The sequence below is a fragment of the Condylura cristata genome, unplaced genomic scaffold (genome assembly GCF_000260355.1).
Source record: "Condylura cristata isolate star-nosed mole 26May11 unplaced genomic scaffold, ConCri1.0 scaffold00010, whole genome shotgun sequence".
NCBI lineage: Eukaryota > Metazoa > Chordata > Mammalia > Eulipotyphla > Talpidae > Condylura > Condylura cristata.
The window spans coordinates 47,555,699-47,627,787 of NW_004567111.1; the positions used below are offsets into that span (position 1 = coordinate 47,555,699).

General features: G+C 38.7%; 1 protein-coding gene and 1 pseudogene across 4 annotated transcripts; one reads left to right on the forward strand and one right to left on the reverse strand.

The window, feature by feature from the left end:
• Window positions 1-20,950: 20,950 nt before the first annotated feature.
• LOC101628380 lies at window positions 20,951-22,499 on the reverse strand (annotated as a pseudogene).
• A 7,490-nt stretch (window positions 22,500-29,989) lies between these two features.
• SERTM1 (serine-rich and transmembrane domain containing 1) lies at window positions 29,990-52,402 on the forward strand. Of its 4 annotated transcripts, none has more exons than XM_012723347.1 (4): window positions 29,990-30,351; window positions 46,585-46,703; window positions 49,460-49,583; window positions 49,708-49,892. In XM_012723347.1, the coding sequence occupies exons 1-3, from the start codon at window positions 30,111-30,113 to the stop codon at window positions 49,544-49,546; spliced, it is 447 nt and encodes a 148-aa protein (XP_012578801.1). In that variant the 5' UTR covers window positions 29,990-30,110; the 3' UTR covers window positions 49,547-49,583; window positions 49,708-49,892. The 4 variants fall into 4 exon arrangements, with proteins under 4 accessions (XP_012578801.1, XP_012578804.1, XP_012578802.1 ...); XM_012723350.1 differs by lacking the exon at window positions 46,585-46,703 and adding an exon at window positions 32,106-32,167 and having other exon boundaries at window positions 30,015-30,351; window positions 49,708-52,402; XM_012723348.1 differs by lacking the exon at window positions 46,585-46,703 and having other exon boundaries at window positions 30,015-30,351; window positions 49,708-52,402.
• Window positions 52,403-72,089: the final 19,687 nt, after the last annotated feature.

Below are 72,089 nucleotides of genomic sequence, written 5' to 3' on the forward strand. Positions count from 1 at the left end.
TGAATCTGAATGCATGAAGGGAGAGAAGAGACAATAATGGGAAAAGAAGATAAGCCAAAGTAAATTCTATTGCACTTGAAATAGTCAGACACCCACAAGTAGATTTCTGTATTCCCCCCACTCTGAAAACTTTAGCAAAGTGTTGGTTCCACTTATTTTAGTCCCAAGATCTAGCAGAAAAAAATTTGAGGAAGGTCTAGCTTTCTTCAAAGATATTATAAACATTCAAGAATTTCTGAGAAATAACCCATCAAAAAATGATGTTACTGCCAAAACACAGCATAATTTATCTGGTTTATTTAAAAAACACCTCTCCATGGGCACAGAAACTGGTGTGTCAGAATAAAGTATACAATGGACCATACCCTACTGTCTGTACTCCAACCTAAAACCTTCCACTCTAACCCTAATTTTCATAAGAAAGCTTATAATAATGGTGAGCAAAAGAATTCTCCTATCATGAAATCTGATGATTGAAAATTGAGAGCTTGAAGAAGGAATTCTTTTGGTGGATTAATACATATGGAAAATTAATGAAATGTAAATTGTCAAAATTATTGTACAAGGAAAATGCAATAAAATAATTCTGTTAAAGGGCCTCCCTAGTGTGCAAGGGGCTACAGGTGTAGCACTATGAAACTCTCCACAGCCAAGTAGAATAAGTTCAATCCCCAGCCAGGGGTGTCACCTACATGGTGTGGCAGACTTCTCCTGTCTCATTCAGGAGGTAGTCAGTCTACCTGTTCTGCTCCCTACTGTGTCTCCGGTGAATTCTCTCACTACCTCACCACTCCACCCACACCTTGCCAGTTGTATGACACAGCTACTTTCAAAACCACCAGATAAAGAAGGAGGCTGCCTCCCTCATCCCTAAAGTTCCCTCTCTAAATAACTGATCACTTCAATGACCCCATATCAATCTTCCTGCTTCCTAATTCTCGCTTTTAACTTTTTCAAATGTTCCAATAAAAAGTGAAACCACAAAGCACTAGTTACCTCACCCTCAAATCCTGATAGGAACAATGCTCCTGGTTTGATCCAGTCATTCATGAGCATGAATTTGTCAAGGAACTATCTCTGGGGCTTTCCACAAGTAATCTGAGCCCTGACAAATGCCTCAAATATTCCAAGCTCTGGATAGGCTGAGATCCACACAAGTGATTGCAGGGATGATGAAGCAGACACAGTTGATGCAAATGAACTTTTCAAGAAATGTGATTGCAAAGCAAAGGAGGGAAGGGGACAGTAAAGGGACAATATAGGCTCAAAGGAGAGAGTTTTGGGGCTTGCAAGCTTACATCCATTTTTTTGTGGGTTATAGGAGAAAAGCCAAGAATGAGAAAAAGTTGAATATACACTCTGGGAAAAGGTAGCTGATGGAATAATGGCAATTAAGATCAAGGAAGAGTTTGTCTTATACAGAAGTAAGAACACATCCTTTGAAACTAGAGAGTGAAGGCAAGAATGAGTATATTCATATAGTAACTTACACTGTGTACATTTGTAGATGGAACTGGAGGCAGGAAGTGAGGTAATTCCAAATAAAAGTTCTGGAGGCCAGGGACTATGGAAGAAGCTGGACACCAGTGAAAGTTTGTGACAGCTGCCAAAGGGAATCAGCGAGACAGCAAGACAGACTCTGGGGAAGACTTCAAATGTGTGATGGTGATGATCTGCAAATTTCAGTCCTTTTTTTTTTTCAAGCAGTGTTTGATTGTCCCAAGATAGAAGAGTAGGAGATAGTGGCAATGATCTGGGGCTGGTGGTACAGGTCAAAAGACTCAAGAACACTGGTGATGAACTGACTTGAGTCATCACTCACTCTGTCTGTTCTAAGAAGGGAGGTGAGGCCAGAAGGGGCAGACGAAGACAAATTTCCACAGACTCTATCAGGTGACCTTCTGTAGGGAAAGTAATCAGGAGTCAAGGGCATTATATCACTACTACTCAAACCCCTGAAAATCAGTTTTCACTCTCACTAAACTGTTAAAGTCCACTGGAAACCCCCCAGATCAATCTTAATCAACCCTGGCTTCACCAAAGCATTAAATTGGGTGAATTTGCTTATGGTCCAGTGGTTCAAAAACTAGAGAAGCACATTTTCATAACCTGGTCTGGGTAAGACCAGGTTAAAGTTATTTTTGAAAACAAGATGAAGACTCCAGTGTCCAAGGTATTGAGCCACTGGTTTGCATAGACAACCTTCAATTATCCATGTCAAGAGCAAGCTGCTAGAGAATTGCAGGGTGAGAGAAGAACACAGATAACTGAATTCCATAGACAACCCCGTATCTTATTTTCACTAATGACTTCAGCCTTTTTATTTATTTTTTTAAAGATTTATTTATTTATTCATACAGAACTGGGGTACAGGCCAGAGGCTCAGGGACGGTGAGAGGCTTCACCAGAGACAGAGTGGGGAGCAGAACAGGCAGATTGACGAAGTACACTGCTGAGGGGAGCAGCGGGCGGGTCAGGAGAGGTCTGGCTCGCCATGTGGTCTCCTCCGGGGCAGGCGGCAGGCGGGAATCGAACTCATGCGGAAGTGGCTTCAGATTCTCAGTGCTGTGCTTTAACCCGCTGCGCCACCAGGGAGGGCCAGCCTTTTTATTTTTTAACTAGCTGGTAATTAGTACCAAAATTGACGGTCTTGATTTCTGTCACTCATGATAAGATAGAGGTGCTAATTAACAGAGAAATGGTCTGAAGGCAGCCAAAAGACCAGAGGAAAAGAAATGTGTAGATCCATACATTGGATCTTCACCCCTGTAATAGTAGGGATAACATGCATATGATATGTACTATGTGCCAGGCTCCATTTCAAGAATTTCAAAAAGAACTCATTTATTCTCAGAGCAACTCTTTCAGGCAGGTTCTTTTATCATCCCCATTTTATAGCTGAAAAACTGTAGCACAAAGATGATAGCAAAGCACCAGATATGAAATTGCATTCAGATTATCTGTTTCCATAGTTATCCTTTAACAATAACACAACTGTATTCAGGATGCTAGTAAACACACTAAGAAAAATATGCAAATATATTAAAGTAGGAAGAGTGGATGAGTTCTACTTATTACTCAGAAAATGTAAGAAATATAGTTTCTAAATGGTATTTTTTTTCTAGACATTTTGCTGATTCACAACATGGTATCAATTTCTGAGCTAACGTGTTTTTAAATTACTTTTTATAGATTCAGTGCTAAGTTTTATATGTTATATTAGCACCTAGAAACTAATACAACTTACTTTAAAAATAACTCCTTGGGCAAAGCTGTTGGTAGATTGTTGCTACTGTCCTTAAAATATCCGCTAAAGTGGCCCTCCCTGGTGGCGCAGCGGGTTAAAACACAGCACTAAGAAGCTAAAGCCACTTCCGCATGAGTTCGATTCTCCCCTGCCCGGGAGTTGACCACATGGCGCGGCAGACCTCTCCTGACCCGCCCGCTGCTCCCCTCAGCAGTGTACTTCGCTTGATCTGCCTGTTCTGCTCCCCACTGTCTCTGGTGAAGCCTCTCGCCGCCCCTGAGCCTCTGGCCTATACCCCAGTTCTGTATGCACAAATAAATAAATCTTTAATATATATATATATATCTGCTAAAGTGAATTAATTATAAGTAATCTTTCCACACTCTCCACCTGGAAAATTTTTTCCATAATAAAATTTCTATCTTGCTGATCTCATTTGTATTCATTGCACCTATCAGGTAACAGAAACTTGATCCAGATAGGTTTTTATTAAATTCTCATGATGTAGTTAATTCCATCTCTTTCAAAATGTCAGGATCTACTGCCTTATTGTAAACTGTCTCTAGTCAGTATATTAGTGACCTGGGTGTTCATGGTGTGCTTTGCTTTCATCATGTTAATTAAATTACTTGTATAAATTATTTCAGAATGTCCCAGATGATGGAGATTGGGCAAATGTCAGGATGCTCATTAATATTTCCTAAACACTTGCAGGAAGGAAGCATTGTTATTTTGTCTCTGGTTCTCTCTCTCAAGTATTTCTCAACCTTGGTTACACAGAAGTAGTGCCTGGAGAGATTTTAAAAATACCAGAGCTTGGGTCCCACACCTTAGAGATTCTGATAAATGATTTTGGCAACTATCCTGAGAAAAATAATTTTTAAGAGCTTTCTAAGTGACTCTATTATGCAGTCTGGGCTAGGCATCTATTGCTCCAGGTGAAAGCAGTGATTGAGACTAGGTGTATAGACTAGGTGTATCTTTCAAAGGCATCCACATTTACTTTTACCTGATCATATTTTAAAATCTCTGGAACTGTCAACCCTCTATAATTTTTAGACTGTTTTGGAAATATGTATAATCTTGGTATTTCATTTATATTCAGATCCTTGTACTATGTGCTTATAAAATGTCTTAAATTTTCACTTGAGTCACTGAGATATGTGTAAACTAACAATTCTGTAGGACTAGGTTGTGAATGCTACAAGCACCAAAGCATTTTGATTGGAAGACTTTACTTATGGTTTGGTAGTTCAAAAATGATAGGCACACATTTCCAAACAGACAGGCTGCCGTGAGGACTCTTAGAGTAATGCAAGTTTATACAGCTCACACATATCAATTGTATTTATCATAAAATGGGCACACACCTATGCCTAACATTTCTCATCTACAGAATAGGATAACAGTAGTTTCTATTTCACTGGTTGCTGTAGGCTAAGTAAACTAGTATATATAATAAGGCACATAATAAGCAATATATAAATGATCACTAAAAATATTTTTCTTCAGTGTCCTACAATTGGAAGGCATCAGTTTCACCCAACAATTTAGCTGCTTTTGCTAGAGTAGAGTTTTAAACAGGACTGGCCCTGGTAGATGCAAGGGGCAGGAGACCTCTAGCAGTATGCCTCCACCTTCTTCTTACTAATTTTTTTAAGATTTATTTATTCATACAGAACTGGGGTACAGGACAGAGATGTGGAGGGTGAGAGGATTCACCAGAGACAGAGTGGGGAGCAGAACAGGCAGATCAACCAAGTACACTGCTGAGGGGAGCAGCGGGCGGGTCAGGAGAGGTTACATGTCATTCACGAAAGAAGCAATTGTAGGACTCAGGTCTCCTAACCTAGTACAGACAGTTGATACTTCCTATCAACCTCCTCTGATAAATCTTATTCTATAAATCACAGTGTTGTCTGTGGGGTGGCTCTTTTGACAGTTTTGCATTTGATCAATTATACAATTACTTCTGAGCAAATTATCAATCACATTGTAATATTTTCAAATGAAAACTATCTAACTATGACTTCATGATCAAAACAGTAATTAATATAGAGAGCACAGTTATTAAAATTAACTTTGGACTTCATGTTATCATTGAGAATCAGACACTAGGAGAATTGAGTACATCCTCCAGCGCACTGTAGATAAAATAAATGCATGAAAAGTTAGCAAGTCAAAAGTAGCACTGAAGCTATAGAGCAAATTTTGACACAACATTGATGACATTCAGTCAGCACTCTGAAGAGATGTATTCACACCCATTCCCACTACCAGAACATCCTTTGGCTGTTGTTTCTTAACTCTCCACCTCTGTTAGCCTACTCTAGGAAGTCTATGATGTACAAGAGTGGAATTGGAACCATGAGGAAATAAACATCTGGGGGAGCCAAACATTGTCATGAAAATCATGTAGGTGAAGGTATTATGGGGTCCTACAAAACAGGAAAACCATTCCTCAACTGCCAAACCCGCCTTCACCAAGCCTTCGTGTTATGCTGGGAAGTGCCGACTACGTCATTCAACAACTAAGTTAAAACAAACTGTAAAATGCACTCTGGACCCAATATCACTTTAGGGGCAGGGAGGAATAAAAAATTCATCCCCTAAACTTCTGCTATAGACTTAAATTGTTGACTTACTTAAGATAGAATAAATCTTATACATGTATTTCTAATATACTTTAAGGTGGCTCACAATTTTTACTGTTCCTTCAAAAGAACTTGAGTAATTTTTAGCCACTCAGACTGTACCCCAGACTAATTAAATCAGTGTCTCTGGAGGTTGACCCCAGCATTAGGATTTTGTAAACTCCCTCAGAAATTCCAATAGCAGCAAGGTCTAGAGTGACCATTCAAATGTAATAGTTACTTTCTTTCATCTTTCACATAACAATTATAAAAAAGAAACAATAAAGGGATTTGATCTAGAAAAATGTCACCTTATAAAGAATAAAAAGGAACTGAGTGGTATTCATGATTTTCAGCCCTCACCAGATAACACTAGTGCGGATTCCAAATTCTTTAACTAGTATTGCCCTCAGCATTTTATTTCTGAGCACCTGGCCATTATTTAATTCAAGAAGAATAAAAGGAAAGTTAGTGTAATCTTTCTATAAGATTCATCTTTTAAGGTCAGAGAGTGTATAGATCAAGTGTAATTTTTAAAATTTATTTATGCATACAGAAACTGGGGTATATACCAGAGGTGCGGGAGGTGAGAGGATTCACCAGAGGAAGAGCGAGGAGCAGAACAGGCAGGTTGACAGACATACACTGCTGAGGGGAGCAGCAGGCAGGTCAGGAGAGGTCTACCAATGCCATATGCGTCAACTCCCTAGACGGGGATCGAACTCATGCTGTAGTGGCTGCGTTACTGTCACAGTGCTGTGCTTTAACCCACTGTGCTACCAGGGAGGGCCCATACCAAATGTATTTTAAAAAGAAAAGTGACATGAGTTAATTATACCTGGAAGGGTTTCCAGAAGACACACTCTCAGCGAGGCTGAAAATATTTATTTTACCATAATTTTGATCATTCCTGAGAATACTGTTTTTATCTAGTTAGTTAATGAGGAAAAAATTCACTAAAGATCTAACTTTACCCTCTTATTCCTCTGCACCCTCCTAAAAAAAATTCTCAGCGCTGTTTTTAAATCTATAGGGGATTAACAGGATAATCTGGGAGTGAGAGAGGATGGAAGAAAGGTCTTAGAAAGAGAGTGGCTTGAAGGTGATTCTCTGAACTCGTGCCCCCTCCCTGGGGTACTAGAAAAGGAAATCAAAAGGGACAAGATTTGACAAGCTTCTCTACTCCCTTATAAAGATGCTGGCAGTGGCAGAGTTTTAACAGGGTGATTGGGGTTGCTATGGATGATACACCAGCTGCTGTGGCCATGGATGTGCAACTAAATACTCAGTGTGTGGGCTTGGTCTAGGGCAGAATAGCTGACCACCCCCGTGGACCACATGAGCGTGGAATAGTCCAGTGAGGTCTAAGAGTGGCTCTTTGCTAGATGCTGAAATCTTCCGGCCACCTGGACATAGAAGGGGTCTCCATTATAGAAGATGAAATTTTCTGGTAAGCTGGTAGATTTGGAACTCAAAGAAGGTGAATGTTGATTTAGGATTTTAAAAGAATGGGAAAGTCATAGAATAAAATTCACACCTATGACCCTAGTATTTTGCACACTGCCCTAGTCTCAAGAGCTGAGGGGTAGATACATCAGAGCATAGATAATTTCTTCTGTCAAGACTGTCACAGATGCAAAAAAAAAAAAAAAAGATAAAAAGGACTTTTATACTGTATAGTCAGGGTTGCCTATTTTTGGAGACATTGCCAGACTATTCAAAACAGACCTGAAACAGACTTTCATCACTTGAAGCCCAAGAATTCTATATATTTTTGATAAACATAGTTTCACTTTCAACTCTGGAAGGTTCTTTGGAGCTAGAATGCCCAGCTAAGCAAGGAATATGGACATAACCAGAGCTTCCTCTTCGTAAGCAGCTTTCACTCAACTCATCCAATGAACTTTTACTGAGTGTCTACTAATGGCAAGTGCTGGGAATAAACATCGAGGGCTATATTAGGTAAAGAATTGGATTTAACTCAGGTGTTTATATCACTCCTGCTTTAATCCCCATAATCAGCTAAAGATATAAACCACAGGGCAAAGATCAAAAGTAATGAAAACATGGGAGCCAAAATGCAAATGGAGAAGCAGCTGACATTCTAGAAGAGATAACTGAAATCTGTGCTAATAGAATAGAAAACCAAGAAGCAATGTATTCTGCCCCACTAACCCCCAGAACACGTTGGATCTGGCAGTACTAGCTGCCACTAAAGCAATGAGAATTGTGAAAGAAACGAGAACAGGAATGGTAATTATTCAGAGACAGGGCGGAGGGCTGAAAATGAGTGGGAGAAGGCCGTGCTGACTCCTTGGTGACTTGTGATGCAGGTGAACCAGAGGCGAGCAGTGTCACCAAGACAGAGAATATAGGAGAAACATATTTTGGGGGGGGGGGAGTACAATTCAAACACTTTAATTTTGATTTGCTTGTAGGGCATTTCATTGGAGATGCTTACTAAGTCTAGTAGGCACCTAGGTTTGTAGCTCAGCCCAAGGAAGTGTCGATCTTGGGAATCATGGACCTGGCACATGGACAGAACTGAGTGACAGAGACCTGAGTGAGGGGCTGAGCTCCAAGCTTCAGTGTCAATTTTTATTTTCCCAAGATCTTCATACCCATTTTCTCAACATTAGACAATACAGAGAGCATCTTAAACATGACATAAATTGAACATATCACCATAGACCTTATTTTGACCTTTTGCTAACCATCTGTAGAAGAAAATATGTGGCATTAAATCATGCGGGTAGTGCTTATGATTAAGATGAAATTATACATTATCACACTAAATCATACATTTAGAAATACAGATCAAAGTTATAAGGATCAGAGTTTTTTCGAGGAACATTAACCACTTCTGCCCACATTAGAAAGGACATTCCTTGCGTCCAGATAATGAATCTAGGGAGAACCAAAAGAGTTTGCTCAAGGGTTAGCCAAGGAGGTCTGGCCGATAGTCACATAACCTTGAGGCCTATTTTTGGATCCTATTTACACAAGTGCGATCAGCGCTCCGGTCATCATGACCTCACCATATTCCACAGGTGCACCTGGCTGTGACTCTATTTTTCTCCACAGGATGTACTAAATTCATCACCACATAGGTGGCAGCAAAAACGTATCCACCTCAGACAATTCTCAAGAGAGAGCTGATAAGAAAGACAGTGAGAAAGAAGACAGAGTAAGAAAAATGGAAGGCCCAAAGTGGATCCCTCAGGAACACTGTTGCTTTGTGTGTACGTGAAAGAACAGGAGTTGAAGAGAGATAATGCACGATTCATATACATCCAAATCTGTGACTCTTTCAATGTCATTTCATGGTTCCAAATAGCTGTCTTTTTTCAGAATCCAGTTTCCTGAGCTTATGCAATTTAGGAAAAGAAAATGAGAAGACTTTTCCCCAGTTGGCAACCAATATTGAAGCAATAATCTTAAAAACAAAAGAGAGGAACAATGTGTTCTAGGTAGAACTAGTTTAATTAGCATATGGTATAACCTGAGGCAGATCATTTTTCCTTGCTCAGAAACCAGAGATTTAAAATAAGGATTATAGTAAACTTGATCTTGTTCATAGGCAGATTGTTAGAATTAACTTAAAAGTAATGATAACATAATATTGTATTATACCGGAATACATCAGTCCAGGCAACATTCTTGCAGTTGAAATACAGTTTGGAATTTATTTGATGGTGTATTACTGCCATAAACAGAGGATCAAGTGCAAATAAATTAGCAAATGTTAATATCATCCCTAATGAGTTAATTTGTATTAAATGATGATATTGCTTATATGGCCACATAAATCAACCGACAGTTGACTGTTCCGTATCAAATGCCAAATTCAGACAAAATTTTTTAAAAGATAGTTTCATCGAATAAATTCACATCCATTTTAGAAATTCAGACATACTGACAGAAAACAGAATCTAACTTGGGAGGTTGAAGGAATTTTCATAAAAATGTGAACCAAGACAAGATGTGATCTGATGACAGATGTGGAAGCCCTAAGAAAGGAGTGACAAAATAATGCTTCCACAAATACACCTAGTGCAACCAGGGAACCAGGAAAAACCGAGGCTATGCTGAAGGAAAAAGAAAGATATTGAATGATTTCACTTACTGGAAGAATATAAGGGAAAAGATAATGGATCAGGAAAAAAATAGCAATAATAGTAACAATAAAACAAAACTAGCAGGCAACCATAAATGAGAGACATTCTCCTAGGAGTGGTGGGGGGGGGGTAGAAAACAGATCAAAACAGAGGAGCAAAGAAAACAAGGGACTGTTTTCACAGGTGAAACTGGTTCACAGGTGAACTGGTGGTGGGAATTTTATGGGGAATACACAATGATGCAAAAGATCTCAATTTAAAAAAAAATAATTATATATTAAAAACACAGGCCATGGTAGGATCTGGAGTCAGGAATGCAGTTCAGAATCCAGATTTTGCCAGATAATTCTGCTGAAAGCAGGGAAGGAGCAGTTCAGACAGTACAATCTCTCTCCCATCACTTATTCAAGCCTCAGTCAACATTTTTATTTTATTAGAAATTTCTGCTGATTCAGATCACTGAACCCTAGTGCTGCTGTCTTCCCATGGTAATCAGTCAATCACACTCTTACAGAGTTGATGTGAAGTTAGCTATTTTGGTGTACTAAACACAACTTCAAGTTACCACAATAGTGGGTTTTGATAAGCAAGTATATTAGTGATTGGATTCAGGAACAGAAACTGGTTATCCTAAAAGGAGCAATTTACTTCTTGAGTTGAGATGTGTCATATTATACCTCCAACATCCAGTCTCCTATATGTGCATCCTGTTGTTTGAACCTAAACAGAAGTGAAAAGTCTGGAAAGGCAGTTCAGAGTGGCAGTTTCCTAGGGTACAGATGACGTTTTAGGAAGGCACAGAATAGATCTAACAGATCAAAAATTAAGGTTAACCAACATCCATGTAACTTCTAAATGCATTCGACAAGCCCAACATTAAAAATAAGATTTGTGTCTTCTTTTTAACTTATTCATGAGTCATTGACACATTTACTCTACATGTTACTTACAGTGATGCCAGTTAGCTGTATGACCTAGGCTTTGATTAGCTGCACACTTGACCTTTGAGTTACAGAAAACCCTAACGGGTTAAATTGTCAGACACTCATGTAACATTTGGAGGCAATAGGTTGCTGGCAACGGCAGCCTAAAGGCATCAGAGGCACAGTCAGTTATTCTCTTAACTTTTATTTCATGAATTTCACTGTCCAGGGTCAGACAATGTCTTTATTGAGATCAACCACTTCTTCAAAGACAAGCTAACCTATCCTCAAATTCTTCCCAAAAATTAAGGAAGAGGGAACACTTCCAAACACATTCTATGAGACAAACATTAATAACAAAAGCAGACAAGGACATTGAACAAAACAGAAAACTATAAATCAGTATCTGTGATGAAATAGATGCAAAAGTCCTCAACAAAATCTTAGCAAACTGAATTAAATAAACAATGCATGAAGATGATCATATATTATCACATCTTTTGTCTCTGATCAAGTGAAAATGGTCATACATCATAGCCCTACATAACATTTTCTTATTTTCCTCTATCCCTTAAACCTTACTTTTCACTTAAAATTATGAAAAAAAAATTATGAAAACAGGGCCCTCCATGTGGCACAACAGGTTGGGACACAGCATTGCAAGCTGGCCACAGCCACTTCTGTGGGAGTTTGATCCCCAGCTCAGAGGTGACACACATGACACGGCAGGCCTCTCTTGACCAGCCCACTGCTCCCCTCAACAGTGTACCTCGTCGATCTGCCTGTTCTGTTCTGTTCCCCACCGCCCTATATCTTTGGCTTGAACTCCAGTTCTGTATGCATAAATAAGTACATCTTAAAAAAAATTATGAAAACAGTAAAGTGGGTCTACTAGGCCAAAAAATTAAAATAATGTAATTCTGTCCTTTTTGATTATTTTGTATTCTTGAATTCTCATTATTACTAAGGCTTATATATGAGTTCCCTAAATTACCCCAATTACACTGTTAATGAATTTGTATTTGGGTCTCAAATATAACTATTTCTGTGAGACTGTGATCTGGTGATAGTAAAGAAGGCAGTAGCACTAGAATATAGAAATCAAATCAACAGAGGTTTTATTACAATTGTTGGAAAGAGTAAGTGTGCCCTCCCTGGTGGCGCAACTGGTTAAAGCACAGAACTATGAAGCCATTGGCAGCCACTGTAGCATGATCCCCTGTTAAGGGAGTAACCCACATGGTGCAGCAGACCTCTCCTGGCTTGCATGCTGCTCTCCTCAGCAGTGTATTTCAGTTAATCTGAAATTGATCTGCTTCCCACTCTTGTCTCTGTCTCTGGTGAATCCTCTCACCTCCCTGTACCTCTGGCCTGTACCCCAATTCTGTATGTATAAATAGATAAATTTTTTTTTAAAGAGTGAGTAAGATGTCCTTAGATGTACCAGTTTTACCAGTTGCAAAAGATATCATAGACCCAGAAACATCGCATTACAATTATTGTCTTATGTCCAGTGATCCTACTGCTCATATTAATACACTGCTGCCAGGTAATGGTCACTTAACTAAGAAGGAGAGAACAGAAACCACATTTCATACTTCACAATGGCAGTAATTCATGCCACTTGTATATACCCAGCATGGAATATGACCTTAAGTTACTGTCACTTCAGTGGGTTTAATTTTTTTTTTTTGCCATTATTTTAAGATGCATTACACTGCATCTATTATTCATGTGAACTGTGGAGTGGAGCTATCTTTCTGCCACATCACCTTGTTTTTTTTTTGTCATACTCCTTTTCTGGCCATGTCTGACCCAGAGCACTACTGATGGAAGCATCTGTAAAACAATCAGCCTACAATGTAAACTTGTCCTTTGGCCTAACTTGACACTAACTTGCAAAATGGAAGGAAAATCATTGAAAAGACTGGAGGAATGAATGTTATAGCTACTTGGTTTTTATATACAACACTGGAAACTATAACCTGGAGATTATGAAATTGGCTTTGCTACCACTCAAGAGTCAACAGGCTTCAAGGAACAGCTGTTAATGTCTCAGGCACTGTGCTGTCCACAAACTAATGATTGGCAGCAAAATGTGAAGTCAACTCATCACAAAAGTCATGTCTGTCAAGGACCATGTCAGCCACTTCTGCTGGAGAAAATGACTGCCTCCCTAATGTAGGTAGATAATTCTCTATGTTTTCTTCGTATTTCTCTTTCTTTTTATACCTGGGTCTCTCTTCATTGCCGTCTTTGAGGTAACTGGCTCCATCTCCTGTTTCTGTCTTTCATAGCTTTCAGCTATTTTTCCATATCTTTCCTTTTGATTGTGTTACTTTGTGAATCTGTTATTTTGTTATTTAAAGCTTCATTTGTTTTTCTGAGTTTTCATGGATCTCTTTGACAAGTTTCATGCATTTTTTTCAATTTCTTAATTAAGCTAACTTTAAACTCTGTAGCTGATAGGAAGATAAAAGTCTTCCATCTCTTTCTGGTTAGATTCTGGAAAGTGGTTCTCTCCTTGTGATGTCATATCTCAAGAGTTCAATGTGCCCTATGTTGTATTGTTGTCTGCCCATTTTGCTGCTTTAGATTTTCCCTATTTAAAGTTATTCGTAACAGTATCTTAGAACTTTGCAGTATTTATACTTTTCTGGCAGCTAACACTGTAGTTTGCTTTTTGGTTTTTAGGGTTTTTTTTTGTTGTTGTTTGTTTTTTTAGCTTTCCCAACTCTATACAATTTTAGATATTTGGCCTTTCTGGGGTTCCATGAATCTGGAGATCTGATCTTGCAGCCTCAGAGTCAGGATGTGGGGGAAGGTCCTAGAAGTTCCTGTCACTGGTGGATTTGGGCTGAGGGTCTGCTTGCCCCTGTGACATCACCAGTATCCCTCCTCTCTGGGAGTCCATTCTCAAGGCTCAGCAATCTGCATATTGACATTGTGTTTCACAAGTTTAGTTATAGCCTTGAGATGTTGGTGAGGGAAACGCAGCCCAGCACACTGTCCTCTCACTGTGGATCCATATCACTGGCGCACCCTAGCACCTCTGCACATACCTCCTTTCAGTGAAGGATGTGTTCCCCTCCAATGTTCAGCTTTTCCCTGCCCAAGGTTTGTATGGCAGCCTTCCACCCCAGACCACAGCCAACATGCATGTCTCTGCCTCTTGTTTAATGAAGCATTAATCGCTTCACTGTCCTTTCTGTTTGGATCTGTGCTGGTCTCTTGCTTTCAAGAGGTGTCCCATCTTCACTCCAAGCCATGGGGTGCTCCAGATTTAGTGAAACTCAAACTATCTTCCTGCAAGCAAAGCAAGGAAATTCCTCTTATGCCATCTTGGTCCTGTATTCATCTCTTATAATGTTTTGTTGGAAACTCAGTCAGGCTTATTTGTCTACATAAGATCTATGACTGAAGAGTTGTCACAGAAACTGTATGGCATATAACCTTAAAGTGAAAAATTGGCCATTTACAGAATAAGCTTGACCACACCTGTATTAAATTAATGTTCTTCAATTTACACAAATTTTACCCTTTTTTTCCTACTGAAATTCCAAGATTGTTTCTTTTAGGAATCAGAAACATTTCCCCCCTCTCCTTTTATCCTCTTCCAATCAATATCACAGATTGTTGATGCCCAGTGCCAGAAAAGAAGCCAGATAACATTTAAAGATCTTGGTTGAAAATGCTGTACTTCTATTTTATCACATGTATCCCTTCTCTTTTCTTTTTTAAACTTTATTTTCCCCTTATATTTATGATTTATTGGGGTATGTAGCTGGAAATTAAAAATGTTTATATCTGCTTACATATAGTGTAAAATATAAACAATTTTTAGTTTGAAATAGTCTCACACTTGTCTACTTTCTGTTTCTGTTGCCTGTTCTCTAGTATCTTCTCCAAAAATATCACTGCCAACACAAATGTCAAGAAGCCTTGTCACCATGAGTTTTATTCTAGGAGCTTTGTAGTTTCACATGTTACATTTAAGTGATTAATCTATTTTGAGTGAATTTTTATCAATGATGGAGAGATCAGGATCCAGTTTCACTGTTTTGAGTATGGATATCAATTTTCAGTACCATTTACTGAAAAGGCTATACTTTCTCAAATATTGTGTACTTGGCACCCTTAATAAAAATAGATAAAAAATCTTCATTGGTTTCTTTCTGGAATTTCTATTCTGTTTCAATTTTCTTTGTTTCTGCTTTTATACCTGCACCATACTCCCTTTGCCAGCAATTCTTGTCAGTCTTTAACTAGTATACACATTAATCTCTTCCTTCACCTTCACAAGACCTTATCCCTCCATGTCTCTCTGTGTCTCCTCTGATAAAAACACCACACATATTGAATTAAAAGCCTACCCTACTCCAAAATGACCTCATCGTAACTTCACAATAAATTAAATCTGTGAGAAAACATATTTCCAAACAAAGTCATATTTTCAGGTACTAGGAGGTAGAACTTCAAAACTAATTTTGGCAAGTGCAGTGTAACCCACATCTTCATAAGTAAGTGGCTATAAAAAGAAAAACTGGACTAGAAGAAGAGTATGAACAAAGAAATTGGTAAATGTAAGACTAACAAAATCAGAAATGTTTGCATAGAATGAAGAAATACTTAAAATAAATGTTAAAACTAAAAATAAGAGACTAGCAAGCTATTGCCAGCCATTAGGGCCTGAGTTCAATCCCTGATCAGGCAACTGACCTACATGTAACAGCAGACCTCTCCTGTCTCACCCATTGCTCCCCTCAACAGTGTGTTTAGTAGATCTGCCTGTTCTGCTCTCTACTCTGTCTCTGGTGTAGTCTCTCACCCTGTGCCCAGTCTTCCCCACACCTGTGACATACAGCCCAATTCTTTCATGCAAAAATAAATAAAAACTGAAAAAAATAAAATAAGAAAACCTCTTATGATAATGTAGCAATTGAAATTCAAGTCATTTAAGGTAATCAGAAGAGTAATAATTTTGACCTTCAGTCAAATATGCAAAGGAGTAATCTGTGAAATGTGCAGTAAACTAGGAGAGTGTAGAACCACTGACATCATACTGAGATGAGTTCTTCTAGAAGGAAGAGTGATTAATCAGTCCATTGGATAAGAACAAAGAAGTGGTCATGGTTTTAAGTTATGGAAACTATTATGAACTTGGAATTATGAAAATCACTGAAATAATTCTCCATGGCATGGTGTGGAGGAATTCTATTTGGAATGGACTAGGTGGAGAATGTAAAGTAAGGAAATACAATACTAACAATTGAAAACGCTCTTCAGAAGTTTAAGGATGAAGGAAAGTAGAGAGATGGGGAGAATGAGAAATAAGAGACAGACGGTGTAAGGGAGAGTTTTGGTTTTGGTTTTAGGCAGGACATATGAGTAGGTTATGATGCAATGGTGTTATATAAAGGGACATTGGTGATGTAATAGGTGAGAGGGGTAACTGCAAGGGTAATGTCCTCAAAAAATTGAGAGAGGATGGAACCCAGAGACTAAGAAATGCTGTACTTACACCCCAGGATTAAGAAGGGAAACAATGCAAGGGTACAGATGAAGATGAGGTTGTTCTTATCTCGGTTATTGTCTCAAGGAAGTATAACCTGCTATTTGAGATGGGGAGGAGGTGGTATAGGAATTCTTAGGAAAGAAAAGTCATGTAAAATAATTGCTTAGAAGTGAGAACTTGAATGTGCAGAGTAGTAGGACTGGTAGGTTATGAGGTGTGTCTTTTTGAATGTTGTAATCATGTATTAAATGTGAAACCAATCAGCATGGCTTCATGTTTCTCTCTAGCAATATTAAACTGCTTGACTGCAGGCAGAGAATCAGTTGAGTTCAATCAGAGTTGGACTTAGGCCTAATGAGCACAATGATGGGGAGAGGAACGAATGACTTAAAGGTGTCTGGAAGGTTGTGATTACAGTATCACATCACCTTCTGCTTTGCTCATATAGTCCTAAAAATAGTTTTGAAAAACCAAATATACTTCACTCATTGTTTAAAGTAATATACAATTTTCTCATTATAATTTTAAATGTGATAGACTTTTTGACATAATATATTTGATGTCATTTAAAGAAAAATAATTGTCTTTGTTCACTGAGTGATCCACAACATAATAAAATGGTCCTGATGACTTATAAATAGCAGAAATTTATTTCACACAGTTATGAAAGTTAAGAACTCCAAGTTCCAAGCACTAGGAGGTTGGACCTTTGGCAAAATCCCACTGCCTGGTTCATACATGGCTTCTTCTTGCTGTGTCCCCATGTTGGGGAAGAGGAGAGCTCAATCTCAGGCTCCACCCTCAAGACCAAATCATCTCTCTAAATCCTACTTCCAGATGCCATTTAATTGGGAATGAGGTTTCAGCTTATTAATTCTGAGAGGATACAGTCAGTCTAAGTTAATAACCAATGCACTTTAATACTATATAATTCTGGTACCCACCATTATCTATTTAAAAATGCACTTCCATGTGCTGTTCAAATTGAAATTTTATATCGCTTTTCTTCTATTTGAATTTATACTTCCAGTCCACTTACTCTCCCTAACAACTGAATGTTATATTTTTGTGCTCACAAGTTTTTATTTATCACCTTCACACATTTCTCTGCAATAAACATATGGATATAAAGTGAAGTTTAATGTAATTTTTATATTTTCTTCAAGCATAAGGTTCTAAGTACTTAAATTTTTCTTCTAGATTAGTTACTATTATAATTATTATTAATATAAATTGATTAAAATTTTTTACAAACTATAACTTCCAGAACATATTAATTAAGTTTGATAAATAGCTAATAAATATAACAACTAACATTTTATTAAGTTCTTCTCTTAACTAGGTAAATTAAGACACATTTTTCTCAATGAATTACTTCACACATAGGTGAATGTGAATTTCTTGACTAAGTTATAGAAAATAACTTCATTTTTCTCTGTTACTAATATGTTCAAAAAACCTTTTGCTCACAACTAAGTAGACAGAAAATGGAAAACTTCTATAGTGATGTCATTCAACTACTTGAACTACTTCTGAGTTGAAAGCTAAAAAGTAACATATGAAGATTAGAAACAGGTAAATAGTATATCAAGTGATAACTCATTTTTCTAAAAGCAAAGAAGAGGAAAGCTCTTAAGTTGCAAAAGGATTTGTTACTGGGATATTAGACTCTCTTGGTTTCTCAATTTCTAAAAACTATACCAAAAATGCTTCTCTAAGGCTTATCTGAAAGTAAATATATTTGCTATTCTTTTTACTTTAAGGCATATTGTTTAATTCAATATACTCAGAAAGAAATGCACAAAAGCGAATATTATTGATTTCATTACATTTTTGCCAATATAGTGTGTTTGATGAAATGCTATTTAATCATGTTTCTTAAATCTTATGTTAAGGTAATTGTAGATTTCCATGCAGTTGTAAGGAAAACACATAGAGATCCCCTAAACCTTTCATTTGACTTCCTCCCTTTTTAAAATATATATATATGGCCCTCCCTGGTCGCGCAGTGGGTTAAAGCACTGCACTAAGAAGCTAAAGCCACTTCCGCATGAGTTCGATCCCCGCCTGCCCTGGAGGTGACCACATGGCGGCAGACCTCTCCTGACCCGCCCGCTGCTCCCCTCAGCAGTGTACTTCGTTGATCTGCCTGTTCTGCTCCACACTCTGTTCCTGGTGAATCCTCTCACCCTCCGCATCTCTGGCTTGTACCCCAGTTCTGTATGAATAAATAAATAAATCTTTTAAAAAATATATATATATATAATGTAATATATATATATATTATTCATATAGAACTGGGTACAGGCCAGATATGTGAAGGGTGAGAGGATTCACCAGAGACAGAGTGGGGAGCAGAACAGGCAGATTGACAAAGTACACTGCTGAGGGAGCAGCAGGCGGGCCAGGAGAGGTCTGCCACACCATGTGGTCACCTCCCGGGCAGGCGGGAATCGAACTCATGCGCAAGTGGCTTAAGCTTCTTAGTGCTGTGCTTTAACCCGCTGCGCCACAAGGGAGGGCCTGATTTCCTCCCTTTAATAACAAGTTTCAAATATATTTTCATCAGTACTTCTTAGGCATAGATTTAACTAATTCAGTATACTGAAAGTCCTTGCATCAAATCTAACTGACTAAGTCATTAATCAAGCAGCAAAATTAGGCCCCATTGCTTTTAGGAAGAGCTTGGGTTCATTTTAAATTGTGTTATATGTATATTTTGAAGATTTATTAATATACTGAGAAAAAAATCAGAGTATATTTTGTCAACCTGGTTACTTGTTTCAGCAGATAAGATTAAAATAAATTATATGGAATCAATAGATTTCATACATTTTCTAGTCATCTGTAATAAAAACAAGACAATAATAATATATTGTTTCTGAATACATATTTTGTAATAATGCAATTAAATGACTAGCTAAAATAGTTTTTTATGATATGAGGAATATCACTGCACATATCCAGCTCTGCTTTGATTAGTCACTGCATGCATCTAGGTTTGATTTTCATCCCTTTGTAATGTTTAAAGAATACAAAATCAGATATTACTCCATTAATTTTGTTAGATATGATGATCTTCATATAATTTTAAGCTTTTCTCTGAATGCATTAAAGGAAAAAGTGTATGATACTAAAATGTGACCAACCCTATGGGCAACTTAGAGTACTGGGGAGGGTGTGGGTGTGGGGAGGGGTGCGTTTTGTAATTAAAGGTGAGAAATTAATAAACAATTTATAAGGTAAAATCAGAATATCAACAGTAATTCCAAGTATTTATTATTCTTTTACCACATTTAAATAAATGGTATTTAATTTGGAAAAACATTATTTTTAGTTATTTTTAATTACATTAGTTGCATGGCTTAATTCTTTTACTTGCTATTTTATTTCCATTACTTTCTATGAATCCATAGTCTTCAAATGACATTATACTGCTATTTATAAGAATCAATACCATGAACCCCCACTAGGCAACTCAAAATTGTTAAGGTCATCATAACCAAGAAAGTGGTAGAAACAATAGCTAAAAGAAGTCTAAAGAGACATGGTGACTAAATGTAACATTGGATCCTGGAACAGAAAAAGAATATTGGGTGAAAACTAAGAGAACTTGAATAAAATATGGGTTTAATGATATTGTATCATTAAGTTGTAAAAAATATACCATAATAATATGATGCTAATGGTTGGGAAATATGAGATAATAGGAGTATATTAGAATTCTATAAAAGCTTTACAATTTTCTGTAAATCTGAAGTTGTTCTAAAATTAAAATTTTAATTCTTAAAAAAAGGAGAACAGGAAATTTGAATAGCTTAGGTAAAAAATTTAAACTTATTTTTAAATGTTGGCTTTAATTTTCTGCATTTCTTCCCTTTGCTTTGCTTTTCTGGGATTCTCCCTCCAGAATAAATACAGACAAATTCATTGACCAACAACAAGATGCTTGATTCGAAGGGAAAACTATCTAGAGTTAATTTATTTTAGAGTAATTTATCCTTACTTAAAGACGGATCACCCCACATGGAACAGCTACATACAAAAAGTTATAAAATTGTCCTTGGTTTTACCATGAAAACTGAAAAACATTAAAACTCTCCAACCTAACAAGGTATGAAAGAGTTTTTATTTTTGTTGTTGTTGTTGTTGTTGTTATTAAACATTGAGAGCAAAATAACTTACCGGATTATAAAAATAAGAGCTGAATGAGCATACCACTAATGGAGAAAGGGGCTATTTTCACAGAACCAATATTCTCCCCCATCCCATCTCTATTTGATGTCAATTGAAACATACCATTGACCATTTAGTTAAAAAAAAAAATGCAATGTGCTTGTGCACATACACCAGTTACTTTATGTGCAATAAAGGAATGGGGAAGGGAAAATGAAAGAATAGAGAAAACTATACTAAAGTAATCAGGATTGGTGGAACCAAATTGCAGTTTTCTAGTTAAGAATGTCTTCTTACTCTGGAGGAACAGTTCTGGGGTAAAGTAGCAGCTTCTCTTTTTAGTAGACACCTCCTGTCTGCTGCTGTATCACATCAACTGTATCTTCATCCTCCATTTCCAACTGTGCAGGGGTGTCTGTTTCATTGATTGGTTGCCTGTCAGATAGGAATCTGATCTGCACATTGACAAACCCTGTCATTTGCAGTAGGCTTTCATCAGTTTATTAAGTGGTGCATACCTCTTAATTTTAAACTGCACCACAGAACCATCCTGACATGCCACCTTCAAATTAATATGATCATTGTTCTCAATCTTCAGGCTTTTTGTTGGCCAAGGAAAGTGCCAGCGTCTCTTCAGCTGTGGTTTCACAAGAGGTACCAGGTCTGCACTGAATGAGCACACAAGCAGCACCAGGTGGCCCAAAATTGTTTTCTGAATTCAGAATATATCAACATGAAGCAAATATACTGTTCATAAGACTATGCTTCCCCTTAATTGAAATATGTAGATAACATGAATACCTAGAAAATCTTAAAGTTTTTAATCACTACTTTTTGGCATAGAAGAACTGGGATATAGGCAGTAGTGAGATGATTCACTAGAGAGTGAGACAGCATTTCAGATCTACTGAAATACATTGCTAAGGAGAGCAGTGGGTGAAAGAGGAGGCGTCTGCTTTGCCTTATGTGGATCAGCTCTCTTGCCAGGGATCAAACTCAGGCCTTTGTGCTGATAGCGCTAAGACTTAACCCCTAGGAGTTAAGGCCACCAGGGAGGTCCAAAATTGGTATTTTTATTTGTTATTTTATTTGGCAGTCCAAGACTTTATAGTCCAGTGGGCTACACCTCGGAACGATCAGTAAGGGCTATGGCTTCTCGTAGATGCTTGGAGAATGCATGCCTGTGCGTTCTCAGGTGGCTCAGTTTAAGAAAAGAAATCATTAGGAAGGTCAGGGGTTTCTTTAAAACCATCTGTGTGCAAGTCCTGTACCTTGTGGGCACCCAGTGTGAAAAGCACTGGAGTAACGAATCTCAGATGAGTAAGGAGGGAAATGAGGACAAGAAAGGGCTGATCAGTTGTGAAGCAAGGCTTGATGAAGTTTACATGGAATTTCCTGGGGAAAAAAAGGATGAGAGCAAAAATGATGGCAAACAAAATTTGCTTTAAAAAAAAAAAAAGAGAAAAGACAAGTTTGCACGCTATTTGGAGGAATGGGAGAACATCAGAACCAAGCAGTATTTGCAAGGTCTCCAAAAAACTTTTTTTTTTTTAAGATTTATTTATTTATTTGTACAGAACTGGGGTACAGGCCAGAGATGCGGAGGGTGAGAGAATTCACCAGAGACAGAGCGGGGAGCAGAACAGGCAGATCGACGAAGTACACTGCTGAGGGGAGCAGCGGGCGGGTCAGGAGAGGTCTGCCACGCCATGTGGTCACCTCCGGGGCAGGCGGGAATCGAACTCATGAGGAAGTGGCTTTAGATTCTCAGTGCTGTGCTTTAACCCGCTGCGCCACCAGGGAGGGCCCCAAAAAACTTTTTAAAACATTTGTCAGAGATCCTCATGACAGCCAAGCCTTTTCCTGCTCAACCTTGTTCATGGCCATGTACAAGTTCCTAGTTCATGGGTGGTATTCGATAAATGTTCCCTGCTTGAATGTTGCACAGACTGCAAGACACTACTCAGAGGATTTATCTATCACTCTGCCTTGTGTATCAATGCAAGAAGTGAAAACATGGTTACTACTGGCTCTATTTTTATGGACCATTCCCCAAAATAATTTTATCACATGTCCTTTTATGGAAATATCTCCTTGAACTTTTCTAAAAGACATTTTAACGTACGAAAATTAAAAAAAATAAAACCATTCTGCAATTGGACCCTAAGGGGCCTGCTGTTCCTCTCCCCCCCCCCCTGCAGGTTTGTCAAAGTTATACTTCTTCCTAGTCTGCACCCTGCACCCTGCCCTGTTCATATGCACTGTATTGAAATAATTAAGATCCAATTGTGCTTTCTTCTTTTCTTGACTTTAGAACACATTTGCTCAAGATGCACATTTTCCCCGGCTACTGATCACTGATTCTTTTACACCCAAATGTCTGGGAAGGAAGTGTCTGTACACCAACACTCCACTCAACCATTTACACACATTTCTGATGAGGATCACTTTGAGTAAAGTCTTAAAATAAGACAAAAAGAACAGGTATATTTGGCTCAGAACTATTTTCTTACAGGTAGTTGACTCTAGAATTGTTAAACTATTAGTTATCCTGCTAATTATCTCTTGTTTTGCCACAAAGCAATATATTCTAGTTCATGCTGAACGCTCCTCCCTAAATAGATTTTCCCTGAGAAAATAAACACTAAGAAATAGTACATTGAGAAATAGACAGCAAAGCTATTGCCAAGCACTCAGAATTTCTAGTGCCATACATTAGATTGTAGATTCAGCCTAAATATTCCAAACTCCTTCAGCTCTCCCTCCTCATAGTTCCCCCAACTCCCCTTCCCAATTTCTAGCTAATTCTTTCAAAGTTTTTTTTTTTATCTTTATACCCCAAGTTGCCCTTTTGTTGTTATGAAATTGTAAACCATGTCAAGGAAAACCTATTTTTGAGAAGTACCTAAGTGGCACATTATGAACTGCAAAGCTCCCACAGAGCAATTTAAAATGATGAATATACTTTCCAAACATCCTCTTCAAAATTGCACATGGACTTCAGCCAGTCACAAGACAGAGATGTGGAGGATGCATTAAACTCCCCATCTGCTCTTCACATTGCTCATCATTGATTTATAACCCACAGTAAGTCATTTGGCCACACACACATGGCTGACAAGCAAATGAGGCACTGAACCACTTAGGTGGGTACCCTATGAAAAGATGTGTTCATGGCATTAACATTTTTCTCCTACCTGCACCCTGATGTGACTCACTGCTATTCCAAGAACAGTTCTGCCCACTATTCTCACCAAGAAGAAAATAAAACTCTGAGGTACATTTTAGACTTTGAGAAAATAAATAAAGCTCTTAGGGATAACTTTAGATTTCTGCTTTCAGAAAGCAACTTTGATGCATCCTCTCTGCCTTCAAATACAGCAGCACATATAAATGCTCCTCTCTGGGTCATTGCTCATTAAGAGTCACATTTTCCCCTAGATTGTATACACTCATTGGCAAAATGAGATATAGAGATATTTCCATTTTTGCAAGTGATAATAGCATAGTATGGTTCAAAATATGAAATGAAGTCCAACAGGCATAGAGAATGCTGGTGCGATTTCTGCATGGAAACTCCAGATAGGCAGCTATGGTGGTAAATATCTGCCTCATCACTTACAAGAACTTAGGGTAACAGAAACTATGTAAGGTCGTATTCTGCAGCTGGCAGAAGGCAGATTGTGAAGGTGAGACTATTTGGTGTTTGATATTCAACTTGTTGCATGGCCACCATCTTGGCCCTTCTGCTCCCAGGCATTTTCAACTGGCTGCCTAAATTATCTTCTCTATGGGAATGTTCTATAAGGCATTACCTTAGGATATCCCAGGTGCTTCTCACTGCCTCTCTTTATCATTCACTCTCTAACCATCCTTGTTCTGAGTGCAATTTTCCTGTTCTAACCTAGCACATCTTTTAACTAAGAGACCTTTAAGATTTCAATTTAAGAATAAATTCATGTGAACTTCTCAGGTGTTACTGGCAAATGTAGAGAGAAACACTTCTGGCTCTTCTTTTCCTCCAGCATATTTTAAACAGGGGTTTCTTATAAACCATTAATTTTTCAGCCCAGAGGAAGACAGACTCTCCTAGTGAGAATTTCAAATGAGGTAGGAAAAGAAAGGACATTTTTGGAGAGGTAAGTCACTGGTTTATGACATACATAATTTGATAAGTTACTTACTGGATCTCAGTCATAGTATTTAGGACTCTGGTCATACAGAAGAGTATTATCTTTGTTACCAAAATAATGTGGAGTTATTATAATGTTCCATGTAAAAATCCCAGCAAAATAAGAGTAACTGGAATTGCAAAGGAAGCCATGAGTAGCTAGTGTTCATAGAAATACATTTTGGAAATCTGAAATAGTTTGATACCCAAAGTAAGCTTAAGAAATGAGTTTGCTTGGAATTCTCTGGAGAGCATCTATTCCCTCTCGGTCTTGAGGACACAGTTTCTGCAATCTGATTTCTAGTTGCTATCTGCCAACCACCTCTTCCTTCCCTCTGTATGTATTTTGATTTCTGCTCACTCAGAACTTCTGCTTATTCATAAATTCTTTTTGATAATAATTTCAGCCTACACCACACCCCTCATAGTCCTCAGGTGTGTGATTTTAGCCTCTGTCTGGGTTCTGTTTGACCCACTCAAATATTTCCAATTTCAGCATCCCACAAGAGAAGTTACAAGGATCAGTTAATTAGCCATCTTCTTTTTGAGGCAGAACCTTTGTAGTTGGCTTTAGTCAAAATATTCTTAGTTGCTAAATTCAATTTGGCTGCCATAACCAGAAAAGAAAAAAGAATTTATTGCAAGGAGAGTGGATCAGAATGATGCTCCGAAATTGAACAGAATCAAAGGGGGTGGGACAGACACAATCACAGCCAAATCATTCTTCCAAATTAGCCAAGAGAGGGCACTGTTGCCATCACTGAATTGTAGGAGTTATAACATGTAACTGAAAACCTGTGTACTGGCAATCTGGTATCACTGCTTATTGTCCTCCTTCTCCTGCTGGTCCTGGAGGCTGGTTATTGTTACAGTCAGCGCCATAAAGCACTCTCCTCATCTCAGCTCCCTGAGACAGGACCAACTCCAAGAAAGGTGTACACAGGTACATACATTTTATTGAAGTGAAAATATAAAACCACTTTCTAATAGTGGTTTCTATGTTTATGATTCAGAAGTATTGGAAGATATATTTAAGTGGTCAAATCTAAGTCACATGCTCTCCCTAGCTGCATGGGGGTTGGGTGGAGATGAGGGGGATGGAGAAAAGTATATGCCAGGCCTTTTGGACATCATCACTAAGGAACGGGTTTTGCTTTTCAAAAAGGTTAAAGCAATGGAGAATTCCTTCAATAAGAGTACGATAGTTAGGTAATGGGTGGCTCAGGAAAAAAAAAAAAGGCAGATGGTCATTGCACGGACACAGGGGTGGCCAATGCTGGATCTATCCTGTGCCAATGAGCTCTGTTCAGAACAGAACATGGCTCTTTACTCTGCAGAAGGCTGGGGCAGGTAGGCTTTTTGGTTGTCAATCCAAGACAATTTCATTACCAAAAAGGATGGGGAATTCTTTCTTTCATATGCATTATTTGCTTGAAGTGACACAAGGCATGATTACATTCTAAGTATACACATACACATGTATGTGTATATCATACGTGTGTGTATGTGTGTGTGTGTGTGTGTGTCTTCTTGGATGGTTTGTAAGCATTTTAGGACAGACACTGTCTTATTTATTTTTATCTCCCTAGTACCTGGGGAAACCACCTGGCATATAACAGATGCCTTAAAATAGTTGTCAAATATCAAAGGAATCATAGCTCAGGAGTTTTTTCCATGGTACTAACAGTAATTTCTCCATACTGTTGGGAAGACTGAATTAGACAAACACAAAAGCAAGACAAACACATGATGTGATTGACACATCATGAAAGAGCAAAAGAGTTTTTATGAGCTACATCTTTCTCAGAGTTACTTCAGCTCCTTTTTCGAAGGTATAGACCTATGAAATTATGGTAGATAGAATATGAGAACTACTTAAAAGAAGAGAGATTAAGGCATAAAAGAAAATAGAGTTTGGGAGGAGAACATCAAAGAGAGTTGGGGATGGATATGGAGGAATCAAGGAAAGGTAGAAGAAAGTAAGCCCAAGGCATATAAAAAATAAAATGTAAGGTTCTTAGTACCTTAGAAGGAAAATAGAAAATTCTGAAAGTTGCTTTGATGTAGCATGGAAGGAAAGATAAATCTAGTAATTTAAATACTACATGCAGGACAATGGCTAGGAAATGTGTGTGTGTGTGTGTGTGTGTGTGTGTGTGTGTGTGTGTGTGTAGCCCTAATAACCTTTTAAGATGGATTCTGTTAATTTCTACTTTATAGATAAATTACAAAAATGAAGCTCAGAGAGGTTAAATGATGGGTTTAAATCAAGCAGAGAGTGAAAACAGATTTTAATGACTCTATCTGAATCTGAGTTTCACAATTGTCACAACAACTCATCTAAGTGAGACAGAAAAGGCTTGAAAGATGCAGTGGGAAGCTCATGTTGAGTGGAGATTCCAACAATGTTTCTAAAACATGACTACAAACTCCCATGCCCTTGAGTGGTGACTAATCTACCCTTGAAGGCTTTTTTTTTAAAGATTTATTTATTTATGCATACAGAACTGGGGTACAGTCCAGAGGCACAGGGGCGGTGAGAGGATTCACCAGAGACAGAGTGGGGAGCAGAACAGGCACATCAACAAAGTATACTGCTGAGGGGAGCAGCAGGCAGGTCAGGAGAGGTCTGCTGTGCCATGTGGGTCAGTTCCAAGGCGGGGATTGAACTCATGCTGAAAAGGCAGGGATTGAACTCATGCTGAAATGGCTTTAGCTTCTTAGTGCTTTGCTTTAATCCACTGCACCACCAGGGAGGGCCCCCTTTGAAGACTTTTTTTTTAAGATTTATTTATTTATTCGTACAGAACTGGGGTACAGGCCAGAGATGCGGAGGGTGGGAGGAGCCACCAGAGACAGAGTGGGGAGCAGAACAGGCAGAATGTCAAAGTACACTGCTGAGGGGAGCAGCGGGAAGGCCAGGTGAGGTCTGCCACACCATGTGGTCACCTCTGAGGCAGGCGGGGATTGAACTCATGCGGAAGCGGCTTAAGCCTCCCAGTGCAGTGCTTTAACCCGCTGCACCACCAGAGAGGGCCTGAAGACTTTTTATGGAAGCAAATTTGACAAAAGTCTCTAGATTATTTGTATATGAAATTTAAAAAAAAAAAAAAGGCAAGAGAAACGTCCTCTCCCATGTGAGGATTACCACCCCAATCATCACTGCACTTGAAGGTAATAAAGATTTGTGCCAGTTCAAACAATAGTGGCTTTTTAAATGCACTTTAATCTAAAGGAGTGTAAAAGAAGGTTTAGATACACACCTTGAATTGAAAATCATACCCTAAAAACATATTCTCATGGTTTTCCTGCCATACTTAGATATCCAGTATTCTCCTAGTGCATTTCAAAATGGCCCTGCTCATCTAGGCAACTACACAAGTGTCAAGCATGGACAGTGTTTACTTGCTATCATCCTGGGAGGGTGCACTTCCATGACTCAGAAAGCTCAGTGTTTGGGTAATCACTGATTCTGACAGTGATGAGTTGCATGGTGTCTCCTTAAAATATATGTCTACCCAGAATCTTGTAAATGTGAACTTTTACAGACACCTAAAATGGGTATTTGTAGATGAGATCATACATGGTTTGGTTGGTCCTAAATCCAATGGAAGTGTCATTAGAAGATAATCAATGCAGTAAACAGAAAAAGAAACAAAGCAAGATTATATGAAGACAGTTGAGGCTTCTACAAGTTAAGAAACATTACAGATTGCCAGCAGCTAACAGAAACTAGAAAAGAACAAACAAACAAACAAAACATGAAATGGATTCTCTTTCAGAGTCTACAAGGAACCAACCTGTTGACACCTTGATATCTTGCCTCCAGACTTATTAGAGAATACATATATATATTGCTTTAAGTCTTCCAGTTGTGGAAATTTGTTATAGCAACCCTAGGAAACCAACATCACTAATAACATTCAGAAAACGTCAAGAAAAGTCTTATAGATAACTTAATATTTATTTTGCATTGAAGTACAACTGATATGTAACACCCCAGTGATTTCATGGATATGACTGTGATTAGGTCAAATTTCAAAATCAAAGGAAAAATATAAAGTACAACACAGAGAAGGTACAGATGGATGGCAGGTGCACCAGAACTCATGAAAGCAGCAGGCAAATGAGTCAAGTTTAGGGCAAAATGCAAGTGCATTGAAAGATGAGCAGGTCTTTGAATCTGCCCTCTTAACAATGCAGCTCATTCCACTGCCCTGCATTTTACAGCAAACACATAAATATTCAAATGATTTACACATACACACACAATTGCCCTGGAGAAGGAAGAGGGAGAGGAATTGCCATTACTCACTTGCCAAGGGGGCTTTCAGTTAAGTCACAAGTCTGGATCTGCTCTTCCTGGAGAGCTATTAAAACTGTGTTCAACTAACAAGATTCCAGAAGCTGGGCACTGGAGGGTGGCAGTATTTGTGCAAGTGTAAATGCTTGCTGAGACATGGGCAGCATCTTTCTGTATTGAGCTACATGATTTGCTTTCCTGGATGCTGGGGGACAGCTTTGGGGGTGAATGCAACAGGACTTGAGAGAAAAGATAGCCAACTGGCACTTCAAAGGGGCTGAGTCCAGGTCATTTAGGAGAATCATTTGGATTGCTGACCGTCAGAGTAGAAGAGGACTTAAACATCAACAGATCCAAGTCTTTCATTTCTCAGTTGGAAAATAAGAAGCCAGAGGAGAGCCAAATTGTGAAGGTCACAGGATTGATTTGTAATCTAAGTTATTCATATATATTAAATATTCTCTTCCAGGTGTCTTTTCTATGACACTCTCTAAGTTGTTATCCAGCAGGAACCTTTAAGATTTCCTGCCTTCCTGGCAATGACAGAAATTGCCATCCTATTCAACTGATGATTTGGTTGAGGATTCAGAAGAAAAAGAAAAGACGGACTGAAGGTGTCTACTGAGGCTTAACTGTCCTCCTTTGGACGATACCTTTACGCAGCACAGAATACCCTTTAAGACAAGTGAGGCGCTGGGGCTCACGGTTTGGAGTGGAAGTTACAGGGGACTCATAAAAGATTTAAGAGGGGAAGAAACTTGGCAGAAAGTAGGTGGCTTCGTCCGCAGAGTCAGAGCTCCAAACCTCCCCCCCCCCCCAAACCAAACTGCACACCCCCACCCCCGCCACACACACTCCTTAACTGCACCACACCTGCCTTCCCCAGATGGGGCTTCCTGAACTAAAGCCTCCGGGTCCTCTGGGATTTTCCAAAGCTGGCCAAGCTCCACCCCCGCTGGAGTGGGGCTGCTGTCCTAACATAAAGCACCCGCCCGAGAAGTGGCTGGGGGGCGGCCGGCCCAGTATGCCCCCATTGGTTGTGTGGACTGGAGGGGCGGAGGAAAAACGCACTGTCTGGCGGGCGGGCAGCCTCGCGCTCACTCCCGCTGTGCCTGCTGCCCGCTACTGCGCCCAGCGGGTAGCGGCACCACAGCGCCCGCCCTACCGCGGACGGTTTTGCGGGAGCAGATCGCAGAGACCGGGCGCCAGCAAGGAGCTCGAGCGTTTGAGCACGACCCCGGACATCGTCGCGTCCCATCCCGCAGGTCAGTGGGGAGGGAGGGGGGAGGGGAGAGAGAGGTTCCGAGACTGTCCTCGAGGCACAAGAGTGGGGAGCAGGGTGCTAAGTGCAAGAACTGGTTGTCTCTGTGTGGGAATCCCAGACTCTTCGCCTCGCCGGGTATGGCATTAGATTTGCGAGGCTCCGCTTCCTCCAAGGCTGGCTTCTAGACTTTCCGTGGCTCCCAGAGATTTGGCACCTTGAGATGGACACCCCAAATCGGTCTATGTAGTCCTTATGGCCCCGAACAGTCTGCGCAGCCCGCTTTCCTGATTTTCAGGATGATTTCTCGGGGTTACAGTAGGACACAATGTCCTTGGCCGGGGGATAACCCACTTCTGTCCCAGACACTCGGAACCGGGAAGATCTGCCATAGAATCAATCCACTGCTACAGAGGTTGGTTCCTCGATTCAGATGGAGACAGTTCTACACTTTTTGCAGACTGTTTTTAGTGCATTCTGCACACCCATCTCCCCGCCCCCCTTGTAGTGTGTGCGGTCATTCTGTTTGTTTTGCGCTTAGTTGGATTTCTAGGGTTACATGTTCCTTCGTGAGGTCTTGCCACTGCGCACACTGGCGGTGTTCTAATGATATATACCGTCTTCGGTGTTTCTAAATCCAGGAACTTTTACCTGGTTCTGAACACTAGCTTCCCCCAGCACTGGTTTCCTGAGTTCCACGAAACCCCGGTAAGAAACTGCAACAACCACCAGGATTTCTCCCCTTTCCCGGGGCTACTGAGATACCTGAATCCTGCATTTCAAAGTCGAGGTGTTTGGATTGTGGGCACAAGTTTGAGTTCTGTTGTAGGAGGGAGGTGTTCGAGGTGTCCTCCTCCGGGGAGCAGAAGGACCTTCATTCACGGAAACATCTTGTTGATAAGGCTCAGGTTTGGGCTCTGGACCCGATGTCCTGGTTCCCCTTTGCTCTGGGATTTAGAGTCAGGCTCCAGAGATGGGGTTTGTTTCTTAATCTTATTCTTTTTCTGCCCGTTAAATTTCCTTGGGAAATTTTTCTGCTAAAGTGAGTACGTATTTAGGTGCTTCTTTGGGAGTGGATAATGGGATCCGACGGCTGGAAGACATCTCAAAGCCATCACTTTCGGGTCCCTCACAGTACAGGTTTAAAGGGCAGGGGAAATAGGAAATGATTATGTCCAGGGTGACTGGAGGCACCATCCCCAAGAAGCATTTTGCTTTAAATCTTCATATTCGTTGTCACGCAATTACATATCCACAGAAAACCATGCAGTATGAATGACGTTCTTTTTTAAAAGATTTTTTAATGCATTCTACCAGCACAATGTATCATCCTTTTTTTTAAAGAAAGCATCTAACCAGCTTAAGTTATGCGACTTGTTAGTGTGCTTCAGCTATATTGCGATCTAGCTCTTAGAAATTCTTGTATTTTGTGACTTAAATGATTTATTTTCTGGAGTACAAAATCATCACCATGCAGGTACACTCTCATCACCATGAAGGTACACGCTTTATAATCCACTTGTAGTTCAGCCCTGATGCAAATGGCTTTTTAAAATATCTCCCTTGTAATGGAGTTACAAGGACACCACTCCCACAGGGTATGTCCTAGACATCTTCAAAGGCAGGGCATGTGGGAACCATCAGCCAATCTCAGAAGTATCCTGGGAATACAGTTCTATAAAGTGAGTGTGGTATTCCTTTTCTGTGTTTTGGTTTTGGGGTATATTTATTTATTAATTTTTTTATCATGTACATAAGGCAAGGTGCTTTGAAGAGCTCAACACACATCTCTGGATCTCACCAAAGAATGTTCATTTGAGGTAAAATCCATTCCATTCTCCCTTCTGTTGGTTAGTTCAATTCAACAGATTTTAGCAGATACCATTCTGTGCATAAGCTTGCCAGGGGTTACAGATAAATAACGGTGTAATGGGGTGTAGCATCAAATCTATAGAGGATTTATTTCCAGGTTTTCTGAGTTTCTTTTCCTTTTTTAATAGGGGAGACGAGGGATGACAGAGATGACTGGTGAGAATGATTAATCATCCTAATGATTAAGTAAACTTAGAATCATACATTTATTCAATGAATGAAAGATTAACCCATCACAGGCAAAATCATCTGACTTGGTTGGTCTCTATTCTAGATCAAGCCTCAGCCTATCCAATAATACTCCTTTGTGTCTGGCTTACCCTTTACCTGCACCTGTATTTTATATCCTCCTCTTTTTAAGCCTATAGAGTTTATATAAACATTTTGTTGTATTTAATTAGCTACTAGGAAAAAGCAGAAAAAGTGAATTCATGACTGAAGTATTGTTTCATTCGCTTAGGTTTTTAGACTAGTAATTTAGAATCTGGATAAAAACAGAATGTCCCTAGACATCAGGAACTATGTAGGTCCCTCTTGCCCAGTTCTTGGCACCCATAATCCATCCAGGGAGTATTATTAAATGAAACTGGAAGCGAAAAGTAGTGTTACAGAAGAAAGTCATTTTCTTCAAATAGATATGTGTGAAAGATATCATATTGTATATTACTATATTTACATAAAGCAACAAAGCTTAACTTTTATAGACTGCCATTATGGTTAGTAATGACAGCTATAAAAATAATAAAGCCTCTAAGTTAATTAATGGAAGAGGGAGCCCAGCAAAGAAGCTCAGACAAAGCAGGAGTCCTTTTAGCTAATAGATCTACCTAGTGGAATCAGCAGAAGCTTACACACAAGTCAGTTATAATGTACAAATGGACCAGCTTTTGATTCAAACTCAGAAATTTCATCTGTGCATCAATGACCACCTCGGGTACAGAGTAGTAGACTACTGAGTCGAGGGGGATCCCTTTAGTTCTGACTCTGATTTGTGGCATATGTGTTCGTTTAATGTCGTGTTCTGAAAAACCCAGTCTCGTCACTCAAAATGCCTCCTTCAAGAGTTTCGTACGTGTTCATGCTTATATGAAGAACCAGAAAATAGTCATAATTTTGTTGATAATAAGTGATGGCAACAACAACATGCAATGAAGAAACCATATCCCTACAAGAGTGTCTCTTAGCATGGAATGGCACAATTAACAAAGAAGTACCAGTATTTTAAGTTTCTTATCCAGATCATGAAAGGATAGTCTGGCACTAACATTTGCTTAGTTCCTTACTTTTAAAAGATTACCTACTAGATTGTTTTAAAGTGGAAAGTTAATCCAGATTTATAATCTGTATTAAGGACTTGATTGTTGAAGCCTTTATTGTTATAGACAATAGTGTAAAAGGGTTTGGAAAATGTATTATTGTTATGGACAGTTACTTAAGAAGGTAATAGATATACTTTTTGGGGGGCAAACAAAAGGATAGGTGGCAATGAGAACTTGTTTTAAATCATGAGTACAAGAACTTAAACATCCACAATATCCTGTACCTATAAACTTCAACTGTGATGCAAGGTACAGTTAAGCTCTTTTGGGCATATTGAATTTCGGGTCTCAGCCATTTATATTAAGTGAATACAGTACCAAAAAAAAAAAGAGGGGGAGGGAGGGACATTAGGACAAAAGGAAGGAGGTGGAGAAGGGAATAGGGGTGCAGAAGGGGAAGGTGTAGCAATTTTACTGCATAAGCTATAATTAAGTTTGCTTTCTATTTCTTTTTTTTTAAAGATGTATTTAAAAAACTGGGGTACAGGTCAGAATTGTGGTGGGGTGAGAGGATTCACAAGAAACAGAGTGGGGAGCAGAACAGGCAGACTAACAAAGTACACTCTCTTCCTCACCCCCACACACCTCTGGCCTATATACCAGTTCTTATATGCATACATAAATATTTTTTAATTGTTGCATTTCTGTAAGATTGTGTATGCAGGAATAATGATGGTAGTAGTGCTAATATTTGCATTTTATAAAAATATCCTATCATGATACTATGTCTTGTTTGAAGTCTACCTTTTTATGTAGCCAATATGTTGTCTAACATCTTTCTTTGTTAGAAAATACAGTGAAGTTTTATTATATTAGAATCCTCTATGTCATGATTCATTCATCATTTATTTACCAGTCTTTGACTAATAGACATCCTGGTAGTTCCAGTGTTTGGCAACAGAATACTTCCCTGTACATGTATCTTTTAAACTTTGTCCCCTCCTTCCCCCTGCCGCCCATAAAACAAATCCTCAGAATTTATTATTTACATTGTTTTAAAATTCAATCTTATTGATTTATTTTAATTGAGTTTATATAGGGATACCCCCATAAGGTTTTACCACCACAGCGTACCCACCATCAACCCACCCATATTCTACCACCATAGACCATTGTATTTACATTGGTAACTTATAATGCCAGACATTTTTGGCTAAAAAGGGAAGCAGTTAAATAATTCCCTACATGTAGCTATTGCCTACTGTAGCCCAAGTTATGTTCTATCTGCTTGGTACATGATATTTTTTTACCTTCAAAAACACTTTTTAATATTTAATACTGATATAGAAAAATACTTAAGTATATAATTTAGATATATGTGTTTTATTTGAACACACCCATGTAATGGAAACCAAATAAAACATTTATCCCTTCATACCTCAGAATGAAATACTCTCCTCATGGCTTTCATATACTTTGGCAAACAATCATTCTAACAATTCTTCATAAGAAAGGCCTTGCTGAGCTGGTTGGCCATACTTTCCATAAATATTAGATTAGTAGTGCAAAGGCTTTAAGATTCACAGTGGAATACATTGATCTGTGGTCTTCACACCATTAGAAAGATTCTTTGCCAATGCACTTGGTTTGGATCAACTGAATGATTTTCCAACATCTTTCACCCTTTCCCCATATATCTTTATTTTCCCTGTCAAATTTGGTCTCAAATTTCTCTTGGATCTGGCTTGACACATAGCTTGATTCATATGATGAAACTGTATGACAAAAGAAACTAAAGAACTTGTTATTTATCTGATTTCCTCTTATTAGCCACCAGCTCAGCTCTACACATAGAGTGGATATGGAGATAGAAAAGGAGCTGTGGGCTCCCAACTTGGGTTTTCTGTCACCAGCTGTCCTCTTCTGCTATACTTTTTTTCAGAAGGAATATAGACAATGACCTTCAAACTTTACTTAACTCTTGAAGACTTCTGTTGCCTCATTTTAAAGGACTTTCAGCTCCCTAGCTTTATGAAAAACATTTTCCTTTTGTTGCTGGTTGCTTGTTTTTTGTCTTGGTATCATTTGATATGTTTTCCTTTCTTTCTTTCTTTTTTTTTTTTTTTTGGTAAAGGAAAGTTAATATTGAAAGAGACCATAAGAAAAGAAGGAATAAATTAGGGACATACTAAATGTTTTAAGTTAGTTCCACAGTAAAGAGAAGAGAAAATATTGGCTTCTTTTGTGCTCATCTGTTTTCATTTACTTTATTCTTTTTCTAAGACACTAAGGTCTGGATTAGTTTCCTAGAAAAACACTGTTTAGGATATCACTGCTCACATTCCCAAAGCAGTTATCTAAATAAGTGCTACTCAAAGTATGGCCCATGCACCAATACCATCCTTTGAAGACAGCCGTTATAAAAACCATATGTGATGAGAGTTCATGGAGCTCTAATATCTCATTTACTTCCTGTACATAATAATCAATGAATAAGTTTTTGTTAAATAAATATGTGGATGCCTTAAAGATACAGTCTTAACCACTGACATATTACTTGTATAATGAGTTCTTTTTCCCACTAGTGGCCATGAGTCAGTCTTTATTTTTATTTTAAATATTTTTAAAATCTTTAAAACTGGGGTATAGGCCAGAGGTGCAGGGATGGTGAAAGAATTCACTAGAGTCAAAATGGGGAGAAGAGCAGGCATATTGACAAAGTACACGGCTGAGGGGAGCAGTGAGTGAGACAGGAAAGGTCTGCCAAGCCATGTGGGTCATCTCCTGGCAGGGTCTGAACTCATGCTGAAGCAGTTGCCAATAGATTCATAGTGCTGAACCTTAACCCACTGCACCACCAGGGAGGGCCCATGAATCAGTCTTAATATCTTTTTTTGTCTCTCATCTATTCCCACTGAAGGCACCTGGTACATGTTTAAGTGAGAGCTGTTCAGAACTATCTTTACATAGTATTAGCTCATGCTCCAACTTGTTAGGGAATATATTTTGGCTGTGCCAATAGCTAACTCTCATCCCTTTAAGTCTTACTTTTCTATGGAATAGAAGCTAGTCAAATATTCTTCACAATCTTCTCTCTCACCAGTCCCACACAGGAGTTTTAATATATGACATATATAATTCATACAACTATTACTATTCAGTATTTCACTTCTTTGTAGGCAGTTTCTTGAATACCCATCATAACCTCTGCTGTTGACCTTATGTCACAGAGTGGAAGGTACCAAAGAACAAATACCAAAAATCTGCCTTAAAACAATGGAATTTTGTACTCGTCATTCACACAAAGTGTTAATAAGGCCAGCAAAGTGTGAGGTATTCAGATGATCACCCTGGAAAGCCAGATTGACAGAAATCAGTCCATGCTTACATGATTGCCGCTGCAGAAGAAGGCAATGTAGCAAATCTCACAGTGAGTCTTACATTTTCTACCCAGAAGTGATGCATGCCACTTTTCCCACATTTTATCCAAAACAACTAATGTGACCATCCTAAATTCAGAGCACGTAGAAACATGCAATCCTAAAAGTTGCCTGGGAAGAAGAAAGAATAGCACAAACTCCTGAGCAGCATTAATGATCAGTCCTGAATTTACCCCTCTTTTACTATCAGACTCCCAGATAGGAGGAATGACATGAACACAGAAATTGAGGACACAGTGATATAGATTTGAATTCCATCTTTTTATCACTAGGTGACATTTGGCAAGCTTTTAAATTCCTTAATTTCTTTATCTGTTACATAAAGATAAGGACTAATAATAACTACTTTAAAGAGCTGAGAGGATGAGAGATATGCATACATGTTTCATGTGTGCACATAAACACACATACACACCTAGTATATGCTTTTATTTGATAAATATGTCAACTATTATTCATGCTGTTGTTCGTGTTTTTCCTAAGTCTGGACCTTCTTTCTCCAATACAAGCATCCAGGAGCTACCTTCCCCTGTCTACCATGCCCTAAAAACATATTCCTATTCCATAATCACTCGCCAATGCCTCCACCACTCTGCTTCCTCCTCCTCTACTTCCCACCAATCTTCTGGTGTGAGGTACCCACCACCCCCCCCACACACACATGAAAATCTATTTCATTTAAAGAAAATAGAAATAAGACAAAACAGAAGAAGAGTGATCGATGTGTGACTGTATTTCTTAGCAAGGTTATTCCTTGAATGAAAACACAAGCACAAACATAAAGGATAAGGAGAAGAGATATAAAAGGACAGAGTCAACGTTCAGATAAAAAGGACTGGCTGATTTCCTTGAGAGAATTATACATTTGTACTTTTGTATTAATTGAGGTAACTTGTTTTCACCATTATATATATGATTCAGAAGTATAGGATCACACCTCTGCAGAAGTAGGTTACCGCCACACCCACTACCAATTATTTATATTCTTAAAAAAAAGAATGTATAATTGTTTTATATAGGTCGCAATTAAGGTATTGTCTTTTCTACAAATTATTCTGATTTTTATTTACATCTTCCAATTTTAAGTTGAAATGCCTTCTGGGAAACTTTGAGCCTACACTTGTTTATAGCTTCCATATTGTCTTTGACAGATTCTGGTCTTGAGTCGTTATCTAAAATGACAACAGGCTGCCAAGGACTTGATTTCCTCCCACATTTGATAGCCTGCCATATCATTTTGTTCCATGTTATAAGGAACAGATAGACATTCTTTTTGTTACCCAGATTTTTGAGTTCATTCTGCATCATGAGAGAGAGAGACAGAGAGAAACAAAGAAGAGGAGACAGAAAAGGAAGAACAGGAAGAGAAAGGAGGAGGAGAAAGAAGGGGAAGAGGGACAGGAAGAGTGGGAAGTGAAAGAGAAGAATGAATGAAAGAGAAAGAAAGCATTCAGCAAACTCTGCTGCTTGGTGCACACCAAGGAAAATCAGGACCACGGGAAATCTGAAATGGAACATACTTTCCTGATGGATACAACATCCACTTTTCTGTGTCCCTATGTACCAGTAAACCCTTAGATAAATAATTTCAGAGCCATGAGATAGCACTTCATCTCCTTACAGGTTTGGTGTTTTGTGTAAAATCTAATTCATCTGGTATTCATCATTATACTATCATTTAGTATAGTCTCAGTCATCTGATTTATGACTACTGGTGATAAGTACTGTTAATATCAATGCTTTCTATTTTTTCCTTTGCAGTGCCTTTTTCTTTTTTTAGTACAAAGTTATTTCATTTTTTATAATATATAATTTTTTATTTATATATTCATACAATTGTTCATTTTTGTACAAGTTTGCTTTATTTTCTTAGATGTAATCCCAAGAGAATTTCCACCACCAGTTCACCCATATACCCTCTCCATAGTCCCTTGTGCTCTTCCCGCCCTCCCTTGGATCCCTTTCCCACCTCCTCCCCTGAAGAATATCACTGATCTATACTTGTCTGTTTATTTTTTGTTTTTTCCTAGATTTTCTATACTCCTCCTATAAGTGAAGCCATCCAGCATTTTAATTTTCCTCTGACTTACTTCACTGAGCCTATCTTCTAGCTCCATGCAAATAGAATGAGTTTACTTTTTTCCCCCTGCTTAGTAGTATTCAACCCCCATAATCAGGGAAATGTAAATTAAAACCACAATGAGGTATCACCTTATATTTGTAAGCATGGCATATATTAAAAAAACTACCAACAACAAATGTTGGCGAAGATGTGCTGAAAAAGGAACTCTCCTACACTGCTGGTGGGAATGCAAACTAGCCCAGACACTATAAAAAGTTGTGTGTAGGTTCCTCAGTCTACTAAAAATAGAACTACCATATGATCCAGGAATTCCACTCCTATGGATCTACCCAAAGAACACAAAATCACTAATACAAAAGAATACATGCATCCCTATGTTTATTGTAGCACTATTCATAATAGGTAAGGTGTTGATCAACCCAAATACCCAAAAACAGATGACTGGTATCAAGAAGATGTGGGTATATACAATGCAGTTAACATTTTTCAATGCCTAGACTCAATTTATAAACTATTTATAACGCCTTTTTTCCAAAGATACTGACCCTAAACCTTAAAAGGGTTTAAGGGATCAGGCTGAGTTTCTTGCCACACTAGAAGACTCACCCAAACCAGGGTGATTTGTTAGTAAATGCTAGTTTAAGACTTGTAAGGACTGTGAGTTCTTTGTTCTGCAGAAATTGCTGTTTGAAATGTGTGACACTTTCTGCCTAAATAAAGTCTCCCATATGGATTTAACCTATGTTTCTTTCGATACCTATGTTTTTTTCTGGATCCCATTGGCCATTGCAGGTTCTCAGTGAGCTGTTCAAGAGTCTACCTATTCATCAGTCCTCATTACAGAATTGTTCTCTCTTGACCCAGGATGTCTTCAAAGCCATTACCATTGGGTATTTAAATTGTAGGGTAGATGTCCTTGGCTCTGAAGATGACTGACAACATAAAATGAATATAATGGAGGGCTCTTCCTGGTGGTGCAACAGATTAAAACGCAGCATTATGAAGTTATCGCTGTCACTGCAGCACTAGTTCGATCCCCACCAAGAAAGTGACCCACATGGTGTGGCTGACTCCCAACCACTGTTCCCCTCAGCAGTGTACTTCATTAGTCTGCCTGTTTCGCTTCCTGCTCTTTTTCTGGTGAATCCTCTCAACCCCTGCATCTCTGGCCTGTACCCCATCCTGTATGCATAAATAAATAAATCTTTAAAAAAAATTACTACCACTTAACTTCATGGATTCTGGAAGCCTATCTTGAAATTCAGTGGGTGGTGTCAGCATGAAGTCATCTATAAGGGTGACTGGTGAATCACCATTCCTTATTTTCAGATAGCATTTCCTACTACTCTGGATCGAGTTTCCGGGCATATTAAACTTCTAGGTCATCCTCTGATGCTCTACCTCTATTCACTTGTAAATAAGCGGGCATCATGAACTGGGGATAGCAGCAAATATTTAAACTTTGTTAATACTCACTGGAGAATCACATATCCATTATTATATTCCTTTAGACAATTCTAAATTTTGGACTGATTTACTCCATATTATACCAAGTATATGTCCTTAATATCCTTGAAGATAAATTCATTTTTTCCAAGTTATTTGTTGAAAAATCCAAACCTACTCAAAATTTACAAGAGTAACAACCTTTATGTCCTGAAACTAACTGTTAACATTTGACATGCGCTCTGTCATTTTTTTTCTGTATGTATATATTTGTATGTACTTTTAGAAAATTTTGGATGAGTCATTTGAAGGAAAGTTGATATTCTGATATTTTTTAAGGCTACATACCTCAACATGCATTTCCTAATGACAAGAACATTCTCCTAATCACACTTAAGGAATTTTGTATTGATATAACACAATTACCTAATGTAGGGCCTCTCCAGTGGCACAGGGGTTAAAGTCTCAGTGCTATCAAGCTATTGCCAGTCATTGCAGCATGAGTTCCATCTCCAGCTAGGGAGCTATCCCACATGGCCAGCAGACCCCTCCTATTTTTCCCATTGCTCCTGTCAGCAGTATGTTTCAGTAGATCTGCCTATTCTGCTGCCCACGCTGTCTCTGGTGAATCCTCTCACTTCCCTGGCACCTCTGGCAAAAACCCAAGTTCTTACATGAATAAATAAAAAACAATTCTTTTGCTTAATTGCTTAGTGTAGAATCTATATTCAAACCTCTCCAGTCTTTCTTTTAATATCCTTTATAGAAAAGCTGCTTTTTAAACAACCAAAAAAAAAAAAAAAAAGGTCCAAGGATTTTGAATTGCATGAAGGGCAGAAAAAGTCTGCATCTGACTTTCTTCCCTGGATAGCAGACAACTAAATAGTGAATATGACCAAAACTGGATGTACTAAAACGTAGCTCTCAAGCTGCCAACTACTAAACATTATTCTTTTTCAATAGCCATTTTACTACAAAAAAAACATCATTGTACTTTTACTGTGAGCCTTTGAGAATTGGGAGAATGAGGTAAGTGATCTATCAAAATTCACATGTATATGTTATCCTAAATGCTGGGCTAATATCCAGAAGGGAAGGTAACTTATACATTATAATCAAATAAGGTTCTATTTTCTAGTTATATTATGAGAAATAATAGTTCATTAATTCAAATAAATGCTATGCTTTCATTTAAAATGTCATCATATGGAAGATGCTTGTGAGCTTGAGTCCCTTTTGGGAAATACAAGACTAAAACATTTATCACATAATTTCTGATATTTTAATCTATTTTTTTAAGATTTATTTATTTGTGCATACAGAACTAGGGTACAGGCCCAGAGGTGTAGGGGTGGTGAGAGGATTCTCCAGAGACACAGTGGGAAGCAGAACAGGCAGATCAACGAAGTATACTGCTGAGGGGAGCTGCGGGCGGGTCAGGAGAGGTCTGCCACGCCATGTGGTCACCTCTGGGGCAGGCAGGGATCGAACTCATGTGGAAGTGGCTTTAGCTTCTTAGTGCTGTGCTTTAACCCACTGCGCCACCAGGGAGGGCCCTTAATCTATTTTTTAAGGACATGGCTTAAATAAATGACTATAGTTGTCAGAAAAGACAGATATAGTGGCTTGCTTAATTAATTTACTAATACTGAAGTTCTTTTCCAACAACTTGTGCCATCACTTTATTTCAAATTATATTGGCACATGTGGCTTTATGGATATAGAATAGCTATTAGCCTTTGGCACATTTTTAAATATAAAAATAAAATAACAGATACATTTGATGATTTACTTTCTTTTCTCCCTTTGCCTCAATTACCAATATAGTTTAGTGGAAATAAAATTAAGTATTTAAGTTATGGATTAAATGAAGTATTTACTGTATGTACATTATCTTCAATTGAAAATTTATAACACAATTGAAAATGTGCACAGAACAGTAAGAGGCACTCACAGAAACATGAAAACAGAAAACTTCTCATTAAACACATTAGCCCAGTTATCTATGGGTGATCGAAGGAAATAGAATAAGGAGTAGTGAGCCAGGGAAATAATAATAACAGAATGCCACGAACTGAGAAATAAATGTATTTAAGAGAAGTAGAAAGACAGAGTGGAATTGTTAGGGACTGACATAATTTCACATTTTCCTCGTATTATACTGAATGGCGGCAATGACCATAACTTCTCAAGCATCTCCTTAAATTTAGGGTGGACTTTATCAAATGGCTGTAGAGGAATAAAAGTTTCAGTCTCTTCCCTGTTCCCTAATGCAATTTAAAAAGGAATCAAAGGTCCTTGAACCTAAGAGAGTAGACTAGGAATACCTAGAGGTCTATATGTAAAAGTTTAAAAAAATAAAACATTTATGATCAACAAATTAAGTTTAAAATAACAAAATCTTTTCAAATATAATATTCTATGAGCAGACTCTTATGAGCTTTTCCTGATTGGACAAAAATATATAATGAATGCAAAATATTGTAACTGTAAAGAATGGGAAATAATATGCAAATTATGAGTGACAACAGAAAAGGAGCAAATGTCATCCTGTTTTTCTACCAGAGCATGATTTAATGAGAATTTTTAAAAACATGTCTAGTCTAATCTTGTTAAAGATAAGCAAGCCTTTTTTATATATTAATAGTATGATTTAGCCAACTCTAGCTGCTCCAAGAATAGGAAATGTACTTCTTAATACACTTCTAAAATACTGGAAATGATCAGAGCTGAGTGGAGGGAGAGAAGTGAATCCAAAGTCTTCATTTAAAATGCTATAACATCTTGAAAGGCCAATCTTTCTTTTTACCTTTTTTCTCCCCACTGATCCATTTCAGCCTTGCCTATGATCTTCAAATCATCATTTCTCTAGTTGTTTGCTTTGTCTTTAAAAAGTCAATGACATTTTCCCCTGCTCCCTTAAAGTGAATTTCATTTTTTTATTATGTTGCTATTTCTTAACCAATTCACATATCCTTCAACTTTCCAGTTGCTTTATTTTTTTTTTTTAATTTTGATTTAGATGAGACTAAACTCCTGAAAGTGCAGGGCAGAGCCTTTCTTGTTGTTTTCTAAACATGATAAAAGAACCATGAAAATCTTATGCTTAGAATTGATTTTATATTTGGTCTTTTTATTCAGAAAACTACCAATTTAAACAATCTTACTCTAAGAGAGCATCATTTTTAAATAAGTATTCTTACTAAGTGAAGTGTTTGAATATAAAATATTCACATGGAATGTAAGATAGGTAGGAATGTAAGAATAATAGCTTGATTTCCCCAGGAAAAGGGGCTACACAAATGTGAGAGAAATCATAGCTACAATTGCTATCTGCTGCAAGCTAATAGTCAAGACAATTATGTAATTTTTCCCTTTTGAAATACTTTTTTTCTAACTTCACTCAATCTATAACAAAAAGGTATAATCTGAGTATTCTCTGAATTATAAAGTATATATATTACTAATTTTTAATGAATTAGGACAAAATTTGAAAATTAAAAGTATTCTGAGTGTAACTTGTTTTTCTGAGAAAATATTTTAGTGAACCTGGGTGTGATCCAGATAGACAATTTATCACTAAGCAAGAAAGATACAGGGCATTGGATTGAATCCTAAGCAACCTATAATGAGTTACCCTAGAAAATGAATTTTAAAATAAATCACAAATATTAAGATATTACATAGTCACTTCCTTAATTTTTACCCAAGTACTACAAAAAAGTGCTAATATTCTCTAATGCTTTCTTTAAACAGTGGGTAGAGAGGATTATTAATTTTTGTCTTACATTATTTAGTACTGATCCATGGCCTCTAGCGCATTATTTGGAATCTCTACCTCCCCACATTTCTTCTCATAAAAAGTTCTCTAAGTCAATATTTGATAGCAAAGAGACTCAGTTTATTTTCTCAATTGGTTTTTATTGGGCTAACAGGAAGAATCATAATGAAAATTTACACAAATTCTACTCTTGAAAACATTGTATTGATAAGTATAATTCTCAAATAGACAACTACACTGATGGCTGAATCAGCTCTGAGTAAGGACAGAACTGAAGACATCAAATGTTATTTTAATTCTTGCAAGACTATGGGTAGTTTTGTCATTGACTGCAAGTGAAGATTTACATTTAGAGAAGAGTGGATGGAAAGTATTGTCAGTACCAACTTTCATCAAACATGACCTCAAAGGCCATGATAAGTATAGAGAAAGCATTAAGAAAGAAGATATTATGCAGATTACCAAGAAGTGGCTAAGGCCTTTTATGAAACATACTGTTTTCTGGAAAGAACTAAAAATAGCTTTCTTCAAAGGTAGTGAGGTCTTTTCTGACTCCTGGAAAAGGTAGTTTCTATGTGTTCTATAGAACAAGAGATCTAATATATTCATTTATTACAATGAAATACCAAATTTTATATTTGTAGACCAGAGAAAACATTTACCATATCTTATCACTATTTTATCAAATCATTACTAATGGTTTGGGGAGAATCCTTTTGAAGAATGACACAACGAGATCTGGTAATGACAAAATGTTAACTGGATATCTTAACAGCTAGGGTACTGTTAAATATGTCTACAAAGGAACACAGCAGTTTTGGCCTGGTTTTCCATAACCAAAACTAAAACAAAACAAAACTTTCAAGTAGTAGTTATTCACATAGAAATACCTTTCAATAAGACTCAGAAATTGCTATGCCAAGATCTCAGGCTGACTGTAGGCTGAGTCCATTCACCACGGTCTTGTAAGGTATAGTCTCTGCCCACATGCTGGTTAGAAGACTCAGAGATGTGGCCCAGTCATCATCTCTTCTACTTTACCAAGCATGAAGATATACCCTAAAGAGTATACTCCCTTGTTCTTCCCAAACTTTACAATTCTCATAATTATCCTGTAGAAAGCAAAGTTCCTAGTCTTTCAGAGGAGTCAAGGTGGCATGGTGCTGAATGAAATAAAACCAGCGACACCCCCAGATCTGTCCTATCAGTGCCCCCCCCAACTGTCCTTTCTCAGTTCAGCAGGTGATTGCCTTTTGTAGATTTCTTCTCTGCACAGGTGTTTATTCCAAGAGAAAAGGGAATGCTGGCTGACCATGAACTAACACATTTCCACAGAGCTTCATTTATAGTGTTGTGATCCAGCTGTCTCATTTTCCTTTCCCACAACTCACTTTCTGAAGATGAATCAGAAAAAAAAAAAAAAAAAAAAAAGGATCACAACCCCAAGAGGCTTTAGGTGTCACCTGAAATGAGAATCTGATGGCACTGCCCCAAGTTAGGTCAAGGTTATGCATTTAAGATGAAGTCTCTTTCCTATTTTCTTTAAATGTAATCGGTTTTGGGAAAAAAAAACCCAAGTAACATCATCTTGAAACGTACTCATCTGATTTCAGTTCCACAGTGCCACCTTCGGCCTTGTCCATCCTGTCACAATGCCTGAACATGAACTATTTAGTTCTGCCTAAGCATCACACACACACATTCATGAGAAAGACGATGTATCCAATTCTTAATTTTCAAGAATATGCAAATGCCATAAAATAAAAATCATCTCTCTCAGGGTATACCCTCATTTAGAGCAGAACAGTAATGCAATTTGTCTATCATTTTTGATTAAGAAGTAGTCTATTGATGATGTTAAAAGTAAAATATTACAGATGGAGTGTTTAATTAGGAATGTCAATAAGACACAAGGTTTCCTTTGCTCATTTCTACTGTTTATTTAAGGGCACTTGGAAGATTAGATGGAATTGTGATTTTTTCCCCCCCGAACTATCTTCAGAAAGTGAGTTGTGGAAAAGGAAAATGAGACAGCTGAATCACAACATTGTAATGAAGCTCTGTGGAAATATGTTAGTTCATGGTCAGCCAGTATTCCCTTTGTCTCTTGGAATAAAAAATCTGTATCAGGAAGATAGCTGAAATTCACAATAAGCTCTTTGACTGAAAGAAAGTAATCCATGGGAGGGAAGAGTATTCAGAATTTTTATACTGTGTTCTTAAAGTCTGATAACCAGTTGTGGGCGGTACCGAAAATAGCGTTAGAAAAGTCAGTCAATTCCAACTGATTCTAAGACCTGCACCTGCCAAAACTTTGGGACTAGCAGAGACTTAAATTTTCCTCTGGTCTTTCCAGGCATTTGCCAAGAACTGTCCACTTGTACTTTACTTGGCATGGTCTTTTATAATTGCCTAAGGACGACTATGGAAACATTATCACATTTTAATTCAGCACCTCTTGGAAAAGTAGGAAAGGTGAGTGTCATACAGATGGAAAACTAAATTGTGAGCTTTCCCAAAGTAAGTGGCAGACAAGAACCAATTATCCAAGTCTCACGATTTTCCCTTTCCTACCACAGTTGAGAAAATCAAGGACACCATTCAAACTTGGATTCTAGTTACTTCTCGGTCATGGTCTAGCTGTGTTGTAATTATATCTTGTACTCTACAAAGTAGGAATAATAATTCCTTCTCTACCTGCCCCTACAATAAACACAAAATGCAGATCCCCTACTTTCCTCACCAATGCTTAAAAAAAGTGGATATAAAGTCCTTACTATGAAAATGACAGGAAGATTGAAACCACATGGTACAAAGGGTGAGGAAGGCAGGTGAGAAGCTTTGTTTTAATAAGTAGTCTTGTGACAGTTGCGAGTTCTGCCACTGAACTGCTGATATTCCAGTGACACAGCGCCTCCAGCTCACGCCCAGAAAAATGATACAGATCTGGGTAGTAAAGGTAGTTTAAGAAAACTAGTCCATTTTTGGCTTATCTTCTAATCAGAGGTTTCATTGGAAAGTCAGTTATCATCTTTGCTTCTCATTGTCCTCAGCTAGACAGACTTGGGAAGTCTTACCAGTACAACCTGAATATTTTTTTCTGATCTAGTCCATGACATTTCTCTCCTAATTTTCTTTCTTATACATCTGAGACTGTTATTTTCCCTAAAGATGAACAGCTAAAACATTTACTGTGTTGTAAAAAAGCAAGGTATTGCCAAATCAGTGTAACACATTTACAGTCCCACTGTGATTCTCTCTCTCTTCTTTTTAAAGATCGTTAGGAGCCAGAAGCACCCTAATGGAATAAAATCACCAGGCAAAGCATAATGAGAAGTAGGAGTCAAATTATTTTAGGAACTGCTAAGACACTGTTGGTGGCCTACTCAGAGGACACACCAAGATCATTAGTCTGTGCGTCTCCCAACAGAGATAGCCCTTGCTGAAGGTGTCCCTCCTTCTCAGGGGTCATTAGTGCTGCTCACCTCTTGCCTAACAGCCGATGTCAGTTCTCAAAGAATCAGTTGTTTAATTGGATTGGAGAAGGTAAAATTCAGCAGAGTTTAGGAAATAGAAGAGCCAGGATAAAGCAGCAGATTTCACACAGTCTGATTCAAGGTCAGAAATTTAAAGCAAAATGCTACAATGTCATCAAAAGCTAGGAAGAGCAGCTCTTCTGAACTTGAAGAGTCATCTACCCAAAGGGACCCCCACTCCCTGAGGCTCTTTCCCTCACTCTGCTACATGGACTGTGTGAGCTGAAGACCCAGGCAGAAACGAGCTGTGATTTCACAAGAGGCAGAGAGGTGCCCAAGACATATTGCACCCACATCTGGAACCTCAAGAATCAGACTCTGCCCCAGCTATATCCTGCCTTTCACAGTCCACTTTGCTTCTTCTCTTCCTCCCAGGGCCACATTAGGAAGATCATGGTGAGGAGTCTTTCGTTGTTCCTGATTGAAAGGAAATAATTTCTTCTTCCCATTCACTAACACATACACACACTAAACTCATTTTGGCCCAGATCTTTATAATGTACAAAGTGCTTCCACATCTGCTACCTTTTTTTCATATACTTTATAGTTTTATAATATTGGTTTACAGTACTGTTTGAATATTAGAAGCATAGAATGTACCTCCTCAAGAGTTGTTACCATGGCCCTCCCTGGTGGCGCAGCAGGTTAAAGCACAGCACTGAGAAGCTAAAGTCACTTCCGCATGAGTTGGATTCCTGCCTGCCCCATGGCGTGGCAGACCTCTCCTGACCTGCCCGCTGCTCCCCTCAGCAGTGTACTTCGTAGATCTGCCTGTTCTGCTCCCCACTCTGTTTCTGGTGAAGCCTCTCACTGCCCCTGAGCCTCTGGCCTGTACCCCAGTTCTGTATGTATAAATAAAATAAATCTTTAAAAAAAAAAAAGAGTTGTTACCAATGTGGCACCCATCCCACCAAGACACCCATCGTCCACCTCTGTTATCTAAAACCCTGAGGAGGCACATACAGTGCCATACAGTTTCACCAATGAGAACTGTGACATTCAGAAAAGGTAGGCAGTCTGTCCATCCTCCCAAAAACAAAGAGAAATGCAGGCCTCACTGTAGTCTCCCAGTAGCAAACCTACGGGGAGAAAAGAAATCACTTCTGATTTCTTTCTCTGTTCGTTTGAGACTAGAGAAGCTGAACAGGCAGAAATGCATGTAAATGTTAAGGTGCAAAGTTTCACACAAGCCACATAACAAGCCTGGAGCTGACTTCTTCAAGGTGGCTCACTTCCTCCTACTCTGCTGGACACCTGAGGCAGCTTACCTGGGGTAGCCTCACAGTGGGCCAGGGAGATTCTACCATTCAGTAGGAATTTCATCTTTGTTCTCCTAAATTAATCTAAAGATTTTTATTCAAGGCCTTAAAAATAAACCTGGATATATAAAAGAAATAAAATATATATTTAAAAAATAGTCTCTGAACTGAAAGGGCTCATTTTATTTAAAAAAAAAAATCAGGAAATTATGAATGCTCATGAAAAAGCAGCGAGTCTCCAAAGTGTATTAGAGGGAGATACTGGTCAGAAATGTGCTAACAGGCGGGAGATCTCATGCAATTAATTTTCTGGAGAAAGAAGGTTTGGAGTTAACTTCTGGGTCTTTTTCTCAAAGCGCTCCACTTGGAGCATCTGTTGAAAGAAGAGCAGATGGAGCACATCAGAAATGTATTTTCCTTTTTATTTCATCTCTAGTTCCTTGGAGAAACCTGGCAGCGAGGGTGCTGTGGAGATGAAATAAAAGTTCACTTCTGTATCATCATTTGTATTGTAACGACATAAACAGCACTTGTTCCTGGGGAACATCTTGCCCTCCCTGGTGAGTTTTATAATTAAAGTCTTCCTGAAGAAAACAAAAAAACTCGAAATGAGATCTAAATGTGTTGTTTTCTGAATTATGTGCTCAGTTGTTTTGCTTTTCTTGCTTTGTTTTTGTTTTGCAGTGTCAGTGGACACCTGATCTCCTGCTGCTTGTGATTGAAAACCAAGAGGCTTTGTTGTGCAGATTAACTTGCCTGAAATTTGCTGACACTGCCATGAAAAGAAAATGCTGATTCTGTTCTTTTTAACCTCTGTGTGAAACTCTGACTTTTAACATACTTGTATGTTCACTGAGCCTCCATAAAGATGTCTGAACTTGACTCTTCATCTGTATTTTCGGGAAATGTGGAGAATGGAACTTTCCTTGAGCTATTTCCCACATCCCTGTCCACATCGGTAGATCCGTCCTCGGGTCACCTGTCAAATGTCTACATCTATGTGTCCATATTCCTCAGCCTTTTAGCATTTCTGCTTCTGCTTTTAATCATTGCCCTCCAGAGGCTTAAAAATATCATCTCCTCCAGTTCCTCCTACCCAGAGTATCCAAGCGACGCTGGGAGTTCCTTCACCAATTTGGAAGTCTGTAGTATTTCTTCTCAGAGGTCCACTTTTTCAAACCTTTCATCGTGAAGAAAATGGAAGATTTCTTGAATGCTGCAACAGCTTCAGTTTTCCCGCCAGGGAAGTATCACATCTGAGCTGTTATCTCATGAAAGAAGTGACACTTTTGGGTTTTTTTTTCAACCAATCAGATCTGGTCCTCCTCCTTCACTTCTGATTTCTTTTTCTGTTCATTTGAGAGTAGAGAAGCTGAGTAGGCAGAAATGCATGTAAATGTTAAGATGCAAAGTTTCACACAGGTCACGAAACGAGCCTGGAGCTGGTTTCTTCAAGGTGGTTCACTTCCTCCCACTCTGCTGGACACCTGAGGCAGCTTACCTGGTGAAGCCTCACAGTGGGCCAAGAACCTGTCTGCTTTTGTTTCTAAGGCCGTGAGGCCAACTGAGCCAGCAGGCTGACAAGATGAAATCTAAACTGTTCAGGAGACATTTTCCATATTTGAAAGAAAGTGGAAATACCCAATTTTAAAAAGTCCCTCTAGATTTAATGTATAATATTTCTAAAACTGGAGTCAAAAATATGTTAAATTGTTTTTTATTTTATTTCACTTTAACAAAGGAAACATCACAGATATGCATAAATTAAATGAGATTTGGAAAAGTTTTGGAAGAGTTTATTTTTTAATAGCAGGTCAAATATTTGTTGTCATGCAGCTTGTAATGTATTTCTGATTCTTGGATTATTTTTAATTATTATTTCTATTATAGTCAGAACACCCAACACTAGTGGGAATCTTTGTGATAATCTGTTCCTATTACTTATACAACATCAGAAGAGACACCAAGAATTCTCAGTGAGAATTAAGCATATGGAAAATATTCATTTTGTTGTGTTCTGTACAGTAATTAACTCCTAGTAGTCCTGTAAATGTGTTCCTTTAGTCGGTTTCCTGCATTGCAAGATTCTATTAAGGCTCTGAGATGTCCTATGTTTGTTTATTCATTTAAGTTGCAAACTTAGACACTAAATTACTAATATACATGTTGTTATATACTCCATGAATGTTACATATATTTATAATTGGTTACTGTATGTTAAGGAAATAGTCTGCATTAGAATTCCAGGACAGAGGTTTATATTAAAAGTTGTAGAAAGTGAAGGTGTTAAGCTGCTAGGAGCTTAGGGATCCTGAGAGTTGCTACACAGTGGTGAAGCCACACACATCTAAAATGAGGCATATATGTGAGTACAGACATGGAATGTGGAGAAAATCAAGCTACCCTTAAAAAAAAAAAAAAAAAGCAGACCAACTACAGCCCCTTAAGAGTATACTTTTCAATTCATTTTCAAAATAAATAGCCCACCGCATAAACACTGAATTTATTCAGCCTCTAAGCCCACTGTACTCGCATGTCCGTCTTCCCACGGCAACCAGGTCATTCTTGTTCCAAACCTTTACGAAACTAAAGTAGTGCAGTTTCAATACACCCTTTGGTTTGATTGTATAGGCAGTACCCCCCAGTAACCAGAGGGGATAAAGAATTTACCATTTTTCTCAGGGTGTACTTGTGACTCTGCCATTTAAGAAGGCCAGGCAAGATCAGGACTGGTAATGAGGAACAGGTGCCTTCCTTTGTTCAATTCATAAGTCTCTTAAATCCAGAACACAATGAACTATTTATATATCAAAAATGTCCCTTAACATCATAAGACCTGAACAGAGTTGTTGCTCTGAAATGCGTAATTAAGAAAAACTTCCCTCTACTGCCATTTTGAACTATCCTGCTCCTGAGCTATACATCCCTCTGCTGCCAAGGAAAGTGTGGCAGTGTATTGGAGGGGTGTGAAGTATTAAAGCTGGGCTGGAAGTACACTGCTACTTTAGATTTCTGTTAGCATCCTCTGATAATATACCGTGTGTCTACACACATTCACACACCCTCAATGATAAAACTATGTGTGTGTATTTTCACCCACTCCCAATTAAAAGCTGTGTGGAAGCTACTCAGGATTACAGAGGCATCTATATTATTACTTTTGCTCTTTAATCAGTTTTGTGAGGCCTGGTTACTGAGGGAGGAAAAGGACATGGATAGAATGGTTTTGAAAAATCAATGAACAAATGTCCACAAAACAGGACATCCTGTATATGTATGGCATGTCCTAAGGGATAACTTTATGCTCTTTCCTTCTGGAAAAGATAAAGAGACTTCTGAAGGTAAAATGATTAAAAATAAATCTTGTAGGAACACACCACCCACCCCCCTCCCATGGTTTTTGCTCTGCAGGTAAAGGAGAATAATTAGGAGTAACATGCAAAGATGCAAGAAGAGATTTGTTATTACAAGCTTGTCAGGATAGCAGATTGTACAACTCGAGATGAATTTATGTTGTTCAAAAAGTTCAGAAAGATTGCAAACCTGGCTTATAAATAAAGAAGTAGACCAATGAAAAGGTGGTTCTTCTCTCATTGATTTCAGCAAGAGGGTCCACAATCATATCTTCCAGGGAAGTTTTCACACCAATCTTTTTGCACATCCTCTGTGAAGCAGGATCAATAACCTATGGCCCCAGGCAGCTTTTCCCTACCCCTGCAAGGGTCAGCTCCCTTTGGGGACAGTGAAGTCTATTACTTCCCTGAACTGAAAAATCAACTTGGCTGTTTGGGAAATATTCAGGTTGCTAGGCCACACCCTAGACCTCAGGAACAGAACCAGGGGTCTTGTGTTCTTACAAAGAAGCCCAAATGAGGCTCACAACCAGTGCGACACTCTGTGGTAGAGATGTGGGCACAAAGACTGCTTGAGTGTGTTCTGCAAGAGTAGATTTCCTCTCGCCCACTGCCCAACTCATGCTGTTTCCTCAAGCTACACACACAGAACACACAGCCTCCCTGACACCCCACCCCCCAACCTACTCCTTGTTTGTGTCTGAATTTCAGGCTACCTTCCTCAGCAGAAAACTGCTGCCATTGCATGGCTCAGTGGAAAGATGTGAAAAGGTCCCATCTCTGTCCTCCCATGTCTTCTTCATCTGTATGACACAAACACCATTTTCACAAGGTTATGTACATTTATTTGACAAGGTTAGAGGAATGAGATAAATGAGGGAATTTATAAAATGAGAGCAAACATATTAGACGACAGACTAAATAAGACTATTCCCACAGTTCCAAGCAAAACTGCAAATAGCACAGCTAAAGAATTATACATTTTCCAGGAGAAACACCATTTGCTAGATATGCTGCCCTATCTGAGATGTGAGTTTCCCTGTCAAACTACCACTTCCAGCAAATGCCACTCAGCATTAGAAAGTCTTCTGGGATCTATGTCAACAGATACAGCACAAAACATCCAAGCCTTTGGTAGGTACTGCTGAAGTTATCCAAGGTAGATGTGTTAGGGTGGGTGTGTAGAGGGAAGGGAGCTTGGGGGGTATTGGAGGGAAGGCTGCTGAAGAAGAGCCCAAGGACACTCTGGACCTCCCAGGACCAACTGATCAGACTCCCTCAATCCATGACAGCATGACTGTGTTTGTCTTTCTTCCCATTTATCCAGGGGAGGCTCTTAGAATCCTACGTGTAACTTTGTGTGAGTGCACACACGCATCAACACACAAACCCATAAGCATACAGTCTCTTCCACACACATACACATCTTACAAACGAAAAGCAATACCTCAATTTTCAGTCTATTTACCTCAATTTAACCCAGTTTTCAACAGCCAGCCCAAGCACACTGGCTTCCCCTTTGCCATCTGTCTACTTCAGACTCGCATCTATGTCTACATGGTGAAAGAGGCCATGCCTGTCAATACTCCTGTCTATTGCTGCAAAGCCTGCTGGCCTACCCGACTACCCAAAGACCTTTAAACCATAGCAAGCACTGATTGCTTTCCTTTCAGATTCACTCTGAGGTAGGGTATGTGCCACACTGAATGATGTCAGGGGACATTGTTATCAGGGACTTATTAAAAAATAAGAAAGTAGTCCCTCGTTATTATGCCCTCATGAATTTTACAGGTGAGTGAAGAAGATACAAAGACAAATGAACAAACAATATATATAATTATAACTGCAAATTAGCATTTTGAAGAGAACAAAAGGGTGAAATAGGCAACAAGGGCAACTCACTTAGGGAGTCAGTGAAGGCCTTCTTGATGAGAAAACACATAGTATTGGGAAGAGTCATCGCTTAAAGGGAGTGGTGTGTACTAAGGCCCTATGGCAGGAAAGGTCACACTTAATGTGAAGACCAGAGTCAAGAGTGTGTAGGTATAAAGTGAGAAGCTGGAAAAGTATACTGGGGGAGATTATGTAGGACTCAGTAGGTTAAAGTAGGAGTTTGGGTTTGTTTGTTTTTTAAGATTTATTTATGCATACAGAACTGGAGTACAGGCCAGAGGTCAAAGGGCAGTGGGAGGATTCACCAGAGACAGAATGGGAAGCAGAACAGGCAAATCAACAAAGTACTCTGCTGAGGGGAGCAGTGGGCGGGTCAGGAGAGGTCTGCCGCACCATGTGGTCACTTCCAGGGCGGGGATCAAACTTGTACTGAGGTTGTGGCCAGTTTGCAGTGCTGTGTCCTAACCCACTAAGCCACCAGGGGAAGCCCAGGAGTATGGGTTTTATTCTAGGTGCAGATGGCACCCACTGAAGGATTTTAAGCAGAAAAGTTAAATCACTGAACTTATGTTTAAGAAAAATTATTCAAGCTGACTTGTGGAAAATAGATGAGAGATGGACAAAAAGTCCTATTCAGAACCACACTGGGTGGGGTATGCGGGTGGATAGAAAGTTGTTCTGCTACAAATAACTGTTCATCCTCTAGCCATGGAAACGTTCTTAGCTTAGAATGAATGTTACCACACAACCACACAAAACCCTTCCTCCTCACTGTTTCCACCACTCTCCCTCTCTCTCTCTCTCTCTGACAGACATGCACCTTGGATTCCCCTCATCTCCTTTCTTTATCTGTCCATTTTGACCCTTGTGTAAAGTCTTGCAATCATGTTTAGTCCATTTAATTCTTACTGATATTTTAAACATGATTGTGACTAATATTGCAATAAAATTCTAACACTGTAGTGAAATTGAAGCATATAAAATTTTGCTCCTTTTAAAATTTTATTCTAAAAAAAAAAGGTTCTTTCTATACTACATGACTTACTCTTTATGATTTCGGTCTCTGTGAATAGTTGCTATTTTAGGATGGTTTGGACAGTTTCTCTTCAATTTCTTCAATCATCTGTTTAACTGACCCTACATGCCATAGAACAAGGGGTCTGTATTGAACAGAGCTTTGTTTACATCACTAAATCCTAGATATTATTTCCATGACCTCTGGCAACCCCTCCGCACCTCCAAATCTTAGTAACATAAATAGAATTTCTTTACAAGTCTGAGGACTATGTATGTAAACTGTCAATACCACATTGCTTAATACTTACTGAGTAATGCATAGGCAAATATGAAAACATCATTTAGAACTTATAGTTTCTGAAGGTTCAAATGTTCCCCCCTTTTTTTTTGCTTTCATAAATTTAATTTTTCTTCCATCCTTCCTTTTTTACTTCCATAACTTAATCTCTCAGTTACTTGTCTTTACTAATCTACTGTCATAGCCATGCTTTCACTTAACCCCTATCTGTGTCTCCCCCAATCCCAAAAAGACCCCACAAGGGGGAGAGAAATCACTTTCCTTACATCCCCTTCCCAAGGACTATGGATGTTGGAGACAGTCACATGTTATAACACAAGTAATAATGCTGGAGAACAGATGGAGAACAAAGACTGCTAGTGAGAACCCTCTGATTTATCAAGTATAACAAATATACTGGAGGGGTTTGGGGTTACAATCAAGCTTGAAATGATCCTAATTAAGTCAGATTGGGATAAGGTGGTGCTACTCTGGGCAACATCAGGCATCAGTTACATAACATCAAGGTCTCTGTATTTTTGCCCAAATCACCAGAGTTGGCCTAATTAACCAATACTGCTGGACTCCCAGTATGCTACTCAGCGCATAGCATATTGTTGATTCCCAAGCTGTTTTAATGTCCTTCTCTGTAGAATGGTCTTTATAGTACTTATCCTTAGCACTGTAGAATGCAAACTTATTAAAGAACTTCTGCACATTGCTATTAAAGGATTTCCAAAATTCAGTTTATAGTTTCTTTATGATAGATATACACAACTCCAACTTTGATAATTTAGAATCTAATTCACTACCTCCCATAATGGAATTATCATCATAAGTATCATTTTTTGTTTTGTATACATAAATGCCAGTCAAGAGAGAGTCCTTGTTAATAAAACCCTAGATGAGTCTATTAAAACATCAGCTGAGGCCCTCCATGGTGGCGCAGTGGGTTAAAGCACAGCACTAAGAAGCTAAAGCCACTTCCACATGAGTTCGATTCCCGCCAGCCCCAGAGGTGACCACATGGCGTGCAGACCTCTTCTGACCCGCCCGCTGCTCCCCTCAGCAGTGTACTTTGTCGATCTGCCTGTTCTGCTTCCCACTCTGTCTCTGGTGAATCCTCTCACCCTCCGCATCTCTGGCCTGTACCCCCGTTCTGTATGAATAAATAAATCTTTAAAAAAAATCAGCTGAAATAACAGTGTAAGCATCTAAACATGCTTACTACTAGTAATAAAAGCAAAACTTGGCTCTAGACTATTTAGTTAAGCACGTATAATGAAATGATAAATAATACTGGTTTCTAAATCTTATATAATTGTTACTGTGTATCAGAAAAATTAAGTACTTAATTATCAGAAATTAAGTATTTTCTGTGTTGACTCAGAACACTTCACAAAAAGATAGTGTTATTCTTCCCATTTCACACGTGAGGAAACTGGATGGTCACAGAGCAGGCAGAGTTGTTACCAGAGTGGCAGAATCAGGGCTCCAACTAAAATCTGTAACTTAACTAGATGCTTTACTCCTCCTTTCCTTTCATTCCGAAATTTGTAATAGATACACTTTAAAAAATGTTTACTTATATAAATAAGATGAAGTATAGACATATAGCCAAATAGCAACCCTCGTATTATGTCCTAGATCAGTATAAAAACATGCATGCTTTAAATGGAGAGAGAACACGGGCCAAGACTGTCTTAGCTGACTATGGACAGATGCATGCAGCCTCTCCTCCTCCGGATGACACGCCTGAGGCTCAATCTGTCTTACTGAGCAAAGGCCCTGCCTCCCCAAAGTGGACTCAAAGACCTCAGCTCCCCAAGCCTCCTGGAATCATGGGACACATTCAAGAGGCATCCAAGCCCCTCCTCAGAGCAGATCATTTCTGATGAAAAGAGGTGTCCACTCATTTAGCAAATACTGTTGACCACCTACTATATGCTCGATATTGTGGGCATTCAGCAGTAAGAAAAACAGACAAAAATGCTTCAAGAAGTTTTCATTCATGGAGGACACAGACCATAACAAGATAACAGCTAGTAATATAACACAGAGAATAACTAGTAATAAGCAAACTGGCTTAGCTCTAGAGCAGTAGGCAGTAGACTGGATAACTTAAGAGATTAGGGAAAAGGAATAAAAGAGCTGAGTGCAACTGAAAGTTATACTGGAATATTCTTTCTGAGAAGATGCTATTTACAAAGAGTATCTTTTTGTGCTGTCCTTCCCTAAAACGCAGTAATAGACCCAAAGATGATCATCTAAATTATTATGATATAAACATGGTTATCATTATGTTCATTTTTTCAACCACTCAGAATCAGTTAACATAAAACCATAAATCGAAGCAAAGCTTTCACATATTTACAATGGGGGGAAATGAACAAAAAAATGTTTCTTTACACATTCAATTAACTTTTCCTTGCTTGCCCAACCTCACATGTCCTGTGCATGTTCTGCTTTCTCCCCCAGAGAAAAAAAGTATGAAAACAACTAGCTAGTGAGTTAAAAAATGACATTAACCATTGATTTTTGCTAACCAATTCCAAACTTTTCAGTGATTTTTTTTTTCACTCTATAGAAATGAATGCACTCTTTGGTGTTCAGGGCAATCTAGCCTCAGTTAAGGGGTAGAAGTAGGAATAAACTCCTTAGCATTCATTCACCATAAAAATAGCTCTAGTGGAAGTGAAGTATAAGGTACAGCAAAGAAGAAGACTACTAGTCCCAAGTGGAGGAAACTTGAGTCAGCCATTTGCCATGTGGATGGGCGCCGAAGGAGATATTCCAGTAGGAACAGCAAATCCAAAGCCACGGACAGCAAAGAGGGGTTACTGTGCACTAGCTTTACATTAAACATCCCATGTTGTTATTATGACATATATGTGGCCAGAAGGCCAATCAGCATGGCACCACCCTCCAAAGGGCCTTGGTCCTCCACACGCACAGCATCTTCATTCCTGGTGTCCCGGTCTCTGAACAGCACCTTGCAATCTGTAGCTAAATGTTCCAGGCTAGAGAAAGAGAACCAAGATCAAACACAAGTGGCCCTACAGGAGGGAGGTTGATTTTCCTCTCTACCCTCCCCCATGTTAGCGCCTTCTCTGAGAATCTGAGGGTTCACTTCCTGCTGGACCCCACAAGGATAAAGCGGCTAGTTAGGACTCCTCTAGGGGCTGGTGGAAGATAGTTCCAGCTGGTCAGGATTGAAACTAACAGTACTAGTCAGCCACAATTAGGTTCAGGCATCACACCGTAGCTGGGGATTGCTGCTGAGCCTTCCTATGCTTCACACATTTATTTTAAAGTTGGAATAATGATCGACACCAGTGCTTTGCAGGTTTAAAGTAATTTTTTTTCCAGTTCTTGGTGCATCAATGACTTAGTAGGTTTGTAGAATGATTAAGAAAAAACTGATCAAATAATCAACTGTGTAGCAACAAATTCCCCTAATCCCAGAAGAATAGCTTTAGATGCTCTAAACTTAGGAGGAGAACTGATCCACAATAACTTCGCAGGCACCATCTAAAAAAAAATCAAGAGAAACAGCTTGAATCAAGGCCTTCTATGACACTTTCTAAGATATCTATTTCATCACAGAAGCTATGGCAAATACTCTTTGGCTTAGAAAAGAGTGGAACAAAGTCAGACTGGAAGATACGTCACCACAGCTTGGGTCACTGAGTTCTCTAATTAAAGTAGATTTATAAAGCAGAGCATTCCATAAGCTTTGAAAATGTCCATGAGGACATAAAGAATGTAGTAAGAAATCAAAGAATCCAATAGATTGTTACATAGGAAAAAGGACTCTTACTCAGTTCAGCAAACCTGACATTTTTTGAGGCTTAGTATCTGTGCTAGTGCACATCAATATCAAAGTGTTTCAAGCTTATTTGTACTCTTCGCTTCAATGACCCCGCAGACATGTATCCTACACTGTTTACAAGGCTGAGTGAAATCCACAGTTCTGCCTGAATTCTCTTTCCCGTTTAGAGATCTTGCTGCCTCCTGGTTTGGGTTTCCTCCAACTTCAGAGAATAATGTGTTCTGCTGCCTCCCTCTCCCCCTTTCTCCTGATGCCATTCCTCATTAATCCCAATGTTTCCTCCTCTCCAAGGACCCCACTGGTTTCTTAACCTTTTTCCAAAAACAAGCAGCCCTCTCTCTTTGATAATTGTCTAACTTGAGCTCAGAAGCAGCAACACATGCTGACTTTCTCTCAGGTACACCTGGCAACTTCACACTCTCTTGACTTGTAACCCCAGCAAAACTAATGTCCTATAGAAATTTAGATTCAAAATTACCAGTTTCTACACAGGATTTTATTTTCAGTTACATTACGGTGAGAAAGAATTAAAGGAGAAACTGATTTATGAAATCTACATGCATGCTCTAATCATCAATCATCTATAACAGAATTTGACATAATTTAAAAAAAATATTTGAAATTATCAGATTTTCTTTGGCAATGAAATGACTTTTTTCCTTCCCTGTTCTGAAATATAACTAAAATATATAGTAATATTTCACTCCAATATTGATACCACTATTTCTTTCTGCATTAATTACACATTCACTATCTCAAATGTGACATCACAACTCAGTTAACAAATGTCATCATGTATGATGCATAGAATTATTTTTACAGGTGTTCATTTCCTTTTAATATGCTCATTCTTCAATGGGGTTCCATGGTCCTAAATTAAGTTGGGAGGAAAGAGCTAGCTAGTAAGAAAGATAGCAAGAACTTGCAGAAATAAGTTAGGAAAAAGGGACAGATTGAGGTTGCCAAAAACTGGTGAGCAATTGTCAAGAAAATTATTGCCCTATAAAGGTGGGTTCATCGGAAAACATTTGAGTGAGCCATGCCAACTATCCAAAGCATCAATGGGGGACGAGGGAAGTGGGAATCCCAATCTTTATGCTCTCTTCTCCCCTTGGTTTCTCAATTTTATGAGATTTGTCTCCCTTCTTCCACTTCCATTCATTCCTCAAACTGCTATAGTCAGATTTCTCCCTCTCCCCCCTCTCCCTCTCTTCATTCCTCTCCCTCTCCAGCTCCCCACCCCAAATGAGTATGCTCTTTGATGATCACCTACAGCTTATGGGTTTTGTCCATAAATGCAATGGACAGGTCTCAGAATTTGACACACTGTTGAACACCCCCTTCTCGAACTCTCTCATCTCATTGCTGTGAAGATTCCGTATTCTCCAGGTATTCAGGTATTTCTCTGATCACTGCTTTCTAGTCTCTTTCATTGCATCTTTTTTTTTTGTCTCTTAAATATTAGTATTCTACAGATTTTGTTATTGGTCTTATTTGCATTCCACACAATCTACTCTGTGGAGTCATTGCTGTTTACCTGATGGTAACTTCCACTCCCAGCATTCTAAATTAAATTCCCCATCACCTTACCCTCCTCTGTCCCATAACCTACTCCATCTTTTGTATTTACCAGGTTTGACTTCTATTGTATCACAGACAATCACAAATCCTGACCATCAGACCTCCAAACATCTCTTAAAATCACCCATTTCTCCCTAATACCTCTACTGCTCCATTTCAGGCCCTTAGCATCAGTATTTAAATACACTTAGCATCAGTGTTTAAATACACTTTCTATTCTCTTTCCCTTCCAAATGATTCTCCAACCTGCACCCAAAATAATGTTAAGAAAAATACAAACCTGATCCAATATTTACCACCTTTCAGTGGCTTTCCCTTTCTATTGAAACTCAGAATAAGGTGATTGTGAGGCATTCAGGACTGTTCCAGTCTTACCCATCCTTCTATTCAGCCTTACCCAACCCTCTGCATCACACTATGGAAGAAGAACTTGCATTGCATTCATCTATCTATTCCCCAGATATTTGCACTAGCTGCTCCTTTTGTCTGAAAATGCCTGTTCCACTCCTCATCCCCAATTCATGGCAAGATCATATGATTCACTTTTCACTTGAATGTCAGATGCTTCTGGGGAGGAATGGGGGACTTGACTCTCCCAGGTGGACTCAGGTATCTCCTGTATGTTTCATATATACCACTCTGTTGGAGAGATACACCATACTCATCACTACTCATCACTTTTGAGATGAGTCTCCCCTGATATCCCATACTCTGACTCCCTGAAAATAAAGCTACAAGTTATCCTGACAGCTCAGAGCCCAGTACCTGAGGTGCTTTTAATAAAGGGTCCACAAATGGATGTGTGTAATCTAAAAAATGAATCACATTTTCCTTGTTGCACATCAGTGTTTCCATATAGAATTTATTTAAAGTAACAAAACACATAAAATTAATTTTAAATGTTTAAAGACTACACAATACCTCCCAAATAAGTGAAAACAGGGAGCTTAAATCATTTTTCCAATTAACTGCATGTTGTTATTCCAGTGTTTGCTCTTCCCAACCTGTGGGCTGCTGTGGACTGCTAGAATTGTGGACCTGGTCCCGTTCCTGTCAGCTTCTCTTAAAGCTCGAGGGGAAGCATTATGCCTCCCCCACTCACGTCCTTGCCCGGGACGCTGTGTGCCTCCAGGTGTCACTAATTAGCTTTTGGGTCTATTTTCTCTTTTGTCAAAAGAAGCTCTGTGACTCAACAGTTTGAAAGTCGCCTTCTTAAATGAGTAGATACTTTCTCAAAGCAGACTGAACACAATTAACCACTCTACACCACACAATAATTTAGAGAAACACTGGACAGATCTTGGTATAATCAAAAAACATTTGCTTATTTATAAGCTGCAGGTATTTGGAATCATTATTTTTTCTGAGTGAGATCACAATTTGGCCATGCTTAGCTACGTTGTCATAGTGAATGCTAAGCTACAATTCCTCGTGAAGGAATTGTATCATTAGTCCTCAGTGCTGACACCAAACTACACACACACATGCACACACACAGGCTAAAGATGGTATTCCAAAATAATTCATATCTTGGCATCTGATATAATGCAAATTCCTTGGCTCACACAATGTGCAGATTGAGAATTTCAGTGAATTTTGGAACCGTGGGCTGTAGATTGTGTTCTGAATGCACTAATATAGGTTATATAGATGGTTTGTTCCTGATATGTGTGAAATACACCCTATGTAAAACCATTAATGAATATTTACTGCCATTGATGTGTAGAATTTAGCCTAAATTTATACTTCTTTACAGTATGAATATAGAAAGCTCAAAGATTGGCAGCCCCACAATTTTTAAATACAGTCTTAGAAGGCCTATACATTTTGCGTTTCTGTTAGATATGTTCAGTGAATCACTAAACAATGACTCCACATTGAAACAAAAAAAACACAGACACCCCCACCCCCATTTTCAGTCTGCCTATAATCTAGTGTTGAAAGAGAGAAGGAAAAACATACTGAGTGCCTGCTGTGTGTCAGGCATTGTATAAACTATTATATATCATTTCAGTTATTCTTCATGAAAAGTCCATGTGGTTGAGTTTGTTAGCGCTATCTAAGAAGGAAAGAGTGGTTCGGAGATATCTTCCCTCCAAGACTCTACCACTGGTAACTACTGCAAAGTAATGTGATTAAAGCCACAGGAGCCAAGATAAGACACAAAGAGGTGGGAAGGAGGTTTGCATGTTTAGGTAGAATGGATTTAGTGATCCTGAAGCTGATGTCTCTGTAAATCACTGTGCAAAGAGGACCCTCAGACAGGCTAAAATGTGAGACTAGCGTTTGCAGGGATGCCAGGGCTGAGGCATGAGTGAGATCCCTAGAAATAGGTACAAATCCAGAAGAGAAAAGGCTAAGGAATGAAACTTGGGGCTGAAAAAAAGCCAAATGTCTCATAGGCACATGAAAGAGGAAGTGATCAAAAAGCCTATCAAGTTCTCAGAAACACAAGATGAGGAATAGGAGTCCTGGAATAAAAACTACAAAGTAAAAACAGGTATCAAAAGAGGGCAGCTAAGGTCAGGCTGGAAGTCTGGCTTGACTGAGCAGCAGGAAGAAGATGGGTCAAGGCAGGGGCGGTTTTCTTCCACTGGATGGCAAGTGCCATGGCAGCTCAGTGTTTGGTTATCCGGGCCTGTGTACAGTCTCAGAAATAATTTTGAATGACTGACTGAATGGCTTAATTAATTAATAATAGAAGGATGTTGAAAATTAAATCCAGAGTATATATAGTTAAGATCTGCCCTGGACAAAAGAGAGCCACCTCTTCTTTTGAAAATGAAATCACCAACACTGAGCATGTTGCTCAGAATAGCAGAGACACTCAAATATTTGTGAAGCAAGAGATATTATTTTATTAAAGTCTTTATCAAAATATAGTTCACTGGTGTGCCTTAATTTCAGTTCAAAATTTTTCTTTAAAAAAAGAAGTCCTCCCTGGTGATGCAGCGGGTTAAAGCACTGCACTGGGAAGCTGAAGCCACTTTTCCATGAGTTCAATTCCCGCCTGCCCCAGAGGTGACCACATGGCGCGGCAGACTTCTTCTGACCCACCCGCCACTCCCCTCAGCAGTGTACTTTATTGATGTGCCTGTTCTGCTCCCTAATCTGTCTCCAGTGAAGCCTCTCGCCGCCCCTGAGCCTCCAGAGTGTACCCCAGTTCTGTATGCACAAATAAATAAATCTTAAAAAAAAAAAAAAAGTATGAGTCTAGTAGAGTAAGCTGAATGTGGTTCATCATTGATGATTTTGAACTAGATGTGGTAAAATGACCTTCTCTTGCTTTTTACCATGAATGGCATGGTCTTTCATGTAGACAGTTCAATGCTATGCTTGAAAATTAAATTGATTTTTAAATATTATAAAGTTGTTTTTAAATATGATTATTCCAAAGCTGCTGTAATATAGGATACATTCATAGGTAAATCAAAAGATGAGATTCATAAAGAAAAGAATGAAATGTAAAAAATTGCTCTTTAACTAGCAGTTAATACAATGGGGGAAAAGAAAAATGTTTAAAAACTTAAGAAAAAAACAATCATTTGGGCTTACAAACTATGACTGCATCAAAAGAAATGTAAATGTGTAGAGAATTTAGAAATCTTTTAGGAAGGTTTTTTCTTCCATTCATGTCCTCTACATGCCATCTTAGACAGGTCCCCAGACAAGAGCAAATTTTGCACTATACAGCTCTCTGTCACAGAAATGTCAGTCATTTCATTTCCCTCTGGATCTTAGCTTCCTCTCTGATTTAGAGAGTCTGGATTCCTATACACACTGGCTTCTGGATTCCAGTTGAAATATCTCCTTGCTCCCTACCTAGGTTTTTGTTTCTCTACAGAGAGGAATACAAAGCCAATCATTTTCAGTGATGCAACTGCCCCTTCAGGTTATGGAACACCAGTGAACATGACATCTTCCCAGATTGTCCAATTTAGCTATTTTCCTAGATTAATAATCAAACACCAAGTTTCTCCAAACTCTCCCTGAATGTTTTCCTTTGATGAGTGATATTTAGATAATAAAAGGTGATCAAATAAGTTTCTGTCCTTCCAATTCCCACTACTACAAGATCACCGTGAGTGAATAATTGCACTAATTTGGAAAACTGCTACAATTTCCCCCTAACTTTCTCCCATGTCTTATCCATTCTCTGCTAGGTTGCCAGATAAATCTTTTAAGCTTATGCATTATTTACCATTTTGACACCCCAGGTCAAGAACCTACTGTCTCCTACTGCTTTTGTATTCTATATCACATCTTAATTTTTTTTTTTTGCAGCTTTTAAGACCTTCATAATTTGGCTCATTTTATTCATTCTATTGGAGCCTAAAGAAGAATAGATTCCACCTGTTGTCCATGAATAAAACTTTTCTGCACTGGGCCATTCTCACCTCTGCCCCATGCCTGCTGCCTTGTTTCCATTCCCTGCCAACTGGAATGCCTTCCTTCCCCTCCAACTCCCTCCCAATTCCTTTTCCATGGCCAGGTTAAACTCTAACCCTTCTAGAAAGTTATCCAACCCACCTAGTTGTACTCTTATGCTCACAAAAGTCAAAACTATGTAATATTTGGTAGAGGGAGTTATACATAAGTGTTCTTTGTTTGCTCCTATAAAACCTAGGAGGGCAAAGAAGGTTGTGGACATAAAAACTCAGTGAACCTTGGTGGCAGAGCACCATCTGCTTTTTAGCTCTGGAATACAGTGTTTATCTCTGTTAAAATGACAGCAGTGGGAGCTCCAGTCACTAACATTCTTGTTACAAATCCAATTCTTGCATTGCATCTTTAAACAAATGCAACTCTGTAAGCTATTGAGCTGGAGAAAAGCTTCTGTAACTTCATTCAGTATTAACAAAATTTATTGCTTGCCTCTGGTGGGTTTATTGCTCTTTCTCTCTCATGTGTGCAGTTAGTTAGGAATTTTCCCTCTTTTAAGTGTGATAAGAAGTTAAGAGAAGAAATAATGGGGAAACTTATGACTGTGGAAACTAAGGTTGAGTCATTCCAGCTCCCCTTGTCATCTCTAGTCTAAGTCCTTATATTGCCTGAAAGATTTGTCATGCCTTCCATTCAGTGCTGTTTTGATACTTTTGACTCACTTGCGAGAAACATGGCTGATGCAGAAAGAAATGGAACTGGGGATTCGTGGTTTAATTCCTGTTCTTTATATGTTTACAGAAATTTCAGGCCTCTCCTAGTTTCTGTCAATCTGTTCTTCAATCGTTTCAAATATTAGAATTAGCCTTCCCCCTCCCTGGATTTCAATTATGAACGTTAATTATATATTAACAGAAGAACCCAAAAATAAACAGCATTTATATTTTGGGGTTTTTGTGATTATTTATGTCTCTGCCTCCAGAATGAAATCATTTCCTTCCTGCCTAATCAGAGGCTGAATTTAGGTGACAGAGTCTTGCTACGGACCTAAGACGGATTTAAAAACAGAGGAAAGAAAAATTCACAGCTGACTATGCTTGTCTATTGCCACTCCCAGTTTGTCTTAATTGAATGCTGTTCCCGAGCTTCCTGCCAACTGCATATTCGTCCTTCAAGACCCAGTTTAAATGTCTTTCTCTCTGTGAAGCTTTTTCTTGCCCCCTCAAGCAAAGTTTGGCATCTCTTTTTTTTTAATATTCCAGCAGTCTTTGATTCCTTGAAGTCACTAATATTTACTAAGAATGTGCTTTACATTACTCACCCTCTTATGCCCTTGCCAAAATGTACAATACGTTAGGGAGTTTATCAGTTTGCCTGTCTGTCTTGTCCTCTCACTCCACTTCCAGAGGGTGAGTACCGTATTTTACTCATTCTGTATACCCATGTAGAGCAGATGCTTAGTGAAATGATTCACACCATAAAAAAGGAGGCAATGGTACTAAGCAGTTGCATGAGTTACACCAAAATTGGCAGATCATTTCTTTGGGCTGTGGTTTTGAAGTGCTTTCTAGCCACAGGAAACTGAGGGATAGATGAGGAAAGAAGGCTGAAAAAATGAGAATTTGAAGCCTTACAAAACCACCTGAAAAGCGCCTGAATTTTCTTCATCTTACATCTCTCCTACCACTGCCCGGAAATTTTCAGGCATCACTCATTTCTTGCCAGTATTTACTAATGACCACTAAATTAGCCTCCTTAACTCAATTAAAAGGTTCTTTTCCTCCCTAGTCTCCTCTAAGCCATCTATAACATGATCACTCTATAACATGACCACTCACTTAACCTTGCTAAAGACAAATCCATTACCGGCCTAAAGTCTTTCAGTACTTGAAATCTATCACACACGTACTGGCATGCCTCCATGTAGGCATATAACTTGCATATACACATATACCCACACACCTCATAAGCACACGCGCACACACAATGCTTTCAATCTGATATCCAGATTCCTTGTCATGATTTTTTTTAAAGATTTATTTATTTATTCATACAGAACTGGGGTACAGGCCAGAGATGCGGAGGGTGAGAGGATTCATCAGAGACAGAGCGGGAAGTAGAACAGGCAGATCGACGAAGTACACTGCTGAGGGGAGCAGCGGGCGGGTCAGGAGAGGTCTGCCACGCCATGTGGTCACCTCCGGGGCAGGCGGGTACCGAACTCATGCAGAAGTGGCTTTAGTTTCTCAGTGCAGTGCTTTAATCCGCTGTGCCACCAGAGAGGGCCTCCTTGTCATGATTTTAAGTTCGTACATGATCCAATTTTTCCTTTCCTGTCACTGTTACCCCTCCACACTTACCTTGCTCTCTGGGTAATGGTCTCAATGAGTTCTTCTCTGAATGTCCCACTCTAATAAATACATACATATGTGTATGAACACACCCAAATACACCAGCTTTCTGCCTTATATTTTTTCCATAATACTTAACTACCTTCTAATATATAATATAATTTGCTTTAGTTTATTTTATTATCTATTTCCCCCCAGAGAGGTAAAATGCATGAGGACAAGACTTTTAAAGACTATTTTCCTAAACAATCTTGAATTTCCCTGGTGTCATGGTGGTTTTTCCATCCTACCTGGATCTAAGTTAAGGTTGAGTGACTAAGACATAACCACTGTACCTTTTTTAAGGGAACTGCTGGAGTCCTTTTATTGTTACTCATGCAAGCCTATCTTGTTATCACTAGGATATATCACCAATATTCTGTTTTACTAAAACCTGAATACTAGGAAGCTTGAAACTATTCTTGTTTCTGTTAGAACTTTTGTTACCTTGAAAGGCACAGAGCAGGTGCTCTATGAATCCAGACAGATGGGTAAAGGAGAGTCCTGAAGCCCTCAGTGGCATTTTCAGGCTTTTACAATATTTGTAGTGAGACAAACAAGTGCAGGGTAGGTCAGGGAGACCTGGGGGCCAGGAGGTTGACAGGTCTCCCATCCCTCCTCACCCCTACAATCTTTACTCTTTCTGGGTGCTCAGGCATTCCCATTTTCCTGGCCTCTGTGCTGGTCTCTACTGCACTCTGCGCATGGGCCTCTGCTCCGCCTCTGGGCTCAGGTGTGCCAGTGGAGCATGCCCACACCACACTCCTGGTACGCAAGCAGGCACATGTGTAAGACTACTGGTGTCGATCATAGATGCTAACAGCAGGAGGGCTGAAAAACCTGGTAATTTCCATTTACCCTACATACCTGTTTTCAGAATTACTCATCATAACACTAAAATACTCTACACTTTGAAGAAGTAACTTTGAACAGCTACTTTAAACGTTGTCTTTCCTGCCACTGACCAAATTAAGAAACCTTTTATTCCTCCTCCATTTGTTTGTTTTGTACGTTGCATTTGTTTTAGCTTACCTCTATAGACCTTGCCTGCATTATCCATTGTTAGGTTCTATGAGTCTAGAATAGTGCCTCACATACAGCAGGTGCTTTTGAAATATTTGTTGAATAACTCAAGTTGCAACTTCAGAGTTAGTATGACACCTGCCAACATAACAGACCCTCAATACATGTTAATTGAATAAACTCATGAAGTACTGTAAGAAACTGGGATGTAGCCTCACTTCGAGGAATAAAATCAATGAAAATGCCATTAGAAATTCCTGCTTCCTTTTCATATTCTTTATTTCATCAAGCATCAAGTTGTTGGTCCACCTCTTAAAATCTCCCTAATATTTTCTTTTCTTTTCACTTCCACTATTTAAATTGATGTCCATATCATCTGTTACCTAGACTGTTATAACATCCCTCTAGTTATAACAGTCCCTCTACCATGCTTTCAATCTTACTCTCTTCTAATCAGTCCTAAACTCAGTGACATTTCTAAAATGTGTCTCAGAGACTCACTTGTTTGATTGGTGAATCCTGTTATCTGCATAAAAATGATACTAGACCACTCTTTCACATCACAATACACAAAAATCAACTCAAACTGGACTACAGACTTAGACATAAGATGGGAACTCACTAAATACATAGAAGAAAACATAGACAAAAAACACTCTACAACACTAACTTCAGGGATGTCTCTGGGGAATCTATTTCCAATAGCATGAAAGATATCCTAAGGACAGAATAAAAGACTTGCACATGATCCATCTGTACATAACATACATGGAGCTAAAATCCAAAATCTATAAGGAACTCATATAACTCAATAAAAAGAGAACAAAGAACCCGATTGAAAAACTGGGCAGAGAAAGAAAATGGAGCTAAACAAACACTTCTCCAAGATCACACAAATGGCTTGTAGGCACATGAAAAAAAATCTTCAATCACTTATCATCAGGGAAATGTATAATCAAAATCATATCCTCATTCTAATGAGAGTGATGCATATTTAAAATATAAAATAAGAACAGAAACAATAAATGTTGTTTACTGGTGAGGGTATGGAGAAAAAGAACTCTTGCATTGTTGATGGCGAAGCAGACCTGCCCAACCCCAGTAGAAAACAATATGAAAAATAGATATATTATACACCATTTGATCCAGTAATTCTGCTCCTTGACATTTATCCAAACAGTACAAAAACACTAATTTAACAGGATACATATATTCCTATGTTCGTGGCACCACTATTCACAATAGCAAAGTTATAAAACAGCCTAAGACTCCAATGACAGATGAATGGATTAAGAAGACATGGTACATAGCCATGATGGGAAATATTTAGCTATTAAAAAAAATATATTCAGCTACTGTGACAATACGGATGGAACTGGAGGGGTTTATGTTAAGTGGAATAACCCAGAGGGAGAAAGACAAATACCAGATGATATCACTTATATGTGGAATACAGAGAAACAAGACAAATGAACTGATAGAACTAAACTAAAACAAAGTCTAAAAATGACTGCTGAATTGAGCTAGAGGGAAAAAGAGGGTGGGAACAAAATGGAAAAGGGGACCAAGGGTATACAATTAGGGGACAGAGGTGCTCTGGGATAGGTTGGATGTGGCTATATATATATATATATATATATATAGATGTGGCTATATATATATATATATCTGAGAATATGTGAGCCCATTTTTCTGAATTATACACAGTGATTAAGTCAATACTACCTCCAATAAATAAATTTAAAAAACAAAAAAGATTACTTCATTTTGTGCCTGATCCATTCTACACAGTATTATCAATGCTCTGGTAAGTGTCCCGAGTTGTCACTGAAACTAGGCCCCATGTTTTTCTGAAGGGAAAGGTGAGAATTCAAGCATGGGCCTTTTCTAAATTACAGTAAGGTAGGTTTGAGGATTAAAAAAAAAAAGATAGCAGCTTTTCTTAATGGGTTGATCTGAGTTTATGACATGAATCATACTTTTGGCAGTGCCTGCAACTGTTATTGCCTCTTCTTCCTGCTTAAAAGACAAAACAGGAACTGAAACCAAAAAAAAAAAAAAAAAAAAAAACCACACACACACACAATTAGGGTAAGGATAAATTACCAAAAGGGAGTTGATAATATTAAGCAAACAAGGTAGAATTAGATTGAGTATTATTCCAAGAGTTATCTCTGAATGCAGTGTCAAGAAGAAAAAATATATATGAAGAGGAAAGCAGAATGGACTGAGAAGAGACAGAGTAGACAGAGTGGAGTACTGGGGCAAAAGGGCAAGACAATGGCACTGATAGCATGAGTAGGATGACTAGAAACATCAAGAAAATAAATCAGGGTATAGTGGATGAGACTTGGCTATTCAGGTTATGAAAATTCTATTTTCCAGGTTCCTTCCTGTGCACATTTCTTAAAAACACCATGCTACATTCATCACCATCTGTTCACTCAGGTTGCATGCTGGTCAGTACAAGGCCAACATTTCTCTAGGTTTTCCTCTTTAGAATTCTGTGGGACTTCTACAGGTATGCTTGAGATGAAGCATACATGATGGGATGGAACTTCAGACCACACAATACCGTTAGAGGTTGAATATTAGTAGAACTAGGCATCCAGATCTCAAATAAGGCAAAGGACCATTGCTCAAGTCCCAAAGGATGCCATGCTCTAGGGAGGGCTTTATCATTTTAAGTCTAGCAATGAATAACCAAAAAAAGCCAGCTGGACAAATTTTCACAAAGGAGGACAACAGGAAAGTATACTCCTAAAATAAGCCTGGGGAAAATCTATCTTCCAGTTTTCAGCAGAACCTACTGACATAAATTGGAGAGTGGGAAATCATAAGGCTTGCACCAGATCTTGTATAGTGGGCTTACCTTGAATGAACCCTGCCCTCCATGCATCATTTGGTCTCTGCTGTACTAGATGAGAATCATTAAAAGCACTACACCTGATTTGACAGACAGGAGGACATCAGATGTCCTGAACACTGCAGAGAAACATCTTAAGGGCAACTTCACTGATGACAGACCTCAAGTTTGACTCATCCAGTAGAGTGCCGCCAATTAGATTTCCAAATGCTAAAACTTTTACTTATAACTCTTCATCCAGGCTCACCCTACCCACCTACAAAAAATGTCTAACTTTCAGTGAATATATTCTAAGCAAGCCTTAAAAACTTCAGTTTCAGAGGTACACATTCAGCATTCCCAGCCTTCATTAGAATTGTCCCTTCATAATTCCCTGTGCTATGATCCTCTTCTCATTTCTAACTCCTTTAATTTCAGTCTTATGAGATTATGATTTCTTAACCTTTTTTGG

Coding starts and splice junctions, on each gene's coding strand:
- SERTM1 (XM_012723347.1), top strand. CDS start 30,111: ATGCCCCCATTGGTTGTGTGGACTGGAGGGGCGGAGGAAAAACGCACT. Junction 30,352..46,584: donor CGTCGCGTCCCATCCCGCAG/GTCAGTGGGGAG, acceptor TGGTCTTTCCAG/GCATTTGCCAAGAACTGTCC. Junction 46,704..49,459: donor CTCTTGGAAAAGTAGGAAAG/GTGAGTGTCATA, acceptor TTTCATCTCTAG/TTCCTTGGAGAAACCTGGCA.